The 72,089-nt window shown below is 38.8% G+C and overlaps 1 non-coding gene across 1 annotated transcript; it reads left to right on the plus strand.

Annotated features, from left to right (window-relative positions):
- The first annotated feature begins 38,888 nt into the window (after positions 1-38,888).
- TRNAS-GGA (transfer RNA serine (anticodon GGA)) lies at positions 38,889-38,959 on the plus strand. Its single transcript has one exon. It is a non-coding gene; the product is annotated as a tRNA-Ser (tRNA).
- The last annotated feature ends 33,130 nt before the right edge of the window (positions 38,960-72,089 follow it).

Raw genomic sequence — 72,089 nt, forward strand, 5'->3', positions numbered from 1 at the left:
CGTCAGTCTGTATTCCACATTGTTTCTTACGAGACTGGTTCCAGTTTCTTTGATTCTGGTTCTTATTCCAGAATGTCCTTCTTTCGGCATCCTTCCTTTGAAACCTTAGATTTCCATTAAACCTTTGGTTGATCGGTGTGGGCCTCTTATCTTCTTCTCCTCCATTCCTCCGGGATAGCTCTAGATTCCTGATTCGAGGTTGAGGATTTCTTCGTTCATCAGTTCGTTGGTGATCGGCTTTCCATCCTTCCATTTGTTCAGACGCTTCGAACTTTCCCAGGAAGTTCGTGAGTTGGTCTATGTTGGCGGGATCTCGAGTTAGTACCAGTTGTCACACTCGTGAAGGTAATTGGCCAATGATTAAGTTCAGCACTTCTGATTGGTTCATGATTTCCGTCAGATTGCAGTATGCTGCATGAACCTCCCAGCAATATTCCTCCAATGATAACCCTACACCTTTGCTATAATGTATATTCCTCAGGGTATTCATTTCCCTCTGTTTTGCTTCAGGTGATGCGTATTGCTTTCTAAATGCAGAGCCCGTGTTCCCAAGGTGGCCCACTTTACGAAAATCATATTAGTATTTAACACAGCTAACAAATGGCACTGCATTAATATACCCGGTCCCCCTCAGGTGCACCATGCAGAAAACGAACTGTCTCGGGCTGCCAGCAGCCATTTTTTTAAAGTTATTGTGAAACCCCTGTGCAGATCAGTCCTCCACGGAGGTTGGGTATTCGTCGTTACTGTCTATAATGCATGTCAACAATAAAACGTTTGACACCAACAACAGGCCTCCCCGAACGCGCAGTGGTTGCATCGTCGCCTTGTAATCAAGGGGTCCCGGGTTCGATTCCCGGTGGAGGCACATAGTGGTTCAGATCCTACTTTAAACTGTAGGTCCAGTCCCGATTAGCCTTATTGTGCATAAAGTGGACTTAAAACAACAAATCAATCCAAATCAATCCAATCGTTTGACACCAACAATTTACTCTAATAAGATGTAGAAACGTGAATAAACATGAGTAAATATGTTTTCTTGAGCACAAACATAATTTTCTAAGCCAACTATAACCTGGGGGCTACCTTTGGGACCCATGGGCCACCTTGGGAACAGATGTAACGGTTTTGTAATTCTTTTTTAAAGAGGAACTTATAAGCAATGTTACAAAATATGCATTTGGTTCAAGTTGTTAATTAGTTACAGAAGTTATTTCTTTTCATTTCAGAATTTTATCTCTCGTTAGAGATTTGTAAATTGCCCTAGAAGCTTAACTAGGGCCACCTTTGGTTCACCTACATTATAAAATAAAACATTAAGTAATAGTCTAAAAAATTGTTCACATGCATTCATAATATCTGAAAATTCGGAGATGTTAGTTCATCAACATAAGAAAAATATCTATACTATCTATTGCGGAGGCCCTATTGGGGTACGGTCCCTCTGGCGAGTGTCCGAGTTGCCTCTCCTTCTCGTTCGCTTTGTCTTTCCCATATGTAGCACCAATGGATTTCTAGTCGCATGTTACATTTCGTGGCTGCTGGTATTAGTGTTTTGGAGCTCTACCTCAAGCAATCGTATTTGGCATAAAAGAACTACTTTTTATTAGTTTTCGCTAGAACATGACAATAAACAAATTATGTAAAATTAATTTCATAGCTTCAGCTTGAAAACTATGATTCATTTATTGCAATTGCCTAGATTTGCGTCTCTTACCCTACATGGAAATATAGTTCATATTCGACTGCGGTGTACTAAAAGTAGCTGCTCTCTATATATTACACTCTTCTGCAATTTTTTACAGAATGTTTGCTTCTTTCAAACGAAATATATTTCTTCACAATATCTGAAAAGAAGTTGATTTTCTATAAGTTTAAACTTTCTGTTTTACAAGATTGTGAAATATTGGAAATTGCTGCCATCTAGCGGCATTTTTGTAGTATATTAGTTTAATCATTGACTGAATTTCAGATATAGCACACAGCGCTCGTTACATCCTGAAATCATCAGTCCACTGGAGTACGCAGGGGGGGGGGCTGATATGGCTACGGCCCCTCCGAAATTTTGATAAAAGCACTGAAGAAATCGGAGGAAAAAACATTGGTAAATGCAAACTCCCCTTAAAATGGCCCCCGATTTACAATTTTTTGAAAATGAAAAGTTTTAAATATACGAAATATTTTACTGTGTAAACCGTCCCCCAGAAAGCAACTATGTACTATCACCGTTTACAATTACAGCCCCTCCCGAAAAGAAATCCTGCGTACGCCAGTGTGGGTAACAGTGGAAAATAACGCCAAATTAAACATTTTTAAAAAATAGATTTACAAAATGAATTTGCTGAATGAATAAAATGCATCGAAGTTTTGCTACTGAAAAACTGGTATAAATATTAATAATTAATACTCTTATCTAGACCCTCGGCTAATTATCTGTTTCGGAGGAAGCTGTAAAGTATACAGCCTGGTCTCCTCATTCAACGGGTAACCTTGAATGCATGGCTTGCTCCGATTGCACTATAATTGAGTAAGTTAAAATTAATAAATTGTCATTAAAGTCATTGAAAAAATTATCCAGAATGGGTGACGAAGTAACTTTTAATGTGCATTCTCACCTACTTTAGCAACTACAAGCTTATACAGTACCCTTTCTTTTTATATGTACCATAATTTGTTTACTGCTGAAAATGAAACGTTTTGTGGGAAAAAATCAAATTCCCTAGAAAACGCATTTCATTTTTAAAAAAATGAAATTCCATACGCTTTTTATAAACTGAAGGGCAGAAGAAATTCAGAATTGAACGTGCACCAAGGGCTTCCCCGATAGCGCCGTGGTAGCGTGGTAGACCACATCGCCTTCGAAGCACTAGTATTGAGTCCCCGTAGTTGCCGACAAATAGCAGACTATGCTGAAGGTGTTAACCCGGTGTCTCTAATTAAAGACCTGTCTCTTATTTGGATACTTTACCTTAAAAATAGGCACAATGCTGCCAAGACACATGTAACACATATTTCTCGGCGCGGTGAAACAAAATAAAATCTTTTGTCATTCAATGCAAAATACATACCTTATACTAAAATACATATTACTAAAAATAATATGAGACACAATTCCCAACATGTTCAAATTATTATGGTTGCAGTATCATCATCTTTACAGAGTAAGGCTTCTTCCCTTACTTCCTTGTCTCCAACTCCACGCAACCACCGAGCGAGATTTCGTAGAAAAAATAATAAAGTCAATAGGGAATTCACAAGGTTTGCTCTGCGTGGGTATAATTTCCCTCTCCTCCCACGTATAGCGAAATTTGGAAAATACCATCGCACTGCTAAAGAATCACTAATTGCGTCGATGTAAATTTAATTAAGGTCTGGGAAGGGACGAGGCAAATTTAGTGTGAGAAAATTAGTCCAAATTTTTATTTTGATCTGACGTAGCTTTGTAGGATCTTGAGTACCCGGTTCAAAGATAATGTAGCCCAGTCAATAAAGGTTTCATGTCGGGAATAATTCCGTAAAAGCTGAATTTTGGTCAGTTGTTAGAACACTACCAGTAGTGCAAAATCCCAAAAGTCCCCGCCCCTCATTGTGGTGCTAGCCCCCCGCGCCCTTCCAAACATCAATTTTGCAAACTCTCAGTTATTGACCTACATCTCCGTAACCAATCGTCATAGGCAGATGATCGTTTTTAGTCTTGCTCCTCATTACATGGGCTACAAAAATGATTCTGTTTAATTTTTCGATAATGTCGGTTGTTTAGTCGTAATTTAAAAAATAATCTTCAAAAAGTGAAATATTTATAGTACTTTTTAAAGTTTTTGCCTTTTATCTTTTGAACAAATTAAATGACAAACAATTGTTTCGAATAAAAGTTGTAGCCTATTGTATAAGCTTTAAATGGATATAAGTTTTAATGTATTTTAATGAAGGATACACCATAAAATGTGTCTCCAAAGGGAGGAGAGTACCAAAAAAGTGTTTCTTTATCACAGTCCGGCGGTTAAGTCCGGAATCATTGACTTTTCAATAAAAGCAAAAGACTTGGTAGAATTAATTGTTGTACCATTTAAGATGTGTTCAATTGAGTAGCCAATCGCCATCTGCGATCTGACGGCCGCCATCTTGAAAAGAGTTCGCCATATTGGATATTTTTGATTTGATATATCTCGGGAAAGGTGGCACCTATCAACTTCCGTTTTTTTTTCAGAAATGTTCCAAATAGTGCAAACCTCAAAAATATATTAAAAAATCTATTTTTGAAAAATAAAAAAATAGTAGTTTCGTAGAAAATCTCACTATTTATAATACATTATGTGAATAACAGCAAGTTGGGAGTCTTAAAAATTTTCGAAGTAAACAATAGTATTTTTATATCTTGTAAGGTTACGACCCACTTGTGCCTCTACCGGGTATCGAACCCGTGACACCTTGTTTGCATGGCGACGACGCTACCACTGCGCCATCGGGGAGGCCCGACTTCGTACACTCGTTTTGCTCCTAAAATTTCGAAATCCTACAAGGAGTTTTCAGTTCCACGAGGTATATTTTGGCTCCAAATATAGCTATTTTACTGTCAATAAATCCGTATCCGACACATCTAACACCGTCAACGAAGGGAAAAAAGCGTGGAATGTCGGGAATATTTCCGTAAAAGCAGAATTTTGGTCAATTGTTAGAACACAACTAGCAGTGCAAAATTCCTCCCCGTGTGCTTCTCCCAGTGCCCCTCCCCCCACAAAGATCAATTTAGCAGACTCTCAGTTCCTGATCTATATCAGTAATCAATGGCCATAGGTAGATAATCCCTATTAGTCTTAATTCTCATTAGATGGGCTACATAAAAGGTTCTGTTTAATTTTTAGATAATGTCAGCGATTTCGCCGCAATTTTAAAAAAAATATATATTTAAAAAGTGAAATTTTTGTAGTACTTTTTAAAGATTTTGTCTTGTAACTGTTGAACAATTGTTTCGAATAAAACTTGTAGCCTAAATTATAAGTTTTGAAACGATGTAAGTTTTAAGGTATTTTAATGAATGATTCGCCATAAAATGTGTCTCCAAATGTTTCGTAGCGACGATATTTTTCACAATCCGGTGTCTAAGTCCTGAATCACTGACGTTTCTTATAAAAGCAAAATAATTTGGTAGGATTAATTAATATACAATTTAAGATATTTCTAGTGGAGTAGCCAAGACCAGGAATCTCCCAACACCCTCCCCCGACAGCTAGGAATTTCCACTTCGAGTACTGCTCGAAGTGAAAATCCGGGACACAACTGACCTGAAGCTTGTTGGGGAGCGGGGGGGAGGGGATGTGCTGGACCCGACAAAGTTGTGTGTATGTATATATCCATTATAACCTAACGCTTGTTAAAAAGAAACAGGAATCTATTTCGAAGTATATCATTGACATTGGCGATGTCTGATTAGGGAGGTTAAACCCTTGATGGCAGTTCAGTCTGGAAAGAAAAACCTCATTTTATCTCACTCTTTTAGTTTTATTGCATTGAGGGTGAGTGTGTGTGTGTATAATATCATATACACATACCTATTATATCATATACATATTATTTAAATACATTACATAATCAATTCATGCTGCCCATAAAAATCAACAGCAAAAATTATATAATTTGTCGCTGAAATGTGCGCACACCTTTTCCTCCGAACAATTGATTGATTGATTTGTTTATTTTACTTCGCTTTTGTGCCACTTTTGGCTATTGTTTTGAGATGAGTGATGATATGATGAAATTGATGAATGGACACTCACAAACATAGATGCCCAGGCCAGGATTCGAACCCTGCCATCATAGCACGATGTGCTAACCAGTCCGCCGCGGAGGCCGGCTTCCGAACAATTTTTCCTGCATTTAAGACAAAACTGTTTAGCAGCAACAGTCTGAAGTTCTTAGTTGTTATTATTTCTCTCTCTCTCTCTTTTTCTAGTAATTTATAATGCAGTACAGAAAAGAAGGAAAATGCGAGCGAAGCGAGCAAGAAAAAATTCTGATTCAATTTTTTGCAACTATATTGATTTAATAGGGCACAATAAAAATTAAGGGGCGCCATGGCATTCTCTTTACATTTCTTGCATGTAGATTGTTTGGCGCCGAGGGCCAACTCCCGATAAAATTTAAATTGAGTGGGCAATTTTCCCTCTGTGCCTCACTGTAGGTTCTCTTGGCCGTCTGGAAGAAATTCAAGAAAGACGTAAAAACTAATACCATCTTGAGTGTCCTTTAGTCCTGCTATACTCTTAGATTCGGCTAGCCTTGCTTTATTTTAGTTAAATGTTTGCCCCCTTCCTCAAAATTGACTTCCGTCTACTGCACCCCCTTTGACTGTAGTTGCTTTGAACTTTCATCAGCTTGCGTAAAAAATAGTTTAATAACAGCAATAAGATTCCTCTACAGTAAATTTCTAGGTGAAAGTATAGCTAATATAGGGGAATGGACATCTGGAAGGACATCTGGAAGGACATCTGGAAGGGGACATGGATGGCCACACTTAGCCCTTAGAAAATGAATGCCAATCTAAGAGTATATATTTCACACGTATAGTTACAGTTAGATTTTAGTTACAGTTATTTGCATTAATTATTATAATGGGGATGCGGTAATGCGATAATTTCAAAATCAAGGGGTGTTTTTAAGGGAGGAACTCTATTATCGGCTAATATGCGCCATGGAAAAATGCCTTGCTTGTCCCTCCGTGGAAAAATCTGCGGACGTCCATGATTAGGGGGCAATTTTTTTTTAATATCTCGTTTAGAATACTGACATGATCACAGTACCCAACATAATCTTGCACTACATGAAAATTTGGTTAGAACAAGTGAAGATGTTTCAAACTCCCCACAGGTTACACGGTGAAGAAACTGAAGAGCTAGCTGAAATGTTTCTCTCCTACTAGTAAATTGTAAGGTCGGTAGTTTCTATAATTAGTGAATACAATTCCACAAGCCACGCTACTTAGTATTCATGCTTTTGTATTCATCTTTGTGTCAAATAACTTGAGAATGTTACGGTGTTTCCCTGGTTTTCTTGCACTGCCGTTTTAGAAAAACAAATTCCTTTAAGAAAACTCGAAGGAAAAAAAATGTAACAGATTTGGTAGTTCCAATGCAGTTTCTTATTGCAAAAATTCCGAAACTATCAGGAAATTACAGACATTTGGTCTGCAGTCCCATCTAGTGTGTAAAATTATGTAATTTCCTTCCCATCCTATACGTCTCGAATTTAAGAGAATAATATAAGTCCGAATAAATTTTTATGAACAAATGGATAGAACAGGCAATGTGTTAATTTTATTCAACCATAAGGGGGGGTTCAACCCCACTTTAAATACACCCATGCGTACAGTACTAGGTAACAATCTGAATGTAACAGAAAATGAATAACAAAAAAATACATTTAAAAGTAGCAAAGGAGACAGATGTGGAAATTAGCAAAAAGAAAACTAATTACATTATTTCAGGTCAATACCAATTATTATTAGTGAAAATCATATTCTATTTGTAGATGACAACTGATCAACTGATTTGAATCATTTTCTAAATTAAAATACTTTGGAGTAATACCTATTAACAAATCAAAACGATATTAAAGAGGAAATTGAAAGCAGACTTAAAACAGGGAAAACGTTATTTTTCTGTTCAAAACCATTCTCCTCTCATCTAGTACATAATATTCTGAAGGTTAATTTATAATACACAAAAATGATTTAAGCCTACAGAGTTTCGCATGGATATGAGACGTTGTCCCTTACAGTAAGTAAAAGGGGAACATAAAGTAAGAGTTTTTTAAAAAATTGAATTCTTAAGAAAGATATTTTGACCTCAAAAACTATAAGAAGATGAAACAGCAGGGGAGTGGAGAAGGCTACATAATTCTGAACTTTTCCATGTTCATTACCTGAAGATATTTCAATAATCAAATCAAAAAGAAAGAAGACTTGGTTGGGCATGGCATGTAGAGAACAGAAAAGTTTACATTTTTTTTTGTTGGTAAACGTGACGGAAAGATACCGGAAAAAAGTCACACAAGACGAAAATGTAATGACAGTGGACCTGAAGATAAATGGTAATAATGGTCATGTGAATTGCTCTTACCCAGAATAGGGACACACAAGGAAGACATATCTTGCCGCGGCAATAAACCTTCGGATTTAGGAATGCCTCATACTCCGTTAGTGTTAAGCTGAAAATAACAAATTATCAAATGCCTTACTCAAGTCTTTGCTAATTGGGGGGGTAGAATGGGGATAAAGGGCAGCTTACCATTATTGAACCAGGCTCAGAAATAAAGTCAGTTGATGGAGTAATAAGCAATACATGCTAGGAAGTTTACAAAATCGACTGTCATATTCGTCAAAGAAAGTTGAGTCTGCTTTCTACCGTTGGCACTGGTAACAGATACCAGTAAGTAAAGTAGGACCTGATCTAGATGGCAAACAACTAGAAATGATCATTTCTCGTTAGGTTGCAATTTTATAGCCGCATGGCGTCGTAATAAAATATTTATTTGGACGTTCTTATGGCTAAAGCATGTCATTACAGTGATTGTAACGGCAACAGTAGTTTCACATCGACCTGTGTGTGAAAGCTACACACATTGGAACCTAGCGGATTATTTCATACACGCATGAACATTTAACGACGATACAAAACTGTTAATGTATTGATTTAATCAATTTTGAGAATTTAATTGACAAAAGAGCATCAGATATGATATGAATTTACTTTTAAATTATTTTGCCGTCGGTAGCAGGTTTTCCCCTTCCTGAAGAGCTTATGGCTCATTGCCCTATGCGGCTTGGCACTCGCTCAAGCCACCGAACAGGTGGTTCGCAGACATGCACTGGTGAGTGTGGTGGGCAAAAAACATATAATAAGAGGAATGCAGTGTTGTCGATGTTCATATAGTAGTAACGCAACATCGAATTGCTAACTTTTCAATCGTATACGTTTTCCAACGGGAGCCGATGAATATTTGGTAGAATTGTTGTTCGGGGTGCAACGCATGCTACCATACATTGCTTTGAGGGATCTGATTGATTGATTGATTTGTTGTTTTAAGTCCACTTTATGCACAGAAATGCTAATCGGGACTGAACCTACAGTTTAAAGTGGGATCCGAACCACTGTGTGCCTCCACCGGGTATCGAACCCGGAATCCCTTGATTACAAGGCAATGCCGCTACTACTGCGCCATCGCATCTGGCCCTTGCCGAAAAGGGTGTGTGAATCTAGGACTACGAAGACATTTATGAACAAATATAATTAAATAATATTTTATACATAAGTACCGACTTTGAGATTCAAGGCACTTCATTCCCCTTCCCAGTGAAGTGGGTATGGTATATATCTGAAATAACTTCTTATTAATGGATATGAGCAGTACATATCTACATAACAAAAAAGATGGTAAGTTTCTGTTCCTAACGCATTCATTTGTGCAGTCCATAATCTCTATTAGAGATTAAATCTCCAGGGTTACCGTCGGTTGATTAGAAATGAACACGAGGCAGAATATTTCATCTCAAAAAATGAGTAAACAAAGCAAATTTTCCATCAGAGAAGTTTTGTGTTTCATTTGCTTTTCGTGTGATATTTTCAAAAATCAACAATAATATTAAGGGAGACCGTGACTTTTTTTAACGTAATGAGACGGTACGTCAGAGGTGAGGGTTACTTGCACGCAATCACTTCACGAGAGCCCCAACAACAGATCTACTATATCTCAAACTACCACTACATTAACCTTGAACCTTTCCAAGATGGCCCTCGAGTGCTGGAAAAGCTGGAAGCGCTGATTGGAGTGTGTTGTTGCAAGGGAAAGTCCAACCACAAAGAGAATAAGCTATTAAATCCAACTATATATATATATACAAACGAAGTGCTAACAGAAAATAACCAATTAACTAAAATACTAATTTTCTTCTGTTTACCAAATTCAAGAGCACCCTATGTATTTTTAGAACAACTATCTCTAATATCACAATGCATTTCCATATCCCTCTGGAGTGATATTTGAATTCCAAGATTCCAAACTTGCACCCAATCTTTAATATTCAAACACGCCCTCGTGTATACTCATTTCCCAGAAACACTAATAATTTTGCATGTTCTTTTAAAACCAATAGAAGGAAATACTTAATACTGGCAAATGTCAAGGATGAACACAGAACAGAAATACCTCATTATATATTCCCAAACATTTGGTGAGATTGTTTAGTACCTATGTGTGATAATACTGGATACATCAATAGCACACCCAAACTTCCCCCTGCTGAAAGAGAATACATATGACAGAGCATGGATTCATGCATCAAGTACAGATTAATTTTTGTGTGCAAATTCCGAGTGAAACAGAATTCATAAACTATTGAACTCCTTTATTAGTATGCTAATTTTACATATCTGTCGCTTAAGAGCATTGAAAAAATTCTGTTTCTTCTTTAAACAAACGATGTTGTTTATACCAACATGAACAGCTGATTGATTTACCCTGAAAGATACACTTACTACAATGTGTATTTGCTGGTAAATTAGTCAAGACTGCCTCAAACTGACATTTTGTTTCTTATAAAGTGATGGCAGTATCTAACTATCCCAAGTCTGAAAGGATCAACGCATACTACACATTAATTTTCACGTCTCACAGCTGGTACGACACCTTGTCTATATGTGCAACCAGCATGTCCATGTGCAACCAGCATGTCCATGTACGGACAAACCTTGAAAAACAAAATAAACGTTGAAAATATGTTTGTCAATAACTGAAATCAAGATGCAAATCACATTAGTTTACATCTGTGCTAAGTTCCATCTTTTCTGAGAGGATTACGTTAGTTTTTATGCTAGTTTTAACATAAAATTCAACTTTTGATAGCAATGGCGTCGCCCGCCATTTGAGGTTCAGTACGAACGATTTACCATTTTATTCGCACCACACGAAATACACTCAAGCATGCTTTTATCTACGATCGTATATTAGGCAGATCTACCAATAATGTACGAAGACATGAGCTCATGCATTAAAATATGATGGATGCCAACTTACCTCATGGCGGGTTGGGTTGCATAACATCAAAAGCATCCCCTACCTTTTCCCTTCAATCATAATCAATGTCCTACTGATGTGTTCCGTTTTACATATTAGTCCAACAGATCTCCATACATTCATAGTTAAGAATCATCTTGTTATAGCCATACTCTTGCCGTGTCAACGCGATAATCCGAGGATTTTTCCTTCCCGCGTTCCTTCTCCAGCACTTCAATGACCACTATTGTTAAAACCGATGCGCCAGAACCTCCTCCCGGGGACCTTACTCACTTTTTTCACAACACGTTTTACCACGTCAACGTAAAATTTTTTTTCAAATGTATTATTGAACAATATATGCATATGTACATGTGTCAATGATCCTATTGTAATAAACCTTGAATAATCATAATTGTTTTATTTATGCAGAAGAATGGAGAATAACGCGATGTATGAATTATAACTTAGTAACAAGTGTGCAAATTGCAGGAACGATAAAATCACTATATGGTCAAAACGTCCCTGTGCATAAAGCGACACCAAACTTTCAGCGGTATTTCTTACGAAAATAAAAGATCTTATAACATAAGGTCAAAATGTATTACCAGAATGCTTAAATACGACTAAAAATTAAAGTTGTTATTATACGTATTGATATCCAAGCGAGACACGGTTGAAGAATTTACGGTTTATTCATAAAATTCCTTTCGCTACTTTCAAACATTAACGTGAGTAAAAATGAATTCAAACGGCATTTATACTCCATTTTTCGTGAATTCTCTGAACATAATGTTTTTGTGCATATGGACGTGTGCTAATAATCTTAAATTATTCAACATGAGCATGGGTATAGTTAATGAAACAAGCCATATGACTGTACCTGTCATAATATTTTCGCTCTTTTTGTTTCTTAACGTTTTCTTATGAAATGAGAGCATCGTCTTCCAACTTCAATTAATTTCCAATACATATTCATAACTACAACTGTTTTTTTTGTTAATTTATAATTTTTATGCATTATACGCACGATCATAACCTGGCCAATAGCAGGGCTAATTCTAGTATGTTTGGAAAAGAGCACTTGAGTCAAAAAATGCAATTTTACAACACACAGTTTGATACGTTTTAGTACATCATTATGGTATTGTTAACGAGGTATTCAGTGGTTGTATTTTATTTAATAATAACAACTGAATAATGCTCAGCAGTGAACGATGAGACTCGCTGAAGTACACAGACTCCGCTCAGGTACAGGGGTAGTGTTAGGCAACGACAATATTTCACAAAGGAATAAAACCGCATTACTGCCGCAGGTAAAATGAAAGGATTTATTCTCTAATTATTACAATCGAGGCGTTCTCCTGACTAAGGGCTTATCGGCCTTCTTTTTCCTGAGATCTGTGAAAATGAACCACCATAGTTTATTCTATAACCTGTGAAAATTTGGTTTTGATATGGCAGCACTGCACGAAGTTTTTTAACACCATGTCAACCAATGTTTTGCATTATAAGTGTGTCGTTATCTGCTCTGGAACTGTAGCTGTGTTTTAATTGTGTTTTTGTGTTTCTAATAATGGAAAGCGATGAAGAAATGATTAGAAGCGAATTACTTCGCAAAAAGAAAGTGAGTATCAAGCTTGAGGTACGGAAAAGAAAACGATAAAGTGGAAAAAGCATATACTTCGCGAGCTGGTAAACTTATATATGGCAAGACTTTCAAGGCAGTGGAGAAGTGTTGTGTGAAGAAATGTTTCAAGAATGTGAACTATGATTCTCAAGAAGAAATGTTTAACTATTTTTATTCGCAAAGTAAACCACATCAGGATTCCGCCATAGGTCAGTGTCAAAAGAAACTTGAAGGTGAACAAGAAGAAAGACAGTGAGTCCAAAACATTTACATGGGAATTTGTTATTTCTGATAAAGGGGAATGTGTCAAAGTATTTCGAACTATGATACAGACTTTTTACCAAATTTCTGTAAACGTGTTATTCAGGGGAAAGTGTCTAATGGCTCTTCTTTTGTGGAAAAAAGAGGTTTACACAGCAACAGGCCTCATCAGCTGGCCAGTGATGTGTTGGATCTATTAAATGCATATCTCAACACGATCCCGAGCAAAAGAAGTCATTACGCACAACACAAATCTGAACTGAAATATTTTGAAAACCCTGAACTTAATATCAAAACGCTGTATGAGCTGTTTCAAGAATATTACAAAGAATATACAAACAAAAGGTTAAAAATGGCTTACAAAACGTATTTTCATTACTTCAAGTCACTTAACATGTATAGCGTCAGTACCCAAAAGACTGATGTCTGTGACTTTTGTACCGAGTGTGACCAGAAGCTAGCCGTTGTTCCAAAAGACCCCTGCCAAACAGCTTATTTGCTACATCAACGCCAAGTTTACCGGTATCAGTTTATACGAAAAGAACTGCTAAAGCAAAGTAAGAATGATGATACTTGTCTTGTTGTTGAATTTGACTACGAAATTGCCGGTCCCGAAATTGAATGTCACAATGCTGTTTTACAAACGCCTCCTCTGATGCTACATCTTTAACGTGCACATTCACAATGATAGATCATCATACATGTACAGTTTTATGGAAGGGCAAGCAAGGAAAGGAGCTGATTCTGTTATTTCATTCTTGTTTGACTGTTTACTAAAGAAGATAAATAGTAACATTACCTCAAATGTCCGACGCATACGGGGGGGCAGAACAAAAACATCAGCATGGTCAGGTTTGGTATGTGGTTCTCCAAAAAGTATAATGTGGACGTTGACCACATTTTCCCAGTCAGAGGACATTCATTCAAGCAGTACAATCGGAATTTCGGACTTGTAAAATCTGTCGTGAAGAGAAACGCAGTAGTTGGTACTGCTAAACCTTATTTGGAGGCCATGGTGGAATGTTGTACTGATCCATCACCTTTCAATGTTCTAACGGATCGGGATATTATTAAAAATTGGACGGAAGTGTTGAAGCCTCTATTTTTGGTAAAACCAAAAACCAAGAACAACACCTTCCAGATATAGCAGTATGTCCAAATGAAGTACACAAGGGTTAGTAGTACTTTGCTGTGTTCCAAGACCTTCAGTGCAAATTACATACCATTCCAAATATAGTCGAGCAAGAATCAAAATGTAGATATAGCCTTGAATCCGGCCCCATATAATGGCATTAATCCAGCAAAAGTGAAAGATGTTCAAGATCTTCTTGTTTTCATGTCACCCACAGACACGAACTGGATTGACTGTGTTATGCAGGAAATTCGAGTAAATTCCATGTAAATGTGATTTGCACTCACATATTTCTTTTCTTTACATTCATTTCCTTTTATACACATCGAATATTGCATTGTACTATTATTTTTCAGTTGTGTTCTTTGGAAAAAGGGTATTTTCAGCACTATTACAAATTATGTTGTAATATGTTGAAATAATGTATGTATCTCACGAATTACTTAATATGTACTTTATCAAAGTGTTCGTTATATCAGAACCTTCTTGAATTGATGTTTGACTCCAAAAGTACATTAAATAAAAGTGCTACAAACTTTCAATTGCGTTTTTTCTCAAAACCATCATTTTGACTAGAGGCCCTTAGCCAGGAGAACGCCTCAATTAATAACAGACAGAAAGAACCACCCTCACATATATATGCAAAATTTAATATTCAGATGCTACTTTTTCACAGACTTTTTCCATAAGCTTTGGCAATGAGTTTTGTGGCAATTATAATTAATCCTAGATAGAGGAATTCTGCTGAAATGTGGTAGGGATATTTTAACATACTAAAATGAATAATTGTATCTTATGTATTAGCTTGTAAATATAATATCACAATACTCTGCCTTCTCCATCGAGTTTTTGTGTTTCATTTAATTTAAAATGGGCCCAGAACGAGGTCTCCAGCTTCATCTTAAAATACGGGTGCGTCAAAAAAATGTATACACACTTTGAACTGACATAGAAAATTTATTTTTCAACCTACAAGGTTAAATTTCCGGGAAAAGAAAGGCTAAAGTCCAATTTGAAAAATAAGTGTACTTTCTGGTCAAACTGAATGTTCCAAATGGTGCTTGAAGTAAATGTTCAAAATGTTGGCCTTCAGCTTCGATACATTTCTGAGCAAGTGTCACGTGAGGGAGGTGTACGTGCTAGTAGTGTGCTACGCATTCTGAAGAAAGGTAAGTTGCGTGTGTACATTCCAAGCCTGGTGCAACAGCTAAGTGACGACGACCCAGATCCAAGGGTACAATTTTGTGAATGGATTCAGGAGATGGTTACACGTGAAACGGGATTTATGGGTAGCATTGTTTGGTCGGATGAAGCACAATTCAAACTGTCCATAGGCATAATTGTGTGTACTGGGCTGAAGATAATCCCCACATTACTGATGAAATTGCTGTGAATTTGCCTGGTGTAAATATGTGGTGTGGTTTTTCTCCTAGGGGACTCATTGGTCCTTTCCGTTTTGAAGGTACTGTAACTGGAGAAAAGTACCTAACAATGCTTGCTGATTCCATTTTCCCTGCCATTCGTGCAATGTACGGTAATGACAGGTTTTATTACCAACAAGATGGCGCCCCGCCGCACTATCATAGTATACCTGGATCAAAATGTACCAGGCCAGTTGGTAGGACGCAGGGGACCAATCGAGTTTCCTGCACGCTCTCCAGACCTTACGCCGCTCGATTTTTTCTTATGGGGCACAGCAAAAGATGAGGTGTACCGTCCTAAACCACGTAACCTGGACACACTTTGGGATGAGATTCAAGCGGTGTGTGCAGAAATCCCGTTGGACACTTTGGTGCGAAGTACGGAATCAGTCGTAACTCGTACTCAGAAATGTATCGAATCTGAAAGCCAACATTTTGAGCATTTACTTTAACCACCATGTGGAACATTCAGTTTGACCAGAAAGTACACTTATTTTTCAAATTGGACTGTAGCCTTTCTTTTCCCAGAAATTTAACCTTGTAGGTTTGAAAATAAATTATCCATGACAGTTCAAAGTGTGTATATTTTTTTGACGCATCCGGTATATCTTGAAAATATTCAAATGTGGGTAAAGGCAAAATTGTTTCTGATCAGTTGATTGTTTTTTATGCCCAAAGGTTTTGCAAGTTAACTTTAAAAACAGGGTGGTATTACGTACAAGCACTATCTGCAGTTCAAACATGCCAGTCAGTCCCCTGAACTATGAAATATTTACATGTGAACCAATAAAAAGTTACGAAATAACAATTGTAAAAAAATTCACTTTTGGTCTTGCATAAATGAATGTGTTTGTTGTGTAGAAGTCTGTAGTCTGTAATATTGGGTAGTTTTAATTTTATAACGATTGATGCAAGGCTACCAAACGTCCGATTTATCGATTTAGTCAGAACAGTCTATTACTATTAATCCCTGTCCCGACTTTCTTCGAACTGCAGTCGTGATGCGAAAATGTATCTTTATTAGTTTTTTCGTTAACTCACATTTAGAAAGGTTCTGTAATATTAATTGCTAATATGTAACATTTATTTTACATAACATATTATTTTCTAAAGATGAATTATCATGACTTTTCAATGCCGCTGACATAAGAAAATTAAAGGAAATTTCAAGACATTGTTAATTTGCGGAACACAGAACTATTTGAACTATATTGTAATCTCTCTCTCTCCCTCTCTCTCTCTCTTTCTCTCTTTTTCTCTCTCTCTCTCTTTCACTCTATTATATATATATATATATATATATATAATACATATACACATATTTTCGGATATGGCCCCTCCCTGAAAAAATACTGGGTATGGTCCTGAAGAAGGCAAGAACTCAATCCCGGGAACTTCGCTGGAGATCTCCTTGGCTACCGTTTGGTGACAGAGGGAAAGTGAGGGAGAAAGGGATATAAAATAAAGTGAGAGAGAGAGAGAGAGAGTGGAATCAAGAGACAAGGCGTGAGAGTGAACCAGAAGAGGAGAGAGAGATGTTCGCGGCTTGTGACTCATCAAAGAAACGTACTGCACGTGATCATGTTCTTTCTTGCATTTACAATTACACCCCAAAACACACACACACTCACATGGAACCACTAGCAAACACAAGATCTTCTTTGAAGGGCTATGGAATTGTAAAAGTGGATATCACATAGCTGTCTTCTAGGAAGAGGCGGGATTCACTATAAAATATTTCGCAATTACTAGGAGGTTATTTGAAGAGGAATTTGCATTTTCCACTTTGTTTCTGTAGGGTGTACACAAATGAACTATACAACTTTAAAGTGTAATGAAAATAAAATTACGTCTGTCATGGGAAAAATAGTTGTCAATTGTGGATTTTTTTTGCAGACTGGCAACAATGAGTTAGTTCAAACTCTGGCGAGTGGCGGCGCTAGTTGTACTGTTAACAGAAATGGTGTCCCCACCGCAAAAAAGAGAATCAGCGTTTGTCTTTTGGTTTGCAGAGAAAAATGTCTAACTCAGGTGCAGCAAAATTTCAGAAGACTGTAGAACAGACAGCTGGCGACACAAAAGAGCATCGGGTAGTGGGTTAAAATATTTAAAGAGACAAAAAGTGTGTTAAACTGTGAGATTAGTGGTGTTCCTTTTGCGGGAATGAAATAACTAAACATGTTGCAGAAATTTGTAATTCCACGAATCCAGAATTTTCCAAAACATTACTTACCAACATTAAGGTGCACCCCCACTGCTTGGTAGGTTAGAGCTCCTTAAACCAACATTTCTCCGGAATTTGGTTTGGACGCGCGGTGCGATTCAATGGTCTCCCGGTTCTCTTGGTATTACTCAATGCGATTTCTTTCTTTGGGATTTCATGAAGACCACCGTATACAAGACAAGGCTGACGTCAGTAATGGACCTTCTAGCGCGTATTACTGAAGCCTTTCAACAGGTGACACATGACATCTTGCAGCCTACATGGGTGGAACTACATTATAGTCTAGATATCCTCAGAGCACACGCGGATATCTACTGACTATATTATATGAAACTTTCACAGTTAGTTTGTATTTTAGAAATATAATTTCTGTATTCTTTCTTGTGGTTTTATTTCTACTACAATCCGAAATTGTTCATATTTGTGTACAGTCAGAGAAAGTAGTTCTTGGGCCACGAGACCTACGATATCGTAACATCTTATAGCCTGTTGTCTATGCAACCCAAATAACAACATTGTCGCTTAGTTTTGCCTGGCGGACCTGGATTCTCGGGAACAATTGAGTATTGACAGCACCGTGAGTCACACCCCCAGGCCCAGCCACAACAAACAACAGCTGACTGCCGTGAGACTACCAGAAAAAGTTTTAGGAATTGGTTTCTTAACAACAGCTACTCGAAAGGAAATTTTCTCTTAACTGATATTAGAGTCATTGTCAAGAAAGTTCACTGAAATGGTGGTTTTCATCGAATCATCATCGCGCAACACACATGCTGTCAACCCAGAAGTCCTTGAAAAAGATTGGAGTTAAAAACAACTACTTGACAAATGAGAAGACGAATCGATATTCATTAGTCCCAACTTAGAATTTTGTGTAAGGCATGGATCATCATGTTCCATCATCCATTTCATAGCTTCATTAATCATCCTCATCGCCTTTGTTGACGCAAGTGCTAGACTAGCAATATAAAATAAACAAAATTAAGATATTAATAAATAACATTCTCAGCGATTTCACGCAGCGACTCAGTTGCATGTAGACAAAGTTTCATTAATCGGGAACCAGGGGCCCCCCTCGTTCTGCTTCACTGTCATTTTCCCTCCACTTTGCCTGCCGCGATTAACCTGATGTTGATTAATGCAACATTAATTAAAAAAACAACAACCAACGAAACAATCCACAAAGTGTAACAAAGCAGCGCATATTATGAATACGTAAATTATGTGATATTATGCTAATTTAGAATTTAGTAATAAAATGGGAATTTTTGGGGGCTTCAGTTAACTGGATGCACATCCATTACGTAATCGCGATATCATTAAATTGTACGAAGCGTGTCTAAACCTACGTAAAGTGTCAGCCCCGTCAGAGGCGTGCGCAGACCCACTGATTAGGGGGGTCAAGAGCCTTGATGATAGTTCAGGCGGGAAAGAAAAACGTAATTTCATCTCACTTGTTTGAATTTTATTGCATTGATGGGTGTGTTTATATATACAGCCCTCCCCCCGCCCGCCACACATATACATACATACATACATATATATACAACACACACACACACACACACACACACACACACACACATATGCATATACATATATACCAACAGTAAAAATCATATAAATTGTCTCTCAAATGTGCGCGTTCCTTTTAGCAGCAGTACTTCTCTCCTCGGTAATTTAAAATGCATTCGCTCGCAATAAATTTTCAGATCCAAATTTTTGCAAAATGACAACAATATCGATTTAATCGCCATATTATTCTCTTTACCTTTTTTTCATTTAGATCATTTGGCGTCCAGGTTTAACTCCCGCCGACCCCTAGCTACGGCTCTGAACTTGACAAGACTGCAAGAAAAGCAGACATTGCGAGCGAAGCGAACAAGAGAATTTTACAAAATGTATTTATATTTGTATAAAATTTGAAATCAAGGGGGTAATTGCAGCTCTGTCCTCGCCCCTTCCCCCCGCAGGTGCTCTTGGCGGTCTGGAAGAAATAATGCAAGAAAGACGTAAAAACTAATTCCATCTTTAATATCCTTTTGTCCTTCTACTCTTAGATTCTGCTAGTTTTGCTTTCCTTTACTTCCATGTTTGCCCCCTTAAAAATTATTTCCGTTCAAGGTTGAGGGAGGGGGCTGTGGTTGCGCCACTGCACCCCGTTCCCCCGTAGTTGCTTTGAACTTTCATCGCCTTGAAAATACTGAATTTTGTTTAAGAGTATGATATCGTTTAATAACGGCGATAAGATTCATCTATCCTAAATTTCTAGGTGAAAATATAATAATATAGAGGCATAGTTGTCTGGAAGGGGGCAAGAATTGCCACATCTTCCCCTTAGAAAACGAATGTCAACCAAAGAGTACGTTTTCACATGTATAATTTGATTTCAGTCATAATAATTTACATTAATTATGGTAATGAGGATGCAGGAATGCGAGAGTTTCAAATTCAAGAGGTGTCTTTTGAGGGGGCAACACTATTATCGGGGTAATATGCCACATGGAAAAATACCTTGCTTGTTTCTTCGTGGGAAAACAATCTGCGGACGTCCATGATTAGGGGGCATTTGCCCCCCACCCTGCCTCCCTGTGCGCACGCCTATGGTCCCCGTGATGGAATATATAGTGCAAACCCAGCGCTTTAAGATCAAAATTGTTTTGTTTTTGTTATTATTAGTAATTACCTCAGTTTTCTTCCTCTGAAGTTAAATTATTCATCACGACGATTTACGATTACATTAAAGACATGAATGAACATACGCAATGAACCCGTTTTGGTCGAAACTCGAACTCGGAACCTTGTTCGGCAAAAAATACAAATATCCATAAGGCATGAGTGTTCCATTGGAGATGTTCCTCTACTTCCGTCATTTTATCACTAATATATTTCTTTAATATACAATAATAAATCACAACTACCTAAAAATAAATATTATTTTGCATTTTCACATGCATATGATTTTTACGGTTAGTGTGAACTGGCACCTGTTTATTTAGATTGTTCTGTATGTTTCGTGTGTAGTTAAAGATAGGAAAAATGGTTGTGGAACGATTAGGGACATAAGAAATCCATCCGTGACGGAGTGTTAGCATAGTGTGCTACGATGTCTGATGTGCTGTGTTCGAATCCCGTCGTGGGTATGGGTGTTCCTTGTGAGTGGCCCTTCATCAATCGTCGTCGCGATTAGCAAAAGGAGAAAGTAAAACGACGCTAAATAAGAAAATAAAAAGAGGTTAAAAGAATCATTCTTATTTCCGGACGTGTCCTAGATTTTATAGTTGTGTCTGGCTTCCGGAAGGAATTTGAAAGAAATCTTAAATGTCTTATACGTATTTTGGGCATCACGTAACTTCAAATTAGATGGAGAAACAGAAAATCTGAGGGGAGTTTGAGATAACATGGTTCCTTGGAGATGTATGTTTAAATCAAAGAGTGTGCAAGGTTGCTACTGGATGTTCAGAAAAAATAATTACAACCCCAGCTCCGAAATTACTTCCCGATTTTCTAGATCCGGAAAAGTCCGGTTATATGTATAAAAATGCTTACTTTGTGAAGGTTTATCGATACTATAACTGTTGGTAATTTGTCCGAAGTAACAAGTTTCATTCCAGAAATTACATAAGCAGTCCTTATTGGAGAAATAAGGCACACGATTCTGTTTTTTCCCAGTGTATATTAGTTTTTTACATTTCAATAAACAAGAACTTCCAGACTTTGTTTATGAAATTGTGAACTTTTTCCTTCCCGAATTCATGAATTGTTTTCTCTTCCTGGCCCCGCCTCGACGAAAAACGTTCTGTCTTCCATACACAAGTTGAAAGCACATAAGGCCGTGCTATTAATTAGCAGTTGAGGAATTTTGAACTCAACCGTTCACTTCAACATTAATTTTTGAGCTGAAGATGTGTCACATTCTCGTTATATGCTTCAATGTCCTAGTAACCTATTATATTTACTGCAAATACGTTCGTGTCCAACATTTTGAGACAATTTGTCCTACTTTCCGCTGAAGATTGATCTGATAGCCCTTTGTGAGATGAGAACGGTTTCTACTCAATTTCTGATATAATTTATTCCAGCATTCCTTCAACTTCTACCTTGTTATTACCTCCAATGCTTGCACAATTTTTCCTTCGTGCTCGACCTTTGGGTTCAGAAATGTTTACAACACCCCCATCTCCCGCGTGTAAATAGCAGGCAACAACACTCTGGATGACCATAATGTATACAACTTGTTTACTACATATTTTACGAAAATATTAGAACGTTAGATTCATATAACTGTGGATTGGAAAGAACGAAATAAAATACCTGTTTTATACGCACACTGGAACGAGCGGAGGCCTGCTGTGAGTCACTCTGGCAGTGAAGGTCACTGATCGAAGGAGTTGGTTCTTGCTTGTTACAAGCAGGCGCCTTATCTCTGCTCAAGGAAACACGGAAATCTTCGTTACTTTCTTTTTTCGCCAGACTAATGGTGAACATTTACAGGAACGTATGGAGTAGTATCGTATTCTATTGGAATTAGATTTCGTGACGTTTAATAGATATCATAATAATATGTAAATCTCTTTTGTGACCTACACTGAATTTATTTTAAAGTTTCATTGACATGTGAAAGCAGAAATTTAGAGATCCTTCTTCCTTACGATTTCTAAACAATCGAAGAGTGTGGTGAACGTGAAACTACTTTGCAACAACGATATGTATTATACAAAGAGTTACGTTGACTACGGTAATGAAGAATTGAAAGTAGCAGAACGACTAAGCTATTATTTTGTCAATATTGGGATTGTTAATGAATATTATGAATGTCAATACAAATTGAAAAAAAAAATACGAAATTTCCATTGTGGCGTTCCAAATCGTTAATTTTTCTCTTTCCACACATTACTTTGCTACTAGATATTTGCATGCAAAGATGTAGAAAGTGCTACATTTTCAGTCTGTGGAATTGAGATTTCTTTCTGAGTGGGAGAAACATCACCTCACATGTTTGGATTATAACCCCCCCGCCCCCCCCCCACACACACGCCCACAAAAAAGATATCGGCTGTTGTTATTATAACGAAATATAACATGTATGAATTGTGTCAAGAAAAATTGGAGCCTATTCACATCCCTACGGAACTTGGAAGAAACCCCACGTAGAGATTGGGAAGTTCTGTTCCGACAAAATCGGGGTGTATAGTAAATTAAAAAGCAAAGTTCTCCCTTGTGCTTTACACCAAGCCATGAAGGCGTATAGGGAGTGTGGAAATAAGGCCCCAAGCTTTCTTCATCAGACGTAAGGTGGGGATGATGTGATCAGCACCACGCCCCTGGCCGCCTTACCCCCCTCCCTTCCCCACAGTTTTCTCCAGGCACCCACTTTATACGACGCTGGGTGGGCACCGGAGCAGCTTGAACAGGTGGACAAAATCCAGATTCTCCCCTGTCGGTGATCGAACCCAGATCTCTCGCATGGTAATAAAACGCCCTAATGACTGAGCTACTGCGGCACATATAGTATAGTAGCCTATGTAATTAAGGCAATAATTGTTTTAACGTTTCGTTCAACGTTTTTAGGCGAATCATTTTGGGACATATAACGTGTAGCTCTTGTCGGTTCTGCGACCTGGCTTGAAAAAAGGAGATTATCTGACTAACAACATTCCACCTGACAAGTCACGTGACTTTCTTACATTTCCTGTGCCTGTTGGCTTTTGCATGAAAGACGAGTTGCTCTTGAGACAGACAGAATCACCCGATCACCTAATGGTGCAATGTGTGTTGCCTACCCTTCCGGCATTATTTACTGCCATTAAAGTCTTATGGGGAAGAACTTTTTTCCACCACTGTACACCCTGTATTTAATTCTGCAGTGAAGATAAAGATTTTGAGACGAAATTTGGACAATTGTAAGATGTGAAGAAGATTGCATTAACTTTGTGTCTGAGAAAAATCGGTCAGTGCATTCCGAGAGTTTCAAATTTTAATTACATATATATAAGTCTAGGCTCCATTTTCGAAGATTGAGGATAAAAATCTCAATAGTTTTAGGACATAACATCAGGTATACTTTTAAATATAAACTTTCTAATGTATTGCGTAGTTTAGTACAAACATGTGAATGTCATCAATATTGTAACCACGATATTTGTAGAAAAGTTATTAATTGTTTAATGTTAAAATTTAGCAAACTACTTGATGTGTATGACAACTGTTCTGATATTGCATTTGACTGAAATCAATTGGAGAGTTTCAAGATAACGGAAAAAAATATATTTCCCCTATATTGCTGCCATTCTTCTGATATTTTCAAATCTCTGTCTAGACTAAATACACTTTTGAAAATTAAGAAATTAAAACCTAGCTATTTTAGGAAATAATTCGAGATATAAGCTTTATATTTCAGAACCTTTGCAATACTTTGAGTAGTTTAAAATTGAGGGGGTTAAAATAAGGCAATTTATCAATATCGTGTAAGATAACTGCTTTGAGGTTGTAAGGTAAAATTCACACAGCAACTAGATAGCTGCAAAACATTATTAATAACAAGTGATGTACTATAGATATATTTAGTTTTACATAAAGTATGCATGCAGCAACAGCATACAGTAAAACCTCGCTAATCCGGACTAATGGGGGGATAAGTTGACCGGTTTAACGAAAGTCCGGTTTAACTGAAATAACCTCAAATAACAGTAGAAAGTGCATTAGAACTTCGTTTATAGCAACAAGCACGTTTATTATGGTGTATTTAAAGGGCATAGGCCTAAATACACTGTACAGTACAGTACAAAGTCTGTGGGAAACAGAATTTCATCTGTGGTTGACTGCCTTTTCTTTGGGAATTTCTCTTGTTGACTTCTAGCCACATTTGAAACCTTACATTCTGCTTTTTATCCTTTTGCCTGTCCGGATTAAGCGAGGTCCGGCTTATCAGGGTCCGGATAAACGAGGTTTTACAGTATTTAATTTTATTATTTGGCGAATATGCTCAGTATGATGAGATGAGAGACTTCAGTGAATACGAAATAAAATAGTGAAAATGTTTCTTGATCCTTCGATTTGATTCTTACATGTGAAACATCGCGAGAAAGACCGCAAACGACTTTCGATAAAGAGTACATTTTGTATTGCGTTGGGGTAAGGTTTAAATTGCCCTTACGCGAGGACAAAATATGTTATGAATGGAGATGATTCCATTTCCTATTCCGTGCCCTTGCTGGAAAAGATTTTCCGAGTATGGAAATCAAATAACGCTCCTTATCTCCTCCTTCCCACGGAGCCGACCGCCAGCACTCGAATCAATAAACAAGAATTCAAAAGGCAGCTCCCGCGGGGGACACGGCTCCCTTTCAGACGGGGACAAGAGGAATGCTTCGCGGACAAAGAATAACGCCAACCACTTGGGGACCACGTCTCGGCAAGATTTTCGAATTAAGAACCTCCCGTGCAGAGGAAAAGCACTTCGGCCGAGTTAGGGAAAAAATCTCTCTCTGCGTGCAGGAAACATCTCCGTTTTAATCTCAACGAAAGCACACATTCGAAAATTGTCATTCTCTTGTCGTTCCAGCCCTTACATTATGCTATTAAAAACACATATATACATGACCTTAGAGCTATCCACAAATAATGAACTCCTACTGCCCACATTTTCACAAGGCAATTCCATTGGGAGGAAGAGTACAGATGAGAGTAGTTGAAATGGTAGCATCCGAATATTCTGAACTATCTAAAAATTATGAGTTCGCATATTTTTATATTTTTTTCTGAAGAACATAAATTCACAAAACTTGCAAGAATGAATAGACCAGTTACTTAAATGAAGCCAAAAACTCATTCACATATATCAGTGAATTTGAGTGTATCCATCAGTAGTGTGTTTCATGCTACCATCATTTCGAGAAAGTATGAACCCCCCTCATGCAGATTTGGCTACACTTAAAACAAGCTCAACATGCCCATTTGAGCTTTTTGCTCAAGTGTGGAACCCCGTCTAATCCAAGATTTTTGTAAAAATGCCCTCGGGAATTTCCTGAGAAAGTATGACCCCCCTCAGATTGATTGACAGGTTGTCCATAAACCTGTCAAAAATATGCCCCTCTTGATATTTTTTTTGGCCACACCTAAAACTACGCCAAACGTATTAACACACACACACACACACACACACCCATACATATTTATTTCCGGTCCACTTCTGGCCATTTCCGGTCCATTTCTGCCCATTTCTGCCCACTTCCGGTCCATTTCCGGTCCATTTCTGGCCATTTTTGCCCATTTCTGCCCACTTCCGGTCCACTTCCGGTCTATTTTCGGCCATTTCTACCCATTTCTGCCCACTTCCGGTCCACTTCCGGTCTATTTTCGGCCATTTCTACCCATTTCTGCCCACTTCCGGTCCACTTCCGGTCTATTTTCGGCCATTTCTACCCATTTCTGCCCACTTCCGGTCCACTTCCGGTCCACTTGTGGCCTATTTCTGGTTTATTTATATTGCATCATGTTTTGCAACAAATTATTACCCAATATTAAGCAACAAATTATTAGACATGTGTTGTTTTCTGATTGGTTGCTTATGACATAATGTAATGATGTGTTATATTCTGATTGGCCTATTGTTTCAGATGTTTTCAATGCGGTCTGTGCTTAGGCTATATAAAGAGATTTTGCATTGCATATCAGCCAGTATTGTGAGAGTTGTTGAAGAGTAAGGGTGTGTTGTTGCAGTGCTGCTCATATTTTTTTAAACACAAAAATATTGCAAATTTATATAAATTGAATTACAAATCTATTTGATTTAATATACAGAATTTTTGACAACCTGTCATAGGTTTATTAAGTATAGAGTTTTGATTTGAGCCCCAAGAAATTTTATATAAATACCAAAGCCAAAAATATTAACACACATACATACATACACACATACACTAAATATACAAATCACACTGCTGAACCCAACTGATATTTTTTATTAAGCATAGAATTTTGATTTGGACCCCAGGAAATTGTATATAATAAACAACAACAAAAATGCCAAATCAAAAACATTGTAATCAATGCAATAAGAATATATCCAGCCCCAATTGGGCCAAGCATCAAAAGATTTGTAATCCAGACAAAAGCAGAACTCCCACAAAAATATGCCCTAAATGCCATAGAAAATATAGCATGGAATATTTCACATATAAACATAAAGGTACTTGCTCTGCACAGTCATCAACATTGCCCCCACAACCATCTACATCTGGTCTGAAAAGGAAGCATGAAACACCTGTTAATGCTGGACCAGCAAAGCAGCCACGCTATGAACCCATCCATAGCAGTTTTAACGGCCAATTAAGGGATCACTGTTTTGTATCAGAGCCAAGATGTGGTATTAAGAATTTTTTGAACAGTATAAACCCAGATGTGCAGGCAATTCTAAATGCACAAAATGGCTCTTATAAGCTGTCCCTCAAATTGTTTACACAATATAAGAAATCAAATGGCACAAAATTTACACAGCCCCACATAACAGAAACTGTACCTGTATATTCAAATACAAATTCAGACAAAATAATAAGCAGTTTGATAGATCAATTGATTATTAAACACTCTGAATTTGCTGCAAAAGAATCAGGATGGAGCCTATGCGGATCTCCACACAAGTTATATATTAATATTTCTGAATTCAGCCCATTACAAGGATCTACATATCTGCCATTACCTGCCAATATTAAAAACAAAACAGCCGTGGTTAACATAAAAAATAATGATGAGAAATGCTTTTTGTGGTGTATTTTAGCTGCTTTGTATCCAGTTTCAAGGAATCCTGAGAGAATAACTTATTATAAACAACATGAAAATGATTTTGATGAAGCAATGGAGGGTTTAGAATATCCAATGTCTGTTCAGAGTATTGATAAATTTGAAAAAAAGACCAGGGATATTAATGGTAAAGAATTATCTATTAATGTATTTATTTGTTCCACTGGCCGTGACAATTGCTTGATAGATCCTCTCAGAATCAGTACACTTGATGATGAATCTGCTGTTCCGATTGATCTGCTCTTAATTAAAGGGGATGGCACAAATCATTACACTCTGATACATAATCTTGAAGCTTTAGTCAGAACAGAACTAGACAAAACTCATAGAATATTCAAGTTGTGCAGAAGATGTTTGTCTGTATTTGATGGTCAAAAAATGGTGAATGGTGTTTGTGAAGTGAATGCAGAAATTGCTAAAAACAAGTTAATTGAGCATCTGAAATACTGTGGGAATCATAAACCTGTTCATATGCTTATGCCTAAGCCAAGTGAAAATGCAAAATTCAAAACATTTGAAGCCTTGTTGGAACACCCAGCATATATAGTCTGTAATTTTGAATCAAATCTCAAACCTCTTGCATTCTGTAGCCCAGGTCCTGATGAATCTTCAAGTACATCATACCAGTTACTTGAACCTTCTAGTTTTTATTATGTTGTTGTACAGGATGGTGTTGTTAGTAAAGAAGATTTATACATGGGAGCAGATGCCATCAAAGAATTTGCACATAGAATAGAAAATGAGTGCCATGACATAGCATCTAATATTTTATTAAAATCAAAGCCCATGTTGCCTTTAACAGAGGATCAGATTGAAGATTTCAACAATGCAGAAAAATGCCCGGTATGTGATTCTGAATTTTCAGATGCAAATATCAAGGTTCATCACCATTGTCATACAGATGGTAAATTCTTAATGGCCCTGTGTAATAGCTGCAATATTCAGATCCAGAGACCAAAATTTGTTCCTATATTTTGCCATGGTGCATCCAATTATGATTTTCATCATTTGATCAGGTACGAGGGGTTTGACAAGCAGAATTTAAATATTTTAGCAGAAAATGATGAGAAATATATAGCCATTAACAAAATAATTAAAGTTAATGGTGTTTCTATTCACTTAAGATTTCTTGATTCATACAGAATTCTGTCTGCTAGCCTGGATACACTGGCCACTCAATTATCTAATGATCAATTCAAAATCACATGTGCTTTGTTTCCAAATCAGGACCTGAAATTAATTAGGCGGAAGGGTGTATATCCATATGATTATGTTACAGATTTTTCTAAATTTGATGAGTGTTCTCTGCCACCAAAACAACAGTTTTACAGCAAAATCAGAGGATCTGGAATCACTGATGATGATTATCACCATGCCCAATTGATGTGGAACAATTTAAAATGCAAGACATTTGGTGATTATCACAAGGCATATTTAAAACTTGATGTGACTCTCTTAGCTGATATATTGCAGGCATTCAGAAAATCTTCCATGCAAAATTATAAGCTGGATCCAATGTATTTTTACAGTGCTCCGGGCCTAGCATGGTCTGCAATGATTTTAAACACTAAAATGCAATTGGATCTGATCCAGGATCAAGATATGTATCTGTTTATGGAACAATGTATAAGAGGAGGCATGGTGCAATGTTCTCAGAGATATGCCAGAGCAAATAACAAATATATTCCTGATTATGATCCAGCACTGCCATCAAATTATATACTGTATGTAGATGCAAACAGCCTCTATGGTTATGCTATGATGGATAAACTGCCATATGCAGGGCTTGAGTGGGTTGAAGATTTCAATATTGAGGATCTTCAGGACTTTGATGACAGTCACTATGGTCTATTCTTAGAGGTTGATCTGACAATTCCAGATAATTTACACAAGAAATTTTCTGATCTGCCCCCAATTCCTGAGGTTAAGTGTTCACCTGGCTCTAAGCAGAAGAAATTGATGATGACTCTAGAGCCGAAACAGGATTATGTCATATATTACAAAAACCTCCAGTTCCTGATGAATCATGGTGTTCAAGTGACCAAAGTTGGAAAAGTTTTGAGGTTCAGGCACTCAAGATGGTTGAAACCATATATTGATACAAACACAGAGCTTCGAACATCTGCAATGAGCCAATTTGATAAGACCTTGTTTAAATTGATGGTCAATTCAGTGTATGGCAAAACAATTGAAAATGTCAGAAAACATATTGATGTTAAAATAATTACTGACCCCAGCCGGAGCAAAAAATTGATTGCAAAGCCCAACTTGAATTACAGAAGAATTTATGATGAAAATATGGCACTTTTCAACATGAAAAAAACAAATATTAAGTTTGATAAGCCTATTTATGTAGGGGCTGTGATATTGGAATTGGCCAAATTACACATGTTAAAATTGTATTATGATGTGTTGAAACCTTTTTATGGTGATTGTGTAAAATTGATGTACATGGACACAGATAGTTTTGTTCTTGATATTCAAACAGAAGATGTTTATCAAGATATTGCACAGCCTGAATTGTTTAAATATTTTGATACCACTGAACATTCAAAAATTAAACACCACAACAAAAAAGTGCCTGGCAAGTTAAAAGATGAGACACTTGGTGATGTTATTGTGGCATTTGCTGGGTTAAGAGCCAAGATGTACAGTTTTGAAACATGTAGTGGTGTTGTTGCCAAAAAGGCCAAGGGCATTGGCAGAGTAACTGTGGACAAAGAGCTTGAATTTGAGGATTACAAAAATTGTCTTAAATCATGTGGGACAATCAGAACATCAGAATCCAGAATTCAGAGTGTGGATCACTTATTGACTAGCAATATTGTAAGAAAAGTGGCTCTGGACCCACATGATGATAAGAGATGTATTTTATCATGTGGCATACATACTCTACCATGGGGGCATTGTGATTTGAAAAATGGCAATCAATGCCCAATTACAGAGCATGATTTGAAATAAATAAACATGCCTATGAACTTATTTGGGTTCAAAAAACAGGCTATTATGGACCTGCCAACACCACAAGCCTCTTCTGATATAATATCTAAACTAAGTGCTTTGTTAATTATTCATCTGAACAGCATACTTACAGATGTTGATGATGAAACAGGTAAAATATTGTACATATTTAACAATAATTTAAATCATTACCAATTACCTGTAGGTGGTCAATTGCAATTTATTACAACCCCTGAGGGTAATGTCAAGATTTCAATAGGGAGAAATATTTATAGAATTAAGCACTCAAACATGATTTCTGGCACTGTATATACTGTTTCTGCTGGTGACTGCTTATATATTGAGGTCCCTGGGTCATATGACAAGCTTATACCCTTTTTTATAGAATTAAGAATCAGATATTCAATAATAAATAACCACTAAAACAAAAATGCCTAATGATATATTTGGCCATACAAGACATGAAGATCACAGTGATGAGATTCTGATGCTTGATGTCAGAGTCAAGAAATTAAGAAGTGATTTACAAGCTTTACAAACCACACCCAATGCCAGTCTTCAACTAGAAATTACAAATTTACAATCACAATGCATGGACCCTCTTCTTAAAATTGATTCTGAACTCAAATTGCTGCTTCAGAAATATACTGACCTGGCCACATTGGATAATTTTCAAAATTTAGAAGAAGCTGTAGCAGCTCTTCAAGCCAAATAAGAGCCAGGCCACCAACTCTGAGCAATTGAAACAGCAATTGGAGGAACAGATTAATAATGTCCAGGCACAGCTCCAAACAATTGTCAAAAGCATAAAATCACAAGAAGATTTTGATCTAGTGATTTCCACTCTAAAGGAACAGATTCAGTCACTCCAGATACCTAATCTGGACCCCTTGAACAATGCCATAGCCGAGGTTAAAGAAAAAATTGAGACACTTGAAAATTTTATGAACAACTTGCCATCTTGTGATGCTTTGAGTGCAATAACTCGGAGTGTTGCCAACATCAAGCTGCAACTTGAAACATATGAAGATTTTGGAAAAATTCAAAGTACCATAACCCATCTTGAGGGTACAATAGCAGCAGTGCAAAGTGATTTGACAAATATACAAGAATCTCTAGAATCTCGCCTGCCCGGTATTGTAGACACCCTTGTAAGTGTCCAGGAACAGATCACAAAGCTTGAAAACCTCAACACTGAATCTGAGCTATCTCATTTTCATCACTTGATTGATGATATCCAAACAAAGCTTGAAATTTTACAACAATCAACACCCTCTCAGGCAGATATAGCCCTGCTCCAAAATGCTATGCAAAATGTGGCTGATGCTTCTGAATTAAACAATGTGAAATTGGCACTTGAATCTTTGCAAAATACTGTATCAAATCTGCCTACATCACAGGAACTTAAAAATATTAAGAGGGCAGTGAATCGCATATTGAAATCAGAAGATATCAAGAATATCCAGACAGAGATCAAACAACTTACTCAGACAGTGGCCACTCTACCAACTAATCAACATATTAATAAACTGCATGCCCTGTTTGAGGATATCAGAAGACAGGTCCATGATCTTACTGCTCAAAATTCAAAATTGGCAGTTATTGAAAATTTGCAACAAATTGTAGCTAATATCAAGCAACAGCTAGGGACCATGGAATCCAATCAAGCAAATGCTCTGTCTGTTTTTGCCACCCAGCTTCAAGAGATTGTGCAACAATACAAGAAACTTGTTGTGGACATAAAAATCAAGCCAGGCCATGATGATGTTGTTAGAACCATCAATGAGCATCTTGAATCTGTAACAAGCAGATTGCTTACAGCAGAAAAAGAAATAACAGGCATAATTGAGAATCCAAAACATACGGTAATTCTTGAATTGTACAGCATCCCCAACAAAGAATATGATTCACCATTTACACCAGGTGGCAAAATATATATGCTGTCCCCTGCACAATTTTATTACCAGTTTTTTGTTGGGGGCACATTTAGACCAATCAAGATCAAATATTGGCTACAACCACAGGCACATCACTACCCCACCTTATCAATAACAAATGCTGATAACAAAGCAAAAATCACCAGTGTAGAGTTAGAGGATTTTACAGACCCTAATACATTAGAAACAGCCTATGCTGAAGATGATGGTTCTCTGGAATTTAAAATACAAATAGGGGACAAATTATATTTAGAAAATCCTGTAGTATCAGCTGCTGAACACCCCATAGTTGCAATATTCTTGTTTTCATATTATGTCTAGACAAATTATTGTTGATGAATTACACAGACAAGCCAGACATAATTATAAGAGACTGCCAGTAGTTACAAAAGGCATAGATGATTTATGGCAGAGCGACTTGATTGAGATGGCAAGTGGACAGCTGAAAAACTTAGACAAAATCAACAAGGGCTACAAGTATCTACTCACTGTAATAGACACATTTTCAAAATTTGCCTGGGCTGTGCCACTCAAATCCAAGACTGGAAAATGTGTTACAGAAGCCATCAGGACAATCATCAATCAGAGTGGAAGATCACCGCGCTATTTGCAAACAGATAATGGCAAAGAATTTTATAATTCTGTGTTCCAACAATTTATTAAAAGCCAGTCAATAAAACATTATTCGAGTTACAGTGATCTCAAAGCCTCAATTGTAGAGAGATTCAACAAAACCCTAAAAAATCTTGTGTATAAACAATTTACACTTCAAGGTAATTATAAATGGATTAATATTCTTCCAGAATTTCTACATAAATATAACAACTCGGTCCATTCTACAATCAACATGAAACCCTCTGAAGTAACTTCATCTGATGAGCAAAAATTGATCAGGACTGTTTATTATCCTAGATACCAGCCAACAACAAGAAAGGCCAAATACAAGGTGGGTGATCAAGTAAGAATCAGCAAATATAAGCACTTATTCAAAAGAATCTTTACAAGAAACTGGAGCACTGAATTATTTACAGTGGTTCAAGTTAAACCTGGGATCCTTAACACATATACAATAAAAGATCACCGAGGAGAAATTCTCAAAGGCAGATTCTATGAAGAAGAACTCAGCAAAACTAAACAGCCTGACACATATCTCATAGAAAAAATCATCCGCAGAAAAGGCAACAAGTTATTTGTCAAATGGCTAGGACTTCCAGAACACAGCTGGATCGATGCAGACAAAGTGATAATATGAGCACCTGGGATGTTATAAAAAGGCTGCCAGAACCTGAACAGCAGATTAAGAGAAATGGCAAGTTGCTGCCTGAAAATATTAGATGTCTTATTGTTGGGCCATCAGCTTGTGGTAAAACTACACTAATGGTTGATAATTTTTTATTGGCACCCAACTGGTTAGACTGGAAAAACAGGCACTTGTACGTTTTCTCTGAGAGCTTGGAACAATTAAAATATCAGCAGCTGATGAAGCTATATGATGGATTGGATATAGCTACTTTTGAACCAGATGTCACTCCATGAATGTCTCGATAATTCTGTTGTTGTGTTTGATGACATTATACTGGATAATCAAAACAAGGTTAGAAATTTCTTTACACAGGGCCGACACAAAAACATTGATTGCTTCTACCTGGCACAGACTTTTTCTAAAATACCGAAGCAGCTGATCCGAGACAACAGCAATTTTATATGTGTGTTTCATCAAGATCATACCAACCTCAAACACATACATGATGAATATGTAGGTGGGGACTTGAGCTACAATGATTTTTCCAAGTTTTGCAGTAGGTGCTGGAACCAGGACAGTTATGGGTTTGTCACAATTGATATGACTAGAAAACCCAATAGTGGCAAATACAGAAATAAAATCAACAATTTTCTAGACATTGAAACATATATAAATAACCATGAAAAGGCCAATCATAGATGATCTTAAATTAAGAGATTATCTTGTAAAAAGATTTAAGGGATGGAAATCACAGAACCGAGGAATTTATGAACAACACAAACAAACAGAACAGCCTATTATTGACGCTATTAGTGAATTAGGTAAAAATATCAAAACTGTTACAGAGCAAAATCAAAATTTGATCACAGAGCTTGTACCTGTAGCTGCAAGGAACATATTAGATTATCCAATCACCCCACTTTCAAGTATTCATACACCTAGTCCTGTTGCTCCTCGAAGAATTGAAGCTACTCTGGATCCTATTGAATTGGGTCTTCTTGCTCAAAAATATTTAAGCACACCTAAAGACAACAAAGATGAGGTCTTTGGCTTATATGCTGACACAGAGCGTGATGGTAGCATCATACATAGAATTGGCAATTTCAGAGTAACATTTATGGGAGATGATATAATTGTATATTCAGAATCTCATCTTGGACAAAGAGGTGGTTTTGTTAAATATCCCGGCACACCTGGATTGTGGGAACTGATGACTAGGAAAAGGCCTGGCAGCTATACAGATCAATATTATGAGCACTACAAAGAAATATTAATAAAATCAGATGCTCTATACCAGAACAATGATCCCACACAAAAAAGAGTCAAGTCTAGCAGTGGAGCAAAATACAACAATTTAATCAAGCCCATATGGTCACAGATTAAGACAGGCAGTGGAATCAAACAATACAACACCCTGCCCAAAGAATTTGTGTGGGTTGATGATGTCAGGAAACTTGTAGATAGGTTATTGGTGATAGCTGGGGAGGAAAATGCTGGCAACCACAATTTTTACAATGAAAAGGTTGGAATTATGGACATGATAAGCACAAAATTGTCTAATTTTATAGTGAATGACACTAAGGGGATTGGATATCTTATAAAAATTATTAATACTCTACCACCTAAATTTTGGAATATTTCTGAGGGTCGGGGGTTGGTTAATGACATTATAAACAAGCTGCCATTTGAACTACACATTCCAGGCTATCAGTATTGTGGTCCAGGCACAAAATTGGACCATAGATTAAACAGAGGGGATCCTGGTGTTAATCCCCTAGATACTGCTTGTAGAGACCATGACATAGTATACAACACACATTCTGATCTAGACAAGAGACATGTTGCAGACAAGAAATTAGAAGAGGCTGCATTTGGTAGATTTGTAAGCAAAGATGCTTCTTTAAGTGAAAAAATAGCAGCATTGGGGACCACCATAGCTATGAACACCAAACAAAAACTGGGGTGGGGGCTGTGAATATGTATATAATAAACCTACAATGAAGGCCAAGGGTGTTATGTATCAAATACCTTGTGCAGGTCTTAAATCTCTTAAAACTATTGATAGCCTTTTAACCAAAAAGCAGCGCAAGAAAAAAAGCTCTTGTATTGCCAAGGGTCATGGTATGAAATTGTTGCTTAGTACCCCCCAAATAAAAAAATTACAGCAATCTAGGAAAAAATCACATGTGGGGGGTTTCATATTTACTATCCCGGCCATCTTAGCAGCACTTGGGGCTGTTGGGAGCTTGGCTGGGGGATCAGCTGCCATAGCAAAAACAGTAATAGATGCCAAGAAAAATAGGGCAGAATTAGATGAATTGAAGCGCCATAACCTGGCCATGGAGAAACAAGGCAAAGGTATTAAGAGAGCCATGAATAAGTTTTAAAAAAACAAGAGCCGCTTACAAACCAAGATATTGAAGCTTTAATCAAGCCACTGGGCATCAAAAATTTTAGAGGTGTGTACATGTCTGATTCTTTGCCAGAGCAACCACTCAACAAAGAGTGTGGCATTGTTAATTTGGATAAGTACAAAAATCAGGGCACTCACTGGATTTGCTATCTTAAATATTTAAAAAACGAGGCATTTGTGTTTGATTCATTTGGAGGTGTTCCACCTGAAAATTTAATAAAATATCTAAATTCAGCTAATCTTTATTACAATAATGCCCGTGTTCAAAACTTCAAAGATGTTAATTGCGGACATTTGTGTTTATCTGTTCTTAGATATATGTCTCAAATAAATAAACCATCAATTGAAAATTTTCAAAAAGCCCTGTGGTATCTGAAACATCATGGGGGTATTCCATCTCACCAGCCAAAATTCAATATTGAAACTCAAATTACATGATGACATAGTGTATCCCAAAACAATAGCTCTCAGAGCATTTTATGGCATGTACTTGATCCCTAATATTACACACCACAACAACAAAATTGCAGTAGGGGATCAAAAAATTGTCATCACTCCAGGGCAGTATAATCTGTCCACTCTAAATGCTCAATTATCCAGAGGTATAGTATTAACTCAAAATTCTGTCACTCACAGAGTAGAGATTGTATCTGCTACAGAAACAGTGGATCTGGGTACTATAGGAGAGCTGTTAGGTTTTGAGAACAACACAAAACTTGAAGCGGCCATCAAACACACTGCTATTAATATACCTAAATTCTTAGCCATAGAGACTCTAAATATTCACTGTAATGTGGCCGAGGGTATGATCACCAAATCAAATGGCATAGGCACTCACAAACAAACTGGCATCATTGCAACATTCAAACCTAATTCTGAATTTATGGAGCCAATCATCTACACTCCATCCCCAACATTATATTTTCCTGTGTGCCATAATAGAATAGATAACATTGAATTGATGGTCACTAATGAAAAAGAAGAATTAGTTGATTTTGCTGGAGCCACAACAACTGCTATCATAGAAATTAATATTTAAATAAAAATACAAAAAAATGGAAAATATTGAGAGTTATGAGCTACAATCATTCCCTCCAAACAGGAGGACATTTGCAAATTTAAATCAACCCAACACAGAGATTGAGGTTGATCTTGATGTAGGGGATGGCTTTATACACCCCCACAGAGCAGATCTATACATCAAATTTGATGTTGTAAAGCTCGATGGAACAGATTATCCGGCAAATTCAAATATAAGATTGGTAGATAATTTTGTGCCGCATCTGTTCTCTGAAATTGAGATCAGAAAACATGGTGTTGTTATAAACAGAATAGATTATCCCGGCATTACCTCCACAGCTTTGGCCACACTAAAATTATCCAAAACCGAGGCTTCTTACTACAAAATAGGTGGATTTGAGGCTTTTGATAAAATTATATCCAAGAACCACACAGTGCTGTTCCCTATGCGCCTGTTGCCAGGATTCTTTTCAGATTACAAAGATATTATGTGGAAGGGTGGTTTAAGAATCACATTTAGAAGAGCTGCCAATGATAATAATGCTTTGATGAGGTACAGTACATTAAACTCTACAGGGGAAGCTCTGCCTAATACCCTACCTGATGAAGGCAAATGCATTATTCAAACTATGGAGCTAAGAATCCCAGTTGTTGAATATGAGGCCAGTTATGCTCTTAAATACAAAGCAGATATAATAAAAAATCCACAGGTTCCTTTATAATTTTATACATATCAATGTGTACAGAAGCCCGCATCTGGTACCTATTATGAGTTTGATGCTACAAATTCATTCTCCAGTATACAATATGACATGCCGGATTTTGTGGTGGTATTGTTTCAGACTGGAAGACACAATAATCAGGAAAAAAATTCAAGTAGATTTGATAACTGAAACATCAAGAACATATATCTTAAAAATGGCAGAAATGAGGTATTTCCCAGATAAAATTATAATTTAGACATGTCCAAGGATGATTTCCTTAAATTATATGAAGCATTTACAGCATACAAAAGGGTCACTACTGGCAATACTGACATGTATTACACACCAGATGAATTCAAAGCACAGAGACCTATGTTTGTAATCAACACTTCAAAAAGAAAACAAGTTGTGGTTAATGACAGGACAAACATTAAAATTATCTGTGAATTCCATGAGGCATTACCTGATGACACCATATGTAGTGTTATTCTCATAGGGGAAAAATCATATGTTTATGATGTAAGAAATGAGAGAGTCACAGAACAATTCTAGAAGAATTACATTGTTTTAGTACTAGATATGCAAGTTGAGCCTGGTGCCCAATTGAACTTAAACCGGAAGTAAATATGTGTGGGTGTGGGTGGGTGTGTGGCTCTTATGAGCATCTTGGCGTAGTTTTAGGTGTGGCCAAAAAAAAATCAAGAGGGGCATATTTCTGACAGGTTTATGGACAACAATCTCACAGAAGTGCCTTTTGTAAGTGTAGACAAATCAATCTGAGGGGAGTCATACTTTCTCAGGAAATTCCCGAGGGCATTTTTACAAAAATCTTGGATTAGACGGGGTTCCACACTTGAGCAAAAAGCTCATATGGGCATGTTGAGCTTGTTTTAAGTGTAGCCAAATCTGCATGAGGGGGGTTCATACTTTCTCGAAATGGTGGTAGCATGAAACACACTACTTCCATCAGTTTCCTTCTACCAACTATAACACTAAGCAACAAATTATATTTTCATAACGTTTCATTGTTTTACCTGCAGAGACGATTTCACACAGGTAAAACAGCGCCAGCGAAAATGCAGGGGAAGCCAGGAAGGCTCGGTAGCTCAGTGGTAGAGCAATGGCACGGATTGCCAGAGACCCGGGTTCGAGTCCTGGTCGAGCCTGCATTTTTCGCTGAAAATCTACGTAATACATCTCCTGTGTGTGCCTAATTTAATGGATTATCATCCCCATATCTTGAAACAATAATGATGATATTCAAATCAATAACATAATGTTGTATTTCATGTTTATTGGAACAAATCATCTGAAGCTAAAGTGTTTAACAATTTAAGATAATGTTTCTTTTAATTTTTCACTCCTGATATATGTGTGTATGTGTATGTGTGTGTATTTGATTACATAAAATGTTTGCACAAATTTCTCATATAAATTAAAACAAATAGTTTCCTAATGTCTTTAATACATTATTTGTAGTATTTCGAATCTGGTTATTTTACGTTGTTCTTCTACTTACCATGAATTAATGAAATATATGTGGGACGAAACATAAAGAAACATTATTATTCTAATCGAGGTCTCCTGGCGTCTTAAGCCACTAACATCAACCATTCAAAAGTATCAAGTCAGTATTACTCCCATTCATTGATTTAAAACATACTGGTTACGTATTGCAATTAAGTGAATCTATGTTTCAGTGATCAGTGCGTATTCTTCAGTTGTTAATGAATAATTCAGTATTCCTGCAATTGTATTATTTGCAAGCAATATACACAACGAGTCTGAAGGTCGACTTGGCCGCGGACTGGCGCCTATCGCCATTTAGACCCACAGCCAGGGGCGCCAAAACCAGGGGCCCTCCCCTATAATGCGCCTTATGTAAAACTTTCGACATGATTTCATTTTGTAACAAAATATTATTTATGTGATGGAAATTTTATAAATTATTTAAGAGATCTGTGCGAAATAACGCAGGATTCTACTCTGAAATGGAAATTTTAATCTATATCGGTATTTATTTTTCCAAACATTGAAGTGAAAATAACAATGCTAGCAGAATCTAATAGTAGCAGGACAAAAGAATACTCAAGATGGTACTAGTTTTCATGTATTTCTTGCATATCTTCGTCCATACTGCCAAGGGCACCTGCAGGAGGCACACAGGGGCAATTACCATTCTTGATGTCAATTTCTTTACAAATAAAAATAAATTTCGTAACATTTTCTTGCTCGCTTCTCTCGCATTTCATCCTATTCTTATTGTTTTCTTAGTCTCATCAAGTTCAGAGCCGTAGCTAGGGGGCGGTAGGAGTCGGTTCTGAGTGCCGAATAATCTCAATTAAAAATTTGTATAAGAGAGAATGCCATGGCGCCCTATTAAATCAGTATTCGCTCGCAATGCCTTTGTTTTCTGCAATGCATTGTAAATTACCAGAGGGAGAAATGAGAGCAAATATGTACTTTATACTGTTGCTGTTTAACAGTTTTGTCTTAAATGTATTGTTTGGATTGGATTGATTTGTTGTTTTAAGTCCACTTTATGCACAGTAAGGCTAATCGGGACTGGAGCTACAGTTCAAAGTGGGATCCGAACCACTATGTGCCTCCATAGTGGGACCCCTTGATTACAAGGCGACGACGTTACCACTGCGCCATCGGGGAGGCCGAAATGTATTGTTTGGAGGAAAAGGAGCACGCACATTGAACACACAATTTACATCATTTTTGCTGTTGGTTTTGTTATGAAGTGTATGAATTGATTATGTAGAATGCCATACATATGTGTATTAAAGAAACTTTGAATACGTACACAACATGTTGCATTTGTATTTTCTTATTTTACGTCGATCCATATTTCATATGTGTAAAACTTATGTTGAACATGAAAATTATACATGTCATATGTACAAAAATAATTATATTCGGAATGCATTTATCATGCATTTCCTGTCTGTTAACAACACAGTTTGTGTACTTGCTAATGTAAAATTGAACATGTTGAATAAATATTTAATATAATTTGTTCCAACACAAATGTTTTAGAATCTAGCCTACTTCTACCCCATTTTTGCGTCATTTACGAGGATAATAACGTATTTAATACTACTTCTACTACTACTACTACTACTACCACCACTAATAATAATAATAATAATAATAATAATAATAATAATAATAAGCATATTAGCACGTTAATCCTGGTAATTTCCACTGTTCTATTTCATCAGGATTAGTAATTTGTTTACTTATACCTGTAAATATACATGCACTTCTTCATACTGCATTACTGTGGGAAGTTTATACAATGCGTAACCAACTTTAAAAAGTACCTTTGTGTCTATTTGTGTGAGCATGTGTGCAGAAAATAAACACCCATGAAGGATTGTGCAAAGAAGTACAGTATATAAACATATGTATATTTTTGTTGTCAGAGCTAGTAATAGTAGGCTAATTAAAATTTTCCAAAGGTTAACTTAAGTGCGTATACTCTTAGGTCTCTACTATTGATTTCTAAAAAAAACGTTTCTCCCCCTCCCCCATGCAAACGAAAATATAGGTTCTTATGTTTTGCTTAGCTTTGCCCCCCCCCAAATATCTTAAGAAATCGGCGTCTATGTTCACAGCTGTACGCTGACTTGCCACTGGACGCATCAGTGCTTCAGTATTCAGATAGTTGGTGTTCAGTTAACACTTGTTTGTGAAGTGTTAATGTGTTAACACATGTAATAGATTGTTTCTTTTTTAGTTTACGTATTACATGTGCTTTTCTGTAGTCTAATAATGCCGCGCTATACGTACAAATTAAAACAACGAATTTTTATGTGCGACTCTTACGTCATTACGAATTATTGCAGACATATTAGAATATGGTTTGCAGCAGAATTCGCAGATGTTCCTGTTTCCAACAGAGACAGTGTTCGGATACTTGTGAACAAATATAGGGAAATAGCGTCTGTTCTTGATAAGAAGAAAATGGTGAAACGGAGTGAGCTTATTGAGGAGAAAGTAGACTGCGTTGGAGCACGATTGGAACATACTTCCCAAGAATCCCTCTGGCGCCTTGCACAAGAAACAGAAATTTCCAAGTAATCTGCGTGACGAGCTACCAAGCTTATAAACGTGAATTCATACATTAGAAGAATTGGAAGAAAGCATCAGGAGAGAATGTGAAGTAATTTCGGAAGAGGGACTGATGCGTATTAGTGAAAATTTCCTTTAAAAATGCCGTAAATGTGTGGAAGCAGGAGGACAGCATTTCCAACACATCTTGTAACGAGGTACGTGCTCATTTTAATTGTAAATATCTATGTAATCGTACAAGCTTATTTCATTACAAGCTACGCGAATGTTGCCTCCAGTTTGCCGGCAGACGAACTCTCGCTGCCCGGAACGCGAGCCGCAGCTCAGGGGCCAAGTCGACAGTGAGACTCACTGTTACAAAAAAGTATATCATAACATTTGCAGTTGCTCATCTCTCTCTGTGAGGAAATAAATATTTTAGACACTTATAGTTCTGATGTAGCATCTTTATTATCTATTCGATTGCAAATCCCTGATACTACTCACATTTATAACAGCATAGGCTTGGTTCGTTAAGAAAGTGGTTTGAATCCGTAAGTAGTTTAATAGGCTACTTGAACCATCTTTAAACATTCACAAGTAGTTCACAATAAGCAATAACATGTTACTGCTGCGGGGAGAATTCCGTCAAGAGCATCCAAAACATCATCAGTACAGTAGTTTGACGAAACGTAGATCAGGCAACGTTTCTGTGGCAAAGATTGAAATACTCCGACCAATAAAGGCCAAGTTTAAATGAATAGTTAGTCACTATAAACATGAATTAATCCCTCCTGTAGATTATCTGTAGAATGTCAATGAAAATTTGGATTCATGTCAAGTATGGATGGTAGGGATGAAAAAATTGCTGTCAGTGTCTATTTTCGAAGAAAGAAATTCTCCATCTTTCCGATGGCATTCTGCATCAGATAGGCTACAATATCTGTCACTGGAAGTAAGAACACTGCGACAAATGGGGAATGGTGGAGAGGCGAAATATCGACTGCGCGTCCCAAAAAGCTTTTTGGCTCCACTTAACCATTTCGCACAATCAGCTTTGTTCAGAATCCCTGATTCTCCTCTGCCACTATTCCTCTGCTTTCCGGAACTTCGGATTGGTCCGAATACACTAGTTTCCCTACACTCTCTAAATTCGAACACATCTTAACCCCTAATGATAACGATGTAATACTTTCATAATAAAAATCTAGAATTTACTTTCATTAGAATAACACGATACAAAGGTAAAAAAAGTACTCTTGTGCGTGTGGACACGTGCCATGAAGGCATATGGGGTGATGTAGAGGTATAGAACTCCACATATTCTTGATCTTGGCCATAGTTAGGATGATGTCATCAGCATCACGCCCAACCACCTTTACCACCCAGGGTTGCCCCAAGGTACCCATATATACGAGGCTGGGTGGGCCTCAAAGCCGCGCAGCAGGGAAATGACTGGAAAAATTCCTGGTGGAGATAACCTGCCCCTGGATTAGAGCCCAGGTGCCGCGGCTCTATACATATACAGTGTGTATATACTATTATATATATATATATATATATTGTCATGGGAAGGCGAACGGGCATCGAAAACCTAAAGCAAAAACCAAGTTAAGTGGAGCACCCTCACCCAATCAAGGCAGCGACAATAACAAAATTCCTCTGACTAGCCGGAATCCAGCTTGCTACTTCCGGGCAGCTCTTCCTGATCGAAAGAGGGAAGTAGTGGCATCGTAGCTTGAAAGCTCATCAGAAACACAGCACGGGGCGAGTCGGATAACTATCCCGGACTTTTAGGAAACATCAAGAGTGTTCAATCGTTATCGTGGTCGCGCGGGCGACGCGCGCCACCGTTCAGGTGATGACATCCGACGCTTGCTCTCCGGGTTGACTGGCTAGGTCGTGTCGTGGTCGTCACCAGAGACCGACACGCCGGAGTAGCTGCCCAATCAGGTGAGTGTGCTGTGCTCGTCCGCCTTTCTTACCTCTTCACCGGGTCAAGGAGGGCTATCCACAACCTGCAAAACCCAGTCGAACATTGTTTTACTGGTACATCCCTAAGTGACATCCCTTGTACCTCGTTAAAACTGTGTCACACTACAATATATATATATATATATATATATATATATATATATATATATATATATATTATCCCAGTGTTCATTGTAAAGCTATATAAAATAGCAACCGTGGTTGCAGTGCTTATTATTGAATGGGAGAAACTATATTGAGTCATTGATTCTACATTTTGTCCCACATCTCAGCTGGTCTCATAGTAGGTCGTTTAAGTCTCGTTGTTTGTTGCTAAGAGAGAGAAGGGTAAATTTTATTGGGACTGAAAATGTATACAGACCTCAAGTTGTAAAATCATCACACAGTGGAAAATTAAATTTCATTGTACTAAATGTACATTGTATGTCCTGAGTTTATTGATTTGGTTTATTCTATTTCACTTTTCTACCACTTTTGGCTAATCGCGAAGATAAGAATGAGTGATGAAAGCACTAAAGTTACACTCTCAAAGAACACCCATGCCCAGTTAGATTCGAACTCAGGACCCTTAGCGTCGTAGCATGCTGTGCTAATCACTCCGCCACGTACGTCAGCAATATAGCTACTGTCTGTATAATTTGAATGTTACACATTCGAATATATATACACGTACTTTTTTATGCATCATGTATAAATGCTCGGAAGCTTTGATAGCACTGAAATGAGCAGTGGATGCATAAACAACAAATTTAAAATAATATAGGTAATATGAAACATGTTGAAACACACAATGGTTCATTCTGCGGGTTCAAATCAGAATGTGCAACTCCGCCATGTTTGAACCCATCCGGGCTATGTGCGAGCGAATACGCGTGGGTTCAAACAAAAGCGCATAGTCTCCAGTCTGTAATTTGAGGCCTGTGTGAAGACCGTAGTAACGTCACAATGTTCCATGGTAGATTTACGATCTCCTCATCAATGGTGCCATCTGGCGTGGACATAGGTTCGCATTTGTGGATGTCTCTTCGTCTCAATCAGCCCACGAGGCAGAAAAGGGACATAATACAAGAAAAGTGCAAAATAACTCCCCACTTTTTCATAGGGTATTATATGGATACAACATAAAGTGGGTAGAACAACTGTTAATTATGTGCAATACATTTTTCATTTATATTTATGTACAGTTTCATAACTGTTTCGTAACATTTGAACAGTGTTCCGAAAGTTACTTTTTCAAAGTAACTAGTTACAGTTACTCGTATTTAAAAGTAACTCAGTTACAGTTACTGGTGCTTGCAAAGTAACTGTAAGTTATTTTTACAGTTACTTCGTACTGAAAATTTTCTTGCAAGCAAGTATGTATAACTGATGATCAATAACTGAAATAAAATAATATGTGAAGAGTTACATGCATTTTATTTATGCTTCTGGTTGGTACAAAAGTCTTATTTATATAAGTCTTCACATAAACACGCTTCCAAAAGTTAAGCACGCGATGGTAAAATCAACAAAAATGGAAAAGTTGATTGATTGATTTGTTTTATTTTACTTGTATAAATATAAATAAACTTTTACTAGTTGACTTTTGACCTTTCCATACTAAACCCCGCAAGCTCTGAGATACTTTGAGTTCATGTCTTCGTCTGGCTACAAGCTAGCATATATGGGTACACTTTTGCACCGCTTCATGGTGTAGTTTGCAGTGCTCCGACACGAACGTTTGCAACACGGGCCGTTGGGCGCCAAAAACTACACCAAGGTAGACAAAAGGTATAAACACTTCGTATCCGCTTCTAAATGCAACTCTAACCCTTAAGAATTCTGGCGACATAAGCGAAAGTGTGATGATTCTTGCACGAAATCCTCGCTTTTATGCTCTTTCAAGAGCACAAATTAAGCACCTAGGTACAGATGATTCATTCTCTACTTTCAAAAAGGAAGCTACACATAAAAACTGACATATACATCCGAAGAGATATTCAGCCACTCAAATTCACATACGCATTCGAAAATTTGCATTGCGTGCTTAACTTTTGGAAGGCAGTAGTAGTGTAGTGGACCTGTTCTGCGCTCGAAAATGGGGATCAGTGGGGCTCGCAGTGTTCCTAACTTGTAGCCTTTTACGATGTATATATTACAGTGTAGCAAACTAATTGCCTTTTTACGATGTATATTTAACAGTTTTGCCAGCTTATTGTACCCTTTTACGCTGTTTCGAAAATGGGGTTCAAAGTGTTACCGACTCATGTTACTCTTTCACACCCTAATAAAAACTAACATCGTACTCTATTACGACCTATTTTAACCTACATGGATGACACCTTACCTTACTGTGATGTGGATAACTAATCGGATATATAGAATTTGGCGAAAATCCCCATTTGCAACATTGGCAACTGATTGTTGTGGTGTTTCAACTCGCGCGCATAAAAAATAACCATGCCTATGAATGTGTTCGGGTTCAGGAAGCAGGCTATCACGAAGCCCCGAATCAAACTGCATTGTCATTAACAAATCCATAATTTCGACAATTGGACCAAACCCCTCCCTTTTGAACTTAGAAACACCAAATTTGGACTCCAAGACAATGCTAATGCAGAAAAAAATCCCGGGCAGCCACAAGCACACGGGGATCATCGCCACGTTCAAATCGAACTCGGAGTTCATGGAGCCAATTATCTACAAGCCCACGTCATCGATATACTTTCCTGTGTGTCGGAACCGCATAGATAACATTGAATTGGCGGTGACCAACGAGAATGTGGAGGTGGTGGATTTCACCGGAACCACGACCACCACCGTTGTGGAGATCAATGTATAAAAAATAACCATGATGGAGCAAATCGAAAGTTACGAGTTGCAGTCCTTCCCTCCCATCAGTCGCACTTTTGCCAACCTCAACGAACCGAACCGAGAGATCGAGTTCGATGTAAACCTCGGGGATGAATTTATCCACTCTCACAGAGCTGACCTGTAAATCAAGTTCGATGTGGTCAAGAGAGACAACGGCGAAGCTTTCCCCTCCAACGCGAACCTGAGGCTCGTGGACAACTTTGTGCCCTACCTGTTCTCGTAAATGGAAGTTAGGAAACATGGCACCGTCATCGATCGAGTCGACTATTCCGGTATCACCTCGACTGCCGTGGGAACGCTGAAACTATCCAAGGCCGATGCCGCATACTACCAAGCAGGGGGATTCGAAACGAGCGCGAAGATCAAAACCTAAAGCCACACGGTGTTGTTTCCCATGCGCCTGCTACCCGGTTTCTTCTCCGACTACGCAGAGATTATGTGAAAGGGCGGTTTGCGCGTCAACTTTCGCAGAGCTGCCAACAACAACGACGCGCTGATGCGTTACAGCACCTTGGGTCTGGACGGGACCACCCCGCTTCCAAACACACTACCCGACGCTGCCAAGTGCCTCGTAAGGTCCATGGAGCTGCGCATGCCCGTAGTGGAATACGAATCCAACTACGCCCTTAAGTACAAGGTCGACATCCTGAAGAATCCCAAAGTGCCCATCCAGTTTTACGGTTACCAGTGCGTGCAAAAACCTGCTTCTGGCAATCATTTCAAATTCGACGTGACCACGCAGTTCAACAGCATCCGGTACGACATGCCAGAGTTCGCGGTTGTGCTCTTCCAGACAGGGTAGGACAACAACCAGGAGAAAGATTTCAGCCAGTTCGACAACTGCAAGATGAAGAACGTCTACCTCAAAAACGGCATAAACGAGATCTTCACCCGCGAGAACTACAACCTAAACATCGCAGATGACGACTACCTGAAACTGTACGAGGAGTACACAGCCTACAAGTGACCTCCGGCAACATGGACGTGTACTACACCCCAACGAGTTCATAACTCGCAGACCCATGTTCGTTATCAACACACCGAAGAGGAAGTAGGTGGTGGTCAACGATTGCACCAACATCAAGATTGTGTGCGAGTTCCACGACGCCCTGCCTGCCAACACCCTGCGTAGCGTCATCCTTATTGCAGAGAAAACTTTCGTGTATGACGTCAAGAACGAGCGGGTGACCGAACAGTTTTAAATGCACTGTAACAACATTGCAAGTGTGGAAAAAAATGATCGGACTTGAGCTGCCCCTTTAGCCACGTGTGTGCCCCTTTCTTCTCCCGTAGGACACGGCGGGAGTTAGTTCCGTTTTAGAAGAAAAAGAGTTTCAGTATGGAGAAGCGATTGAAAAATTAGGGGACTATGAACAGATGGTGCAGGCTTTGGTGGCTTTCAGGCGATAATGACCCCACCGGAATATGTGGATCCCACATTGAAGAACACACCTCTTATCGTCGCGAGCATCCAGGGTGACCTTTCTCACCTCGTTGGTGGTCAACACATGGTCGACGCTCTGGATGCGCTGCTCTTCTCTTAGAACAGGCGATTGGGTCCTAAGGTAGTCGACATAATCCTCGAACGTGAGTTGCTCCTGGACCACCTGCCTGCCCTCGCCATTCACCTTCTTGGTAACAAACCCCCCGGCCCGAATCGCAAAAGCCTTGGTGCGAAGCCCGGCAAATTCGAGAATCACGTCGCCATCCTTCTCTTCTTTGAGTTTGTCGGGCACCTTTTTGTTCCGGGCCAGGATGCCGTACCTGTTATGCTGGGGATAGCCCAACGTGTCGAAGAGCTCGACCAAGGCTGGAACTGCAGCTATGTCGTTGAACACGTCGGCCGTCCGGACGTTGTATATCAAACTGTCCTTATCTGTGTAAAGAAGTGCGATGTCAAGGTCACTAGTTCGAACGCATGGTGTCGTTGTGTCTCTAACATGAGCAGCTTGCTCAGGTCCAGGACCGTGGCGCCAACATAGATTGGCTTGTTCTGGAGCACCACAGTTCTGTCCATGTGGACCAAAGTCAACTGCTTGCTGTAGATGGTCCTAGACTTGAGAGCATGGTTCGCCACCAGCTTACGACGCTGTGCTTGGTTTGAAACCAACCTCACGTCCACGCAGTTTTGCACATTCTCCATTGGTTTTCCCAAACACTGCGTTGTTCATTAACTTGAAGAAGTCCCGGTCAAGCTCAGAGGAAGCGGTGGTATGATGTACGGTGTTGGTTTCAGTGTAGGGACGTAACCATGGAGAGTGCGAGAATGCAAGGACGCGATGAATCGTTTTGACCGTGACCCCTTGCTGCATCGACCACCGGAGGTTCTGGTAGTGGACTACGTACCTCTCTCTGGACTCGACATTCATGAGTAGCTTGGGCTGATCTGAGCGGGCGAACAGTTGAATTCCGGAGCAGGTGGTAATTCGCGGAAAGCCTCCTGCAGCTCCTCGGAGAATTCGAGGTCCACCTCAGCGAAGAACCCGCGTTCCGAATCGTGGAAAGCTTCGACGTCGAAACCGGAAGGCTCAGCATACTCAAACCCTCCGGAGGGGATCGCTGCATCATAGAGTGCCCATAGAGGTTGTTTACGTCCGTGTGCATGATGTAGCTCGATGGCTGGGAGGGGTCGTAGCCAGTTGCCATCTGGTGGTTGTTGGCGCGTGCGTATCGTTGTGACTCCTAGACCATACCACCCCGGATGGCTCTCTCAATGAAGAGCACATGTCTGCGTCGGAAAGGAGCTCGAGCTCAACCTTCGTCAACAGCAGCATCGCCGACCATGCTAGACCGCGGAGGTTGTAAAAGTATGCGGGATCCAGGTGTTAGATGCTCATGGCTGTCGAACGCAAGGCCTGGAACACATCAGCAAGGATTACCACATCAAGCTTGATGTAGACATCGTGGTAATCCCCGAGGAGTTGGCAATCCAGCTGGTGCCACATGGACTGGGCGTGCTGGTACTCTTCGTCAGTAACACCTGAGCCTCATAGCAGACTGTAGAACTTATCACGTGGAGACAACAATTTTTCCTCGAACTTGGCAGGTCGTTGAGTTATTCGTATGGGTAGACACCCTTACGCCTGATGAGACAAACGTCGAAGTTCGAGAAATTGGCAACGGTAACAGTCAGCTGCTCGTCCCTCAGCTTGCCAGTGAGAGCATCGAGGCTAGCCTGATGGAACTGAAGCTCAATGGTCGCTCGCGATCCTGTGATCGACACCCACTTGCTGTCGCTGATGTAACGCTCCTCGTTCTGCGCCAATACATTTATCCTTTCCTTGTCATACCCGAGATGAAAGACTAAATAGTGAAAATCGTACCCCGAGCCGTTGTGGAAGAACACAGGGATGAAGCGCGGGTCCGGGGCCATCAGATTGCGCTCGTTGCACCACGGACCGATGTAGCTGCCAGTGCCATAATGGTCGTGGTGCCGCACTTTTTTGTTGTTGTCAGTGAAGTTCGAGTTGCAGATGGGTCAGGTGGTGTCCTCGTTGTGCCTACGCTGATCATCGGGTGACAGCGACAGCATAGGCTTGGGGGCCAACAACACCTTACTTATCACTCGGGCCTCAATAACCATTCTCTCCAGGAAGTGTCTTGGAGCATTGGAACCGCGATACACATACGGCTCGGGGGTAACACGCTGGTATCGTGGAGCTGGTAGGGGGTGGTGGAGGATAACTCAGGATCGGGATTGCAGGTGAAGAGGGGTTTGAGGAAGGCCTCAAAATCCGCTATGATGATTGCAGGGTGATCTACCGTGGCACTGTGCATGCGGAAGTGCTCAACCGCATCGGGTTTAGGCAGGAGCATTCGCGCGGGTTTGTTGGTACCACAGTAGAGCATGTGGTGGGCGAGCTTCTCGGCAGCGATGTCGGGACCTCGAGAGCGCTGGTAATCATCCTGTTGCCGGTTGTCGAACGTGTTCAGGCACCTCCGACATACCTCGATGTGGTGATTATATCTGCTTATCTGACTCGAGACCAACCGGGAAAGCGAGCGGATGAGGGTGTAGTGGTGGCAGGAGTCGCTCTTAATCAACAACAAGTTGATGTCTTGAGCATCCTCGTCATCCACGTCGCTCACCCGAATAGGATGAACCTGACGCTTCTCTTCGGTAAGGCCGTAAACATTTATGGATAATCACAGGCCGACATATTGCGCGCAAGCGTCTCAAATCTCCTAATGTCATTGATCGCCACGGGATAGGGGATCCCCACCATCGCATTCTCCAACTCTGGCTCGAACTGCACGTAGTGGTGGACTCGGTGCGGGTGATCTTTCCTGTCGATTGGGTGCAACGCCGCCAGCACAGCCCACAGGAAGCACTTGTTGTCTTCGTTCTGAATATTCAGAACCGCCTTCCTGCTCGCAACGTCTGGTGGTAGGGGGACGTAGTTGGACGCAGACAGGGGGGCGAACTTGCTAACCTTCATCCGAAGTTCGTGTGGATTGCCACACAACGATCCCCCAGACTCCTTAGCCTAGTGCTCCTGTTTTCGCACAATTTCGTCAACGAGCTCGTCGTAGACGTCCTCGAGATTCGCAACATTCGCCTGAGGAAGTACCTTTGCCTTGGTAGAATGGCGGTTTACATGACGGTCTCGCATAATCGAAGGACAGCACCGCGTAGAACTTGACGGAGAGCTGGGACAACTCCTTGTTCAGAATAGAAACCAACATTCCTCGCACATCCACCAAAACATACGGCTTTTGCGACTTTATAGAGAAATCCTGCAACATCTGCTCGAAAGCAGATCGCATAACTTTCACCGTTGGCTTAACTAGTTTGGCAGATGAAGCGTCTGTGGAGGAAGTCGCCTTCCTCTTGGTTGAGGTAGACGGTGTTTGCTGAGGTACTCGATCGTCAAGTGTTTATCGCACCCAGGACACAGTTCGGTCGCAGTCAAAATGCATTTCTCGCAGACAGGACAAGTCTTCATGGAACGCATGGCAGTGAGAATTTTGGGGGGCATGTCATTTTATACATAGTGCAGAAAAAATACACAAACCTCGTCCATCTTATGCCAGGGACTGTATATTTTGTTTACAGTTTATAATGGCATCATATTCCTTCACCAGATATCAAACTCAAGAGACATGCAAGACAGCACAGGTTATAAGTCATTACTAGGTCTGTTAAAAATAATAATAATAATAATAATCGTCAGTCCATATGACAATGCCTTTGTTACGTACACACAAAGTGTCTCTTGCCTGCTGTCCGTGATGAAATTTTTATGCTGTTCAACCTAACAGGATTCGAATCCCTGAGGGGCTAGGAACTGAGCTTTTTGCATTCTACATTTACAAACAATAATACCTTTGCTAGAAAGCGCAGGGCAATAAATGTCCTTCTTATCAATGTTTTAAGTTATGCAATGATTTTGATATTATATTCATGTCCATTTCCAAGACTAGTTTTTATGTACATAACCACCTCTGCAGGTCGCTCCGCATCTTTCTGACCCTAACGTCGCGCATGAGAAGCTCGTCGCCGTGTTCGTCGCGTTTCGTGCGGCCGAAGATGTCGTTAGGCATTGCTACTATGCTTATTTAATATAGGGTAGGTGATCCGCATCTCGACGAAGAGAGGGATGAGTTTGTCGTAATCGCCCAGGAGCTCGACATACAGGCAATCGTCGCAGACACATCGTACGTGGTGGCGCTATCCATCTTATCGTGCTTGATGCGATAAATATTCTTGCCGAAGGAATCCTTGATTTCACCCGCATTCTCCGGATTCACAATTATTTGAAGTTTGCCACTGGTAGGAATTTTGTAGAAATTTAGGTTGTTGTTAAAGACGTAAAAAGTTTTACCAACGTCGTCCTCGTATTTCGTCCAAATGCTGTTCAGGTGAATGATTAACAGTCCGCTGAGTTCGGACACCATGGACGGCAACAGGTCGAAGCTTGGCGATGCAGCTTGACTCGATGGTTCCATGACAGGATGCTTTTTGAACCCTAACAAGTTCGTAGGCATGGTTATTTTAAATATATATGTTTGCGTAGAGCAAGGGTGCCAGAGAATTGTTTTAATTTGTAGAAGCATTGCTAGCTGTAGGGTTAGTTGGCCCCCTTTCCCTTTTACAAATTAAAAATTGCATTTTTATTATATACAGCTCTGTGTGTGTGTGTGTTAGAGAGAGAGAGAGAGACAGAGGTATGCATGTTTCCATCCATAACATATGCAATTAGTTACTAAATACGCAAAATAAGCAGACAATCCGAGACCTGCGACAAGGTTTGCCAACAGCCAATCAGGGGCACACAAGACAAGCAGCCAATCAGGGTCCAGAGACAGAGTCTGCCAGTAACCAATCAGGCTCGTTAGTAGTCAATCAAAAGTCAGATGGCGTGGCATCCAAGATTAAATGATTGTCAACAGCCAGTCAGGGAGCAGGAGCGAAGCTGCCAGTAGCCAATAACGTGAGTTCTGGCTACACCTCCCAGTCACATGATTTCCGGCCACACCCCTCATACCGAAAGTGGACAACTAATTATTCTATTGCACCTAGTGAGGTTACAATACATCGTAAAAGGCTGTGGCGCTCAAAATATGCATCGTAAAGGCTTCACCGAGCTGGCAACACTGCGAGTTACGCCACTTCCGGTCACATGGTTGAAAGTAGGTCAAAGAATGTGTCCAGCTCCTACCAAAACACACTACTACGTCATAAGCAGGGTTGCCAGCTCCTTAATTTAAGTTTGCTTAGACTGAGATAGGGCATGAGAAAACAATGGTATTTTTTCAGGTGTGAGTTGGCAACACTGAGGGCTGCTCTTAAACAAAGCATTTCACCTACTCTACACCTACACAGAAGAAAGTCTACAGCCTAAGCAGTAACACTTAGCAAAAATCTATTTCCGAATTTATAATGTACACTTATATGTGAGTAAAAGTCTGAATACAACATATGCTCGGAAATCCAAAATGGCAACAGGAAGTGGGTTTACACCCTAAGCGATAAGACTTAGCTGTTTGAAAATTTATAATGTATATTCGGATATGAGCAAATATCTCAATACAACCCATGCTCGTAAATCCAAAATGGCAACAGGAAGTGGGTCTATCTCGGAAACCGTTGGTTGTAGAGAGTTCGGGATTTTTTCTTCATTAGCATTGTCTTGGAATCCAAGTTTGGTGTTTCTAAGTTCAAAAGGGAGGGGTTTGGTCCAATTGTCGAAATTATGGATTTGTTAATGACAATGCAGTTTGTTTCGGGGCTTCATGATAGCCTGCTTCCTGAACCCGAACACATTCATAGGCATGGTTATTTTTTATGCGCGCGAGTTGAAACACCACAACAATCAGTTACCAATGTTGCAAATGGGGATTTTCGCCAAATTCTATATATCCGATTAGTTATCCACATCACAGTAAGGTAAGGTGTCATCCATGTAGGTTAAAATAGGTCGTAATAGAGTACGATGTTAGTTTTTTTTAGGGTGTGAAAGAGTAACATGAGTCGGTAACACTTTGAACCCCATTTTCGAAACAGCGTAAAAGGGTACAATAAGCTGGCAAAACTGTTAAATATACATCGTAAAAAGGCAATTAGTTTGCTACACTGTAATATATACATCGTAAAAGGCTACAAGTTAGCAACACTGCGAGCCCCACTGAGCCCCATTTTCGAGCGCATAACCGGCCCATCTACACTATTGGCAGTGTAATTATATTATTTAGTAGAGATGGAAGGTATTCCTGTAGGACGAGGACATATTACCAATTATTTCTCATGGAGAAGTGGGATGGGGAGGGGATTGAGTTTCAAATACGAAAACCTCTTTTTGAATTCCCCATAACAGCAATAAATAATATACAGTTTAAATGGAAAAACATAGCGCCTCTCCGATGGCGCAGAGGTATCGTCGTCACCTTGTAATCAAGAGGTCCCGTCAACGATACCCAGTGGAGGCACATAGTGGTTCGGATCCTACTTTAACCTGTAGGTCCAGTCCCCATTAGCCTTTCTGTGCATAAAGTGGACTTAAAAACAACAATTCAATTCAAATTCAAAAATCTCATATTTTAACTACACACACGCACTGCACAGCTAATAATTGGCTCGACAGCCTATCTCCCGTCTGCCAGTCTCCCTCCCACAATCCTACCTATAGGCGTGGAGATCTTCAAGCAGTAATGGGGTGAAATTGGGTCAGCACGTCGAACCCTCAGCCGTTATAGAGATTTCTGAGACTGGGTTACGCTACACACTCCTAGCTCCCCAATTTCCTCACGATGGTGGGTTGCAACCAGTCCAATACACAGGCCGAAAACCCAGAGACTGAACCCAGGCGGACTGGAACCCATGCATCATCATACACTCCTTATTTATTTTATGATATACTTCTCTAGCCTTAATCACGACCTCTATCATAAATGAAGAACAACAAAATTGTCGGTAGAACATTAACAAAAACATTCATGCTACAGTTTTAACTTCGAACGTTTGATTTCACAGCGCTTGAGATAGACAGTAAGCAGCAGAATGTAATTGTATTTTATTTTATTATACACACTAAGAAAGGTAACCATAATACCTTTATTCAAAATAATACGCGTCCTGGAACAAATATTTACTTCATCTTCGTATTTAGAAAAATTTATCATCACTTTGCCAAGGCACTTTATTCTAGGCTCATTTCTTAAAAAAGTTGCACTGCTTCGTCTTTCATTTTGTAGGCATGCTCGACATATACGTTGTTGCCTATGTTACGCATCGTGCTTCACAATTATTTTTATAACTTTGTCTAAAATGCATTTTCAGAAGCTAATACTATTAAATCAATGTTTCGCTATGTCATAATAATTTTCTTCAATATACAGTGTGTCCGAGGTTTGAGCATCACAGAGAGCAATGTCAGTGTAATTTTTGTTTATTTATTTAGTACATGCTATAGTTCAGTACTTATATATACGAAGTACGCATCCAGTGGATCTGTATGTGCTCCATCGTGCTATTCAAACAGATGTATGCGTCTCCATGTCCTCTTTGACATGTTGCGGAGCATCTGTGGAGTATATTTCGAAAGACTTCCTCAACACTTTCGCTCAATTCTTCATCTCTCCTGTACCGACGATGAGAGGCATGTGACTTGATTATTCCCCACAATGAGTTGTCCGGTGTCGTAAGGTCCGGGCTTGGTGGGGTCCTTCTCTTGCAGCTTAGGTAATAACCAGTTTGCGGTCCATGTCTGTGACCATGAAAGCAGTGTTACCAATACCACAACTAAAATTACACTGACATTGTTCTCTGCGATACTCAAACCTAGGGGTACGGGTACTTCTCGGACACCCTGTACTACAAACTCATTGTAAATCCTTAATTAGAATTTCGTAATCTTAAAAGCTGGTATCGAGATGAGACAAGACTGCACAGTCTCAATCTCGAGGGGCAAAATTTCGGTTTCGTCTCAAGTCTGGAAATGTGTAGTATAAGAACACATACATAGCGCGTCAATGTACAAACCTACACAGCGTATAGAGGAGGAAACAAACATATTTTCTTAGCAACACTTTTGTTTGACACCACATTTCGACACTAAGAACCCTCGAAAAGGAGAATTTTATCCTGAATTTATGAAACTGGGCTGCACAAAGCCTTGGCTGCTACTGATGGATTAACTTTGCAATTGCGAAAAATGTCTCGATATATACTAATGTCCAAAATTAAAGAAACAAACGGAAATTCCTTCCCGTGTGTCCATTTGACCACATAATACGATCAGGTGATAGTAATATTTATGATCTCATAGACAACTGGTCTAAGATAGAAAATAAACTAACCTTAATGTGCCAGGGTTTGTCAACAAAAAATCACGATAGCAACAGGTTAAACTTGGCAAATTTATCAACATAAAAATCACAAGAGAAAAGGATTTCTGTTTGTTGCTTTAATTTTGGACACTAGTGTATATAAATGGATGTATGTGTGTATGTGTGTACGTGTATATGTGTGTGTTTGTTTGTTCAGCAATAACTCCCGAACGCCTAGAGCGATTTCAACCAAACTTGGTACGCGTATCACTTTCAATCTGGAATGGGGTTGGGGTGGGGTGGGGTGGGAAGAGGTGACATGTAAAAATAATCGAGAACCACCGATATTAAATTCCGCACAAACAGACATCCGTGACTCTATGCAATCCGCAGAACGTTAATTTTTCTCGGGTTGTCTAACATTCAGGCTGTGTTGCGAATGGAATCCATAATTTTCGTGACACTCCCAATGCGGTTCAACTTCAAGTTCATCACTTATCGGCATGGGAGGGGGTTAAAAATAAAATGTCACAAATGTCACCTAGATTAGTGCCGAATCCATACTTTTCGGAGTCGCTAAGCTAATTGGTGACATTCACGATCACATTTAAAATTAGTTACATTTTACACTATAGTTAGAATTCATTATTTTCCTGTGTAATACAACATTGGAATAAATAAATACCCGGGCAACGCAGGGTAATCAGCTAGTAAAATATATACATGACCAATAGTAATACTCACGAAATGAGACACGATGCAGGACAGGCCTTTTTAAAAATCAGCAGCCAAGTACCGAGTTGACCTGTTTGTTACCCCCTAGGCGACTTCCACAATCAGATTTCATTCTCAGGATGAGGACCGTCCATATATGGAAATCTTTGACAAGAAACCTGGTCCTGGGATAAGCTCCCCGCCCTTCTCCCCCTCTGCTCTTTTAACAAGGAAAGGAGGAGATAGTTGGCGTCTGTGCTTTCAGTCAACCTTGAAATTTTGGCTTAGGTGATTCCACGAAAATCTTTGAAGTTGCCTAATTTAGCTCTTCTCGCGCGTCAGAACTATTCAAGTTTGCAATTTATACTCATACTTTATTGTCGTAAAGAAACTGTAGAAGTAACTCTTGAAACGTTACTTCTGCTGAAAAAGTAACTCTGTTACAGTTACAGTTACTTGATTTTAAAAGTAACTAGTTACAGTTACAATTCTTCAACTGAGTTACTTGTAACTGAGTTACTTCCAAACACTGCATTTGAAAGATATTTACTCTTGTTTAGAGTTATTCATGTTTAAGGACACATATAGCAAGGATTAGGGGCAAAAAATACTTTGGCGAAGGTTATTTTAAGTCCACTTTATGTTCATACATCGGACGTGCAGTACTGTTCCATTCTTCTTTGTAGCTAATCAGTGGTGATTTATTCATCATGGAGTTTTGGACTTTTAACCACTGTTAATTTTTACAAAAAAATATTTTTTTTACCTACGTTTCGGAGGCCGAATCTGCCTCCGTCTTCAGGGTAGCGTGTAGTCTATTATGTCACATAAATGGTGACCTAGGCTCCACCGAGTCTGCAGTCACAAGGACCTCTATATACGAAAAAAGTGCCAGGTAGATTATGAGTGGCCCAGGCTCCACTTTGTCAATTGACCACGTCGAGGTCACGACCAAGGCTTCGTGTGGCACCGTTAGGTTTCCACCTTGATCTCCGGGGACTGGATCGCCCTGGATTGCATGATGACTTAAAGCTTTTTTTTTTCCCGGTCATCCGTTTAGAGGGTTATGTCCCTCTCTTCGGCACGTGCTAGATACTTTAAATATATAATAATAGTAATAGATAGGCTAAGTGCACTTTTTTCTATTTTTGGGATTATGAAATGAACATTAACCTAGTCTTGAAATGTCCTTGGATTTTTATTGCTATATTATATTACACCCTACTTTCATTCTTATGTTAGTAAATAAATACCCTTTCTTGTAGTTTGATTATTAGTTGCAATATGAAGGGTATAAATGTGGTCGTAATTGTGGTGGATGATGAATGGTGTATAGTTCATAATCGGGATGTCTGGGCCCGATGGTCAGAGTATACAGAGTTAAAAGATGTTGTAATGGAGTATACAATCTGTATGGGTAACAGTCGTGTATTGCATTTTCACGGATTGTGTGAACCAACGGTGGGTGTTCTTTGTCCATCTTGTTATTTATATATTCTTTTCGCAATGCCTCTAGGTGAAGTGTTATATGTGGAAAACTTATTCGTGTGTATAAGAGTCGAGTTGGACTTGGTAGTTTGATTATGTATGCCAGTCGACATGCATGTCTCTCTATGATTTGTAGTCGTTCATAGAACGAGTCCCCTGCTGAGAGCCATGCTGTATGTCCATACGTAAGTACGGTCCGAAGAAAGGCCATATAGGTATTTAGGAGGATGTTTGCTCGAAGTCCCCAATTCGTGCCGACAAGTCTCTTCATCAGCTGTAGTCTGTTTTTGGCTTTCTTTTTGATGTTCTGCAAGTGTGGTGTCCATGTTAGTTTTGTGTCAAATATGACACCAAGATATTTGATGCTGTTGGTAGGAATTATGCGTGTGCCACGGATCTTAAGATCTAACATACTTGGATTTCTTTGTACCCTTGAACGACATCCAGTAGGAAGAAATATTATGGCTTGAGTTTTTGCACTATTGATGGTGAGTCTCCAAGTGTCGCACCATCGTTGAAATACATTAATAGCTGGTTGCATAATGCGATTTATTGCTTAAATTGTAGAACCACAAGCCAGTAGAGCTGTATCATCTGCGTATTGGTATGTTGACACCTGAGAGAATGTTGGCATATCTGCGACATAAAGTAAGTAGAGCAATGGAGATAATACCGATCCTTGAGGTACTCCGGCGTTCAGGAAGATAGGGTGAGACAGATTGTTATTTATTGTTACATATGCCATTCGGTTGGTAAGAAAGTTGAAAATTAATCGAATGTAACAGAAAGGAAGGCGAAACTTATGCAGTTTATATATGAGGCCGGTGTGCCACACTTTATCGAATGCCTTTTCAAGATCGAATAGTATTAAACAAGAGGGTTTAGATGTATTGTACTGGTTGTAGATTCGATTTGAGAGTCTTAGTAGGTTATCCAAGACGCTAAAGTGTGGCCTAAATCCGGCTTGGTGTATCGGGAGATAATTATTTGACAATAAGTGAGAATGTAATCGGCGGACTAAAATTTTTTCAAGGATTTTGCTGAGTGTTGACGTTAGTTGTATAGGTCTATAGCATTTTGGGTCTGTACGATCTTTATCAGGCTTCGGAAACATGAGAACCTTCGACACTTTTCATTCGACAGGGTAATATCCAGTGCGAAGGATTAAGTTGTATATCACGGCGAGAAATGACAACATTGCTAGTGGAGCTTTCTTTATCAAGACATATGTGATGGAATCAAACCCTGGGGCAGTGTTTCTTTTGTTGCGGACTGCGTTTGTTATATCATCTGTGGTGATTAAAGTAGTAAGAGGGTGATTTGCGTTGATAGTATGATGAGGACTGGGTTGCAGTTGTCTATTTTCAGGATGTACCTTCCTTGTTATTTGAGATTCTAATCTGCTATTAGGGGCAAGTGGAAGCGGAGGAGTAAATGTGTCTTGGAGAATCTGTGCAAATTCATTTGCCTTTTCGTAATCATTTGTAAGAGCTTGTTGTTGTGAAAGAAGAGGATATGTAGTACTTGTATGTTTTCCTGTAAGCATATGAAATCGTTTCCATAATTTACTAGGATGGCTTTCAGCATCAAGGTGATTGCAAGTGTCGATCCACTGACGCTGTTTGTGTGTCTTTATGTAGTTATGGACAGTTCTTATCCATTGGCGGTGAACTCGCAGACATTCAGGGTTCCTTGTTTGTACGTATTCCCGATAGGCACGACGTGATGCAGTCACTAGATGAAGGTATTTAGGTGGTAGTTTAGGTTTAAAACTGTTCACAGTTATCTGTGGTATATGTGTGCTTGCTGCTTGTTTGACTTCTGACGTGATGTTTTCTACAGCCTTATCTAATTCGTCAGAGTTCGTTTAAGGGGTGAGATTTTGAAAGATAGTGGAGAGATCTTTTCGATAACCTTCCCAATTTGCTCTGTTATAATCCGCTTTGGAGGAACCTGTTTGTGTTGAGTATAGTGGTGCACTGGCAGAGTTATTTTAATTGGTGCATGATCACTTCCTATCGGTGCAAGGACTTCTATGTTAATTTTGTCAGCTAAGGAAGGTGACACAAAAACTACGTACATCGGGGGTTGTGTTGCTCTCTGGACGAGTTGCAGATGGTAAATCTTGAAATATACCTGTAGTATTGTTATCGATGGTAGTATGGAAAGCTGTTCGTTCTGCATTTGTTCGACTATGTATATTAATATCAGCTAGTATGAAGTAATGACGGTATGTAGAAGCGATATAAAGAAAGAAGTCTGTAGGTAGAAGGCTAGTAGGTCGTATATATAGAGTAGCCAATGTCACATTTATGCTTTTGAGATAAAGTGTGGCAATAGAATATTCTTGCTATGGAAATTGAGGTGGTAATATATTTGTTCTATAGGGAAATTTTGGCTTGATCCCTAGGGCTACTCCACCACGTAATCGTTGCGCCGTTGTAGGACCAGGTGTATGTAGCAAGGAATACCTGGGTATGTAAAGGGGTGTGGCTTTGGGGATACGGGTTTCATTCAGTGCAAAGAAATGAATGTCTTCTTCCAGGAGAAGTTCCTGGAATATAGCTTTATGTTTCGGTAGAGAACGGATGTTCATAAATAGGAAATTATATTGTATATAGCCCGCCATAATTATATAAATAACAGTTAGGTTTCTAAACTTCAGTTTCCAGTGGTACAATTTGAAAATGTACATGTGGACCAGAATATGTAGGGAACAGGTGGACACGAAAAAGAGTCTTAGCTGTCTGTACTATCTGTTGTAATATATGTTGTCGTAGAATTGGGTGGATATTTTGTAGGGTTAATGTTTGAAATCTAAGTAGATCTTCAACAGTCACTGGTTGTTTCAGAGAGTTCTGTGGTGGAGTTGTAGAGTCCATAGTTCTTAATGGTACAGTTAGGTCAGGGCGTGAGGCTTCGGGGTTTGGGCGTGCAGCACAGCGGTAACTATATGAGGGATGAGCCTGTTTGCACTTGAGTGGTGCATTTAGATTCGTGCAATCTTTAGTTGCGTGTTGGCCAGAGCAATAGCCACAGATAGGTGTTTCGGGGCAATTTGCCGTAGTGTGGGAGTTGTATTTCTGGCAGCGTTCGCATCGTAATGGAAGGGGTGCTTTTGAATGTGAAGGTTCAACCCTGTGTCTTTGGCGATATATATAAGCCCCTTCATGAAGTAAGCGATCGATCGTGTTGGAACAATCTGTTATGACTCGCATCAGGAAAGTTGGACCATTATTGTTCTGTATTCGAACGCATTTTATGACTTCATAGCCTTCCAAACGCAGTTCTTCTAATACTTCTTGATCAGCGAGTTCTGGATCTACGCCTCTGATAACCACTGACAAGTGTGGTGGTTTGTTTGGAGGTGGTGGTTGTTTGGTGGTTTTGGGTGTCAGTTGGGAAAGAGCAGCCTGTGGTCCAAAAATTTCAAACGAAACTTTGTTTCTCAGAGTGGAGAGAAATTGTGGATCTTTTGATTTTATAATGATGCCATTTTTGGTGAATATAATTTGTTCTACTTGTGCTCGGGGGAGGTATTTTTGCAACTGTTGAAGAAGTAGCTTAGAAGTTCTATACTTGGGGTCGTAGTGTTGCAGTAGGAAGTTGTAGACAGTGGAATTTACTTCAGTGCGACCATCGGTTTGTGCAGTATCTCTGGAATTGAATTTTGATATGCGTGCTTGTTCTTGATATTTTTGTTTCTTTTGTAGTTGAAGAGGAGATCGAGAGCGATCCCTGGATGTTTTTGAATCGGCTGAATTGCTTCTTGAGTTGCCTCGGTCTTGTTTTTGGATTATCCTGTCTCTAGAGTTTGCACCCCCAACTTGTTGGGGGAGCCCTTTATGCATGGTGAGCGAAGGGAGGCAACCTAGTAATCCTTTTCAAAGACGAAACAATTAGGAGACAGAGTTATTTCAGGTGTTGCAAAAATAAGCAAAGTACAAGGTGCTGCAAACGAGTATTGTAGCACAGTTTGCTTCAACATAAAGAGAGTACAAGTGCTGCAAACGTGGATTGTAGCACAGTTTGCTTCTAAATAAGCAGAGTACAAGTGCTGCAAACGAGGATTGTAGCACAGTTCGCTTCTAATTAAGCAGAGTACAAAGTGCTGCAAACGAGAATTGTAGCACAGTTTGCTTCTAAATAAGCAGAGTACAAGGTGCTGCAAACGAGAATTGTAGCACAGTTTGCTTCTAAATAAGCAGAGTTCTTACCAGTGTTTGCAAACGTGATTAGCAAACAGTTGCTTCAAAGTAAGCAGTAATGGTTGTATGTCCCTTCACAGCAAGGCGTTCTGCCGAAGGCACCTCGAACACACCAAACCACTGTATAGGATTCAGTTTCCTACAGCCGTCCGTTCCAAACGTGCTGAAACCAAACCCACAGTGAATGTGTCAAGGGGGACCAACCGAGAGAGATGGACGTAAACTGTGTTCTGTGGGTAAATGTATGACATGTGGATGCGTTGGTGTAGTGCTGCCATCTATTGTTTTTTTGAAAAAGTTTCTGACTAATGGTGTCCATATTGGTCTGATCTCTAGGCTGGGTTGGCTGATCGGTTCTGTTCTTGTTGTCATATGCGATGCCATTTATGTGACATAACAGACTACACGCTACCCTGAAGACGGAGGCAGATTCGGCCTCCGAAACGTAGGTAAAAAAATTATTTTTTTGTAAAAATTAACAGTGGTTAAAAGTCCAAAACTCCATGATGAAGTACTGTTTCATGTATCTCTACCGAGAATTGAACCAGAGAACCCTGGACTACATGATGGCAACGTAACCACTACGCCATCAGAACCGCCAGCATCGGTCAGATGGAATAACATTACAGTTAACCTCTCGACTAGACATGCACCTGCTCAACTAACCCCTTCTCTATAGACAACACACATTACAGCGAAATGAACTGGGTTGTATGCATACAGGAACTAACGTAACGTTCCGATACATTTAACTGTGACGACAAAGGGAATTTCGAGATGGGCTAAGGGTGCTACACTTCATAACCCGTGATCAATAAATGGAAAAACGCAGTTTTACTTTCTGCCTTCCAATGAATATCGTGAACTTGTTGATTTCGTTACCTCCGTCCAACATGGCTGCAGGAACGTATAATATCATACATGAAGAAACTCATGCAACATACTCGCAGAAATTCCACCCACACGTACATGTATCTAATCGAGTGCTTACACACACACACACAAGCAAAAAAGATGGGAGTTTAATTGAGAAATATTGAAACTATTGAAATCTTCACAAATTTTCGTATGCATTCTGTTATTTCTTACTGAGAGATAATGCAAAAATTGTCAGGGATGAAAAATGATTTCGTTTTTTGTTCCATTAATCTGATACATTGTGCATTCCGTTGATCTGATACGTTCAGCAACATTATTGCAACGTCTACCCATTCTCAATTGATTTTCGTGCCTTAGAAGCACTTTACATCCAAAATCACATAATTTTGTTTGAATCATCATTTCATTACAACGCATGGCCGAGTGGTGAGAGTAGAACTCATGATATGGTCGCAGAAAGTTCCGGATTCGAATACTAACCCTAATATGTGTGATCTCATATTTGAGTGTCCATTTTATAAATTTAATCTTATCAATAATCATCATCGCCGTGATTAGTTTTAAAGAGGAAGAAAAGCGGCGGAAAAAAATAACAAAATATAGTACAACGCAACAAAATGTGCTACAAAGTCAACATAATAATTATAATAAAGGTGAATTTAATGATTCTGTATGTCGATTAGCTGCGTGGACCTTAATTTGTATTATATATTCTATTGAATTATTATATTATTTATCCTGTTGCAGGAGCACTATGTTCTTTTACTAAACCTGTTTCTTCTTCATCGCTTCGACATGATTTCACATGTAACTGCTTCAAGAGTTATATGAAGATTAATGGAACTTCTTATTAACGTTTAAACACATTTTCAAGAGTTATATAATGTCCTAAGTTTTTCACTCAAAGTTTTCACAAAATTTCAGATGTGAGTTTTTCAAGATTTACATAAAAAATCTTTCAACTCTTTATCACTCAACGTTTTGACAATATTTATATTTGACATTTGTCTTTTCCAAGAGTTATATAAAAATAATTCTATCATTTTATTACTCAACGTTTACTCACACAATTTCTCATTTGTGTTTTCAAGAGTATAAACATTATTTCAAGTTTGTATTACTCAACGTTTTCAAACATTTGAGATGCGTTCTTTTCAAGAGAGATATAGTAATTATTTTACCTTTTTATTCCTCAGCACTTCGACACAATTTCACAAGTGTCTTTTCAAATAGTCATGTGAAGAATATTGAAACAAATCTTGAAAAGACACTTGCGAAATTTTGTGAAAACGTTAAATAATAAAATATTTAGTAACTACGAAACTTAGAGCTTCCATTGCATTTATATGGTGGATATTCATCTGTACTAAGCATGACTTATGAGTTTGACTTTGAATTAAAAATTTTGGGTGAGTCAACACTTGGGCTATTTCGAACCTGTCACGTTATACGGTTTCCAGAGTCTTACCATAAATAAAATAACATAATGTCGTGTTACTAAAATATTAAAATTTTCTAACGTTTGTTAAAAGCTGAGGCTGCAAAGAGGCACTCAGGCTCAGCCCACATAAGGACAAAAGACAGGACAAAAGACATACTGGCCATAGTGCCAGTCGCCAGAGCCTCGTTTGTCTGCAAATGGCAGTCCAGGGTGTACTACGTGGAAGTGAGGTTGACAATTGGTTCTACTACGTGGAAGGTCACCCCATACACCCCACAGGACTTATGAGAATGAATGATGATATATATATATATATATATATATATATATATATATATATATATATATATAGGATACATAGCTAACTAGGATTCGAACCTATAACCGCTGTTCGCGTAATGCCACTAATATGCATCATAACAAGACAGTCTTTACTTAAACTTTCTTACTACTAATCAGGGTGGATAAAAATCATGAGTTATATTAAAAAATCATTTTTGATGATCTTTTCTTTATTTAAATCGGATTTGTTTATTTAAATTGATTTTTTGATATTTGTAAAAATTCCTCGTATATTTTTTGGCATCATACATATAGATACATGTTCTTTTTATAGAAGGCTTTTTCTGGTAAACTGCCCTGTAAAATATTAGAACATTTTGATTAAAGCAAATAAAAATTTCTATTTCTGATACTGTTAATATGAACGTACCAAGGAAATGTTTGTTGAGTGTGTTAACGAAACTATAATAATTTCAGTAACTTTCTTGCAGTAAAAATAAAACATTCTGGATGTACTATAAAGAATTCTAACTTAAAATATTTTTTAAAAAAGTCCATGTAGCTGAATTTTGACAATTTGTTAATGATAGTTTGCAAATATCAGCTACTTATTTATTTCCAGGTTAATGATAATGACACTATTTACGGTTTGACATAATTAGTATTTTATATATTATTCTACACAAAATCTTTCCTATAATCTGCCTATAAAAATATTGATTTTTAATAAAGAGAAATGTAAGTTTGTTTACAGTTTACATATTACATTTCCTTTCGTATGAGCTTCACCCCATCAGTTCATATATTATGTTTCCTTTCTTTTCCTTTCTTACAGCCTAATAAACACAATGCAATGATTACGAGATTAATGTACTTTCACCAAAGTCATTCTGATGTCTACAAAATCCTTATGTACATTATTCTATAAATTATTTCTTTAAAATGATTTAAATCAGTGATTTTTTTTCAAACAAATCACCTGATTTAAATTTTGATTTAGATCGAGATTTAAATCAACCTGCTTAATATAGAATGTCCCAAAAATGTGCATATACTTTCACTTTCTAACCCAATAAATTTCCATTCTATGGAAATGAAACTAACTGGACTGGAACGAGTCCAAATATTTTAGAAATGAAATTTCTCCTAGACTGATACTGAATCTGATAAAATATACGAGATAAATGTCGTAGATGAAGTAAAAATACAGATTAAAGGCATGGATATGTGGAAAGGTTATTCGCCACGGACGTTTGAAACAGATGGGAATAAATAAGATGACACAATGCAGAAATTTAGAAGATCGAGGACGTCCGAAACCTTTACAAGAGTAAATAAGCAACTGGAAACTTGCCTCGTCAAAGAAAAACTTTTTTACAAATTGCTTGAGAGATAGGAATTCAATGTCAATTGAATTTTGAACCACATTGCATGAATTAATCATGACGTGTATCGGAGAAAAGTTTCAGGATGAATTTTATTTTCAGCAAGATGTGATGGTTAAGACTCCAGTGGAAAAAAACAACTAGCCGGCCCCAGTGGCGGAGTGGTTAGCACATCGCGCTACGACGCTAGGGGTCTCGGGTTCGAATACTGGCCTGGACATAGATATTTCTGAGTGTCCATTCATCAATTTCATGATATTATCCCTCATTCCCATCTTCGCAAATTAGCTAAAAGTGGTATAAAAAGCGAAGTAAAATAAAGCAAATCAAAATCAAATCAAATCAAAATCAAATCAAAAGCAAGAACCATTAAAAAATGAAAGCAGCCATAGAACGAAAATATACCGAAACACAAAGCACAAGTAAGTGTTTGTAATGATTAGTTATTGATCTTAATTAGCAGCAGCATGGGTATATATATATATATATATATATATATATATATATATATATATATGTGTGTGTGTGTGTGTGTGTGTGTGTGTGTATGTATGTATGTATGTATGTATGTATGTATATGTATAATTCGCGTAAGGGAGGTTCAACTTTTGGTACAATTAGGGTTCCTATGTTTCATAAGTAAAAATCCGGGACAATACTGATCGGTAGCTTGTTAGGGAGAGGGGGGGGGGAGACTGGACCCGATAAAGTTATATGTATGTACCGTCACGGACACTGCTGGGTTGTAACAATTCCATATAAAGTCCATGTATTCATTACAACCCAGAAGTGTCCGTGACTGTACAACATAATTGTCATTTCCATGTGTGAGAACTTTATTTGAAAACTGCGGACTGAAGAGATAGGCACCCAAGCACTGACTCTTTGTAGTAAGCAGGTTACTATTCAATGGAAGAGAATCGTAACTGAAATTCAGCACTGCTAGCAGACGGCAGCGCCATCGTGAAGTCAAAGATGTTTGCAGTACCGTCTGTATCTCGTTAACTCTTGTATTATGGAGAGGGAGTGGTTCAATGTAGAGTTAGATTGTTTTGTTAAATGAGCATTTTAAAATTACGTCCACGCATTTAAATATAAAAAAAGTTCAGGAAAGTACAGTCTTAATAATTTCTTCTTTCCACTCGATTCCAGTAAAGTAAAATGGCGCCGACGCCTGATGCACGCACATTTAGTGCTCCGCAAATCAACTGTTTTCAGGTTGTTTGGGTGCTGTTATGTTTGTCTTACTTGTGATCTGGACTCGAAGTATTGCTAGAGAAGAAATGCTGGACAACTGCAAGTGTGTGGAGGACTGGTCGCTTAGTTAGAGGCGATTTTCTTTCTCGGCCATGAGCTCGGATCGAAGTCTCGTGAGGACAGCTTCTGGAAGCCGCAAGAACAACGCTTCCTGCCAGCCGTGTGGACCTAGCACTGCCTCTTGGTGGCTGCGTTCTCCCTCCTGCTGGTAGGCGACATTCATGTCAACCCCGGTCCCCAGGCGGTTTCCCGTGAAGAATGTGGTTTCCGTATATACTACCAAAATGTGCAAAGTCTAACCAAAAAGCTATCGACTCTGGGAATGTTCTGTAGTGAATTTCATGAATACGACGTGATTGGTTTCAGTGAAGGGTGGTTTAATGAAACGATCGGCGATAGTGAAATACCGCTGAAGGACTTTAAGGTATTCCGCAACGATAGAGGTTCACGTGGAGGCGGAGTAATGTTACTGCTAAACAACAAGTGGCCCTGCATCAGACGTCTGGATCTGGAGACGTCATGCGAATTAATATGGACTCAGGTAAATATAGGCTCACAAAAACTTTTAATCGGCTGCTTTTATAGACACCCAAAATCTGGCACTGCAATCTTGTCAGCATTATTAGATTCTGTGCTGAATGCTATAAAGGAAACTGACATTATTTCGTATGGGCGATTTCAACTTTCACATAAAATGATCATCGTCGAACTCTGGTCTCTGCACAGACAATGATGACAGGTGGTTTTTTGATCATTATATCAAAGCGATTGGACTTTATCAATTTGTAGACTTCCCCACAAGACGCACAGAAACTCTCGACTTGTTGCTGTCTTCGTACACAAAGGTCAAGGCAAGCCTGGTGAGCAATTTATCGCCTCGGACCACACCCCCGTGCATGCCGAATTTCAAGTCCCTGGAAAAGCTCCTAGGCCCTCCTCCTTCTCCAGACCAGTATACAACTGGAAAAGAGTCAACTGGGAGCAGCTTTAATTTGTCACCAGCCTTGTACCGTGGATAATGATGGACCCCCTCCCAGCGGAAGAAGCAGTGGTTTTCCTTGTAGACTGTGTGTAAGCCATAATTAAGGATCACGTGCCCCAAAGTAAAACAAAAACATCCGCATTCCCATCGTGGTATAGTGAAGAGACGAAACTTACGCTAAAGAATAAAAAGAATGTGTGGATCCTGTGGAAACAAGTTCCAAACGTTCATACGGAACACTTTTATTCTATTAAGGAAGCATAGCAAAATCTTAATTCAAAGAGACTATAATAATTACATTCAAACTGTGACGGAAAGTGCTGCTAAAAACCCCCAAGGTGTTCTGGACGCTAATTAACTCAAGCCGACAAAACTACCGTATTCCCGTTCAAGTCTCCTGGAACGGTAAGTCTGCTACAAAGAAGGAGCGCACATCACTTTTTAACTCGTATTTTCACAGCAACTTTACAAATAATACCTCTACTGCACTGCCTGAAGTCAAGCCCTTCATTCCTTACACACTCCCTCAAATATCAACTAACTGCAATGAAGTCTACGAATTATTAAAATCTCTTTCATGTTCTAAAGCTAACGCTCCTAATGATATCCCTGGCATATTTCTACAACGATTAGCCCATATTCTATGCAAACCAATCAGCATAATCCTTAACAAAATGTTTTTCCGAGGGTGTGTTTCCTCTTGCATGGAAGCAAGGAAATATAGTTCCTATACTCAAACAAGGAAACAAAACTCACGTTACCTCTTATAGTCCGATTTCCTTACTTCCTGCATCATTTCCATTGGTATATTTGCGCATGCTACTCCGTTCCTCTCTCCCACTCAACACGGTTTTCTTCATCATGCTTCCTGTGACACAAACCTTGCTTGTTTGCTCACAAACGCGGTAAACTGCTTGAGTGCCAAGCAAGACATGGATGTAGTTTACTCAGATTTATCTAAAGCCTTTGACTGTGTCCCTCAAACACAACTCACCCATAAACTTTCAAACAGATTCAACATTCAAGGAACTCTTCTTAAATTACTCTCACCTTACTTGCAGAATAGAAAGCAAAAATGTTATCATATCTGGTTGCTCTTCGTCATGGCTCCCTGTAGTTTCCGGTGTGCCTCAAGGAAGTTCTCTAGGGCCCATGTGTTTCACTCTTTTTATGGACGATATTCATGAATATATTTCTCCCGAATGCTCAATATTATTGTATGCTGATGACTATAAGTTATTTAGAAACATCGCTTCAGTTCAAGACACATGTTCCATGCAAGACAATCTCAAACACACTGAACGCTGGTGCCAAGACTGGAATCTGAAAATAAATCCCGAAAAATCTGTTTTTATGAGGTTTGCCCTCAAATCCAATTTTACATCCTATATATTATGCAACAAAATTATCCCGTACGTACAACAGCACAAAGATCTTGGAGTAATTTTCGACAGCAAACTCACATTCAGCCACCATATAGATTACATAACTTCCAGTCATGAAAACCCTTGGGCTAATTTACAGATTTGCAGATATCACACATATTTCTGCCCTCAAAACCTATTTTACAACGTGCGTTGTACCTATTCTTGAATATGGTTCCTGTATTTGGTCAATGGCCTGTGATAGCAATATAAAGAGAACAAAGTGGTAAATTTCTTTATAGGCCAGTCAATAAGGGGGTTCAATAAGGAAAAAATTAGGGAAAGCTGGAACAAATTTTATTATTTTTCTAAAAGAGTTCTTAGCAACATATTAATTTTGCACCACTGTACCACCCCGGATTAGCCGCCATCTTTGAAAAATGGTGGCCAAAATCAGTTTCTTGCAAATATCTCGCTTGGAAAGCACTTTACAGCAAAAGATGTTACGATGCAAAATAATCTACATAAAATTCTCTATAAACAATATTCTGTGCATTTTTCTTCTAGGATGCTTCGTTTTGGTACTAGATGAGCGAAAAAGTTTAGTTTATTTTCCCGCCCAGTTTTGCAAGCGTGGAACTCAAGGAAGCACCTGTTACATGATGTTTTGCACTATGTCTCTTCTATAAAAGTGGACTTAATACATTTGTTCTTTCTTAATAATGTCATTTATGGTTCAACTTCTTTTATCATTGCATGCAGTACTTTATAGGAAATAGTTTAGTGTGTAAAAAGGTAAAAAAAGGTAAAGTGCTCCCCTGTGCTTTGCACCATGCTAGTTCAGTGTGTGCGGGAGATAATAGACAATATTTTTGGTTGGAAAGGAACATGTTGACTTTGTCCAAAATTACTATTTAACAATAAAACACCAATCTAATCGAGGAGTCCCAGGCTCAATACCCGGTGGAGGCACATTTTCGTGGTTTGGAGTCCATTTTGACCTATGGATCCAGTCTCGATTAGCCTATTCGTGCATAAAGTATACTTAAAACTTTAATTCAAACCACAATAACACGGTCACAAAAGTTTTGGTCTCTGATCTGGTCAGATATGACGACTGAGCCTTGATGTGCCCCATGAAGAGTTGTGGAAAACGGCAGAGAAGTGACTGACTCAATGGTAACGAAGTGGATTTTTGGCATGCCTACTAGTTCACAGATAAAATAGATGAGCTGCAAGTCGATGTACGAAAGTCTCTTACGGGCCTCCCCGATGGCGCAGTGGTAGCGTCCTCGCCTTGTAATCAAGGGGTCCCGGGTTCGATACCCGGTGGAGGCACAAGTGGTTCGGATTCCACTTTAAACTGTAGGTCCAGTCCCGATTAGCCTTACTGTGCATAAAGTGGACTTAAAACACCAACTCAAACCAAACCAAAGTCTCTTACATCAAGGGATAAGTAAAGACTTCCAGTTCTTTTGTCAGTGATTCTCTCTCACCCATCATTCCCTGGTTTTGATGATATAAAGTCAATAATTATAGGATTCACAGGAAACAAGAAAACCAATCCTTCGGCTGCTCATGATGTTAGAATGTCTTCAATGTTGAGTATTTGGCAAAT

This window comes from Lepisma saccharinum, chromosome 7, assembly GCF_977018435.1.
Source record: "Lepisma saccharinum chromosome 7, izLepSacc3.1, whole genome shotgun sequence".
Classification (NCBI taxonomy): Eukaryota; Metazoa; Arthropoda; class Insecta; order Zygentoma; family Lepismatidae; genus Lepisma; species Lepisma saccharinum.